The sequence below is a fragment of the Pinus tabuliformis genome, chromosome 3_2 (assembly GCF_031772625.1).
Source record: "Pinus tabuliformis cultivar Carrire ecotype Pingquan chromosome 3_2, CPIR1, whole genome shotgun sequence".
Lineage (NCBI taxonomy): Eukaryota > Viridiplantae > Streptophyta > Pinopsida > Pinales > Pinaceae > Pinus > Pinus tabuliformis.
This window is the reverse complement of record NC_142302.1, coordinates 360356111-360428199: the sequence shown is the minus strand read 5'-3', so window position 1 is coordinate 360428199 and position 72089 is coordinate 360356111.

Below are 72089 nucleotides of genomic sequence, written 5' to 3'. Positions count from 1 at the left end.
CCTGCGATATACCTCATCTGCTTCAGTGTACTTTGCAAAAGTGGGATTTACTGTAAAAATGTGTTTCAATTCATGTTCAGTATAGATTGGATTGTTGACAGCCTCCAACATTGCTTTTCCTATTATGATGCCTTTGATATTAGAGAGATTGATAACATCCTTTTATATGTCTTTTAGCCTCTTGACATAATCTTCTCTAGTCATGAGTTTGTCATTAATGACAAACAGAGAAGGAGACCCTTTTGCATTAAAGGCTCAATTCTGTTAAAAAATCTGTTTACTGTCAGCTCCAAATTCTGACATTTCTCCTCAAGCTGTACAGTTAAATTATTTTTGGTTAATACCTTTTTCAACTATAGCATGGTCTCTATCCTATCTTCTACTCCCAGCTCTTCAAGCTCATACCTGTTCTTTGAATTCAGAAATTTGATGATTCTGTTAGCTATTGCTGGCATGTCTCCCAGCTTTATGTGAGTAGTTGAAATAGCCTCCTTAGCTTTTTCAACTGGCTCTTTCAGTTCAAATATAATTTTAATTTTGGGCCAGATATCATTCATGCCATTGATGATATTGTTTTAGATAATTTCCTTCACTCTTCCTAGAGTGTTGCCAATGGATGATTCCTTTTAAGATTTCTGCATTTTTTCGATTAATGTTCGTGACCTCTGCATTTCTACTGAATGTGCACTTTCAACTCTTTTAATTTTGTCCTGTAGAACATTGAATTGAGTTTCCAGTCTCTTGGTTTCCTCTGTTTGAAGATTCCTGCTCTCCATAGATCTGGTTAGTTGTTCTGCACTGCTTCTTGTCCCTATAGTAGTAGTTGTTGGAGAAGCTATAGGAATAGCTGTAAAAAGAAGAGCCTCCATAGTGGTGGTGGCCAATTGTGCTACATTTTCCTTCTCTTGTACCATATTCTCCATCTCTGTTTCCATTTGTCTTATTTGGAGTGACTACTCCATAATCAATTTCATCATTTCTGCCTTTTGACTCTTTATTTCCTCTATTTGTTTGGTCAAGGGATCATGTGTGGCAAGCATTTTGAGTTGTTTCTTCAAGGCTGATATATCCATCTCCTTCATAATAATTTCTTCTATTGCTTTCACATTTGATGGGTCATATCCAATTTTCACCACTAAGTCTTCCAAGGACTTAATCCTATTATCTTTTGATTGGGATGAAATATTTTCCATCTTCAGCTGAGATTGAGCATTTGATAAAGCCACTTGAATTTTAAACAAACTCATGGAGGTACTTGATAGAGTGTATAAGATAATCTCACCTGTTTCCTTATGCATTTCTAGCTGATCAATAGGATGAGAATTTCTGGCATCAAACTCAAAAGAAGTTTTTTTATAATTAGCCGGAGTTTTAGGCTCTGTTGTTTGTGCTTCAAGGAATGCCATGAGAAATTTTCCTTTCTTTGAATCGAAAGATGATAGAAGCCTGCCTTAGGAAGTAGAACTTTGCTTCCAAAATTGAGCATAAGTACTATTTTTCAACATTTCATTTTTGATCTTTATCTCTCTGAAAGTATAAAAAATGGTCTCCTCCCTTACTCCTGTTGCATTTGTAGATGTGGAAACTTGGAGAATTTGTTTCTTTTCTGAGATTGGAGTGGTGGGGAAAGATTGAATTCTTGCCGAAGATGAATCAGGAACATCAATAATATTAATAACTATTTTCTGTGGTGATTCCTTGCTTATGTTTATGTCCATGCGTATCCTAGCCCTTTTCCTAAATTTCAGTTTGAACCCTTTGATAGAAGTATTAGTCCCTCATGACTGATCTTCTCTTGGTCTTTTCCCAATTTTTTCTTTTTCTTGTCCCTTGCCCTTGTTTGGTCTATCCTCTATACTTTTCCTTTCTTGCTATCTAGGAGTCTGTGCACTTGAGGAAGAAAGTGTTTGCTCCTTAGCCTCTTGCAAGGTTTGAGGCATCCACTCTATCTGGTTCATGAATTTTTCTATTTCAGGCCAGTGAATGTGGATATAAGGTGTTGATTTGTTTTCCACCCTTTTCTTGGAGATGATGCCCCATGGGTCATAGGACCATGTGAATCTATGAGTGAACTTCATTTCTTTCAATTTCTTGTTAGCCTCCCCACCTGCTGCCCTGTTGTTGCAAGTAAAGGGGCCAATCTGGGATTTGATCCTAAATTGAGACTTCTTTTTTGCTGCTACAAAATGTACTTCATCTGCGTGTATCATTTTCCTGATATACTATAATGCAAATATCCTCATGGTGAGGAACTTTGGTAGCTTGTAAGGGTCCAATTCACATCCATATACCCTTAATTCTATGTAGTTTTGGTACAAGTACCAATCTCCTATTCTTGCTTGGTCTGTCAGTTGCATAATCCTTTTGATTTCTTCACTGATTCTGGGTTCTGTTGTACCATTGAGGAGGCTCATAGCTAGATGGACAAACATCTATATGAATGTTTTTTACGTGACATCCCTTTGATCTTTCATCACCAAGGTTGTCCAGAAGATGACAGATTGAGGTTCACCTTCTTCATTTAGCTTGCTCATTACAAACTAAAATCTGCCTTCTTGAAAATAAACAAAAATGTACACTAATACTGAAGAATACTGAAACACTTCCTCTGTGGTGAAATTTATGAATTTCTCATGGATGGAATCTTCTAGGAACTGAATGAAATTAAATAAGACAAAGGGATTTGCATCAGATGACAATATGGACAGGAAACCTATTATGGCCTCATCAAGCCACTAATATGAATAATATCCCAACATATATGAAAGTACAGTGATTATATGCCTGGTTCTATCAAGGAAAACAGAGGAGGAATATGGAGGATTTTTTCTAGGCAGTGGGGTTTGTTTAGTCATAAAGGTTTCTAGGGTTTTAGATCTTTTGGAAAAGTCTAGTCTCTGGTACATTTCACTGAGGATTTCATTGGAAAAAGGAGTGGTTCCTTCAATGATAGGAGCTTGCATCATTTTCATTATTGATTTAGCATCCATGGTGAACAATATTTCTCCTTCAGGGTCTATGAATGCTCTTTGTTGTGGGCTATAGTAGGACTGACATTTTCTGATTAATTCTTGGCAGCTATGGGTTTTTGGAAAAATGTAGAAAGGAAAATTTGTATCCTAGAGTCCTATATCATCCATTTCATCAACGAATTTATCCTCCCACCAATAGTAGATGTCAAAGAGATCAAATTCAGATATTGTCTCATGTATCTTGAAATCTCTGTCTACAAGTGGAATATGGTCCAAGTCCACTGGTGGGTGCACCATTGGATTGAACAGATCCTGTTCCTTCTTCTTTGGTGGCATGGCTATCTTCTACAAATTTAAAACTTGGATTGTCTTTGGATTTGTAGGTGAACTGCAATTTAGAAAAGGGATGAGAAGAAGAGGGAACTTAGAGAGGGAAAATAGAAAGGGAATGAATAAAAAACGAGATTCAAGAAGGGGAATGTTGGCTAAATGTAGACCAGTGCAGATTTCTGCAACTGTGTTAATATTTCACTATTGTAGCCGCTTCTCTGTGTATGCCTGAGCAAACCTTCACTTTCACATGTAAGTAAATAGGACACATAAAAATTCGGTAAATGAGTGAGAGGTAATGCATTTGTAATTTTCAGAATGTTCTCGTTGCAGTGGCATGGATTGGCGTGGATCCATTGGCTAATGGTTCAGTGAATTGAATGTTCAATGGTATAGCATGGGAATGGAGGTAATAGGTGGCTGGGATAGAGTGGCATCATGGAGTGGTGGAATTGGTGAACAATCCCAATGGAGGGGTGGTTTGTTTGAAGGCGTAAATTGCTTTTCGGAGGGCCTATGGAGTGGTAAGTGGGATCAACGAGGGGGGGTGTGAAACTACGAGGGAGTGACATGTAAGTGGAATGAAACCACTGATTTCGGACCCCACCCTAGTATTAACGTTCGGAGGGTGGGGGGGGTAGAAACTCATATGGGCCACTGGATCAATCATCGGGTACGGGAATTTGACGGAAGGTGCGGGGTGGGTACTTGTTGATGTGATGGGCACGTGGGTGGTGGGATTGCAAATGAAATGGGGGGTGGAGTATACCATATAGAATAAAGTTAGGAGTATGGTATAGGACCCCTATCTCCCTTTTTTTTCCATATTAGGAAAAACACATGAAACATGTAATAAAACATTAAAATAAATTTTCATGTCCTTTTCCCTTTATAATTCTTTCAATCTACCTACCCTTTTGTTTCTAATCTAACATTTTTTCCATTTTTGTAAGGTTCATTTGGACTTGCAGACCCCTTTTTACTTTCTCTTTTATTTTTTATTTTTCTAACCTACTCTATCACTTATTTCTCCTATTGGTGCAGATTAAATAGTTGAACCAATTTCATTTCTACCTAGCTATTGATTTGCCAAGATTAAACTGTTAGGCAAATCTTTATTTTCTACCCTATCAACAGAAATTCAAATTTGTTCAATCATGCTTAGAATGTATGAATTGAACAATATTTGGGGTTTTCTTTTCTTTTCATTTTTGTTTTGTTTTGTTCTTTTCCTCTCTTTTTTTAATACCCTCTTTTATTTTCTTTTTCTTGGAAATCAATTGAATATTGAGATCTATGAACAATATCAAATCTTCAAAATGTGAGATACTCAATCACCTTGAGATCCTATAAATTAGAGGACCCTAACAGTGGCTCCATCTGGGGATGGCACTTCTTAGGGTAAAGTGTCAAGAACATTAGATTAGTAGCCTTGAGCTCTCAATATCTGAATTGTCTTCAATATGATTTTTTTTGTAGTAATTTTATCAAAATAAGGCTTCAACCTTTGTCAAATGAGTCATCCAATCAAAAACATAAAATATTGTGGTATTTACAATGGAATGAGGGAAATCTCTGTGCTTATGAGAAGTAATACTTCAACGTCCTGCCATTGACAGGACCTCCTGGTAGCTCTGTTCCATCCAACTCTTTAAGAAAAAATGCATTATTTCCTTTGAAAGTAGAAACAATGTATGGACCTTTCCAAAGATTTTCAAATTTACCATGCTTCCCTTTATCTTCTCTTCTTGAGTCCCATTTCAACACTTTGTCTCCCAGGCTGAAATCATCAACTTTGGTTCTTTTTTCAAAAAATTTCTTTATGTTTTCCTGGAAAACCCGAGTTCTATTGTATACCTTTTCTTTGGGCTGCTGCAACTAAATTTTCTGATTTATCCTTCTTTGTATATCATTTGGTTCAGTTTGTATCTCTTAAAGAATCTTCATGACTGGCACTCCCATGGAAGAAGGGAAAATCACATCCATTCCATAAACCAGTTGATACGGGGACATGCCAATTGATTTCTTTGTAGTCAATCTGTCAGCCCATAATGTGTTGATTAGTTTGTTGTGCCATGACTTCTTATTGTCCTCCAATATATTCTTAATGATGTTTACCAAGATTTTGTTTGACGATTTATCCAATCCATTACCTTGATGGTAATAAGCAGTTGAATGACCCAAAGAGATATGGTACTTGTGACAAAAATCCACCATCTTTTCTTATTTGAAAGTTGCAGCATTGTCAGTGATAAGTTTCCTAGGACAACCAAATCTGGAAAGGATATTGGTTTCAAGGAATTTTATAATGACAGAATCAGTAGCAGCTCTGGAAGGGATGGCTTCTATCCATTTGGTGAAGTAGTCTGTGGCAGTCAGGATCCATTTGTGTTGGGCAGAGGATGGAGGATGAATTTCACCAATGAAATCCAATCCCCACTGTTGGAAAGGACTTTCAATAGATATGGGTTTCAGGGGCAAGGGTAATAATTTTCTCTTCCCTTCAAATATTTTGCATTTATGGCAAACAATTACCATCTTATGGATGTATGGGAAGAGTGTAGGCCAATAGAAACCATATCTAAGGATTTTATTAGTAGTTGTTTTCCGATAACGATGGCCTCCACAGTCACCTTCATGGAATTCCTGCATAGCTATGTCAACATCATCTTTTAACAAACATTTGAGTAATATGTTAGGTCCCTATACTACTAGTGTAATGCCTTATTGTTATTAGTACAACCCCATTATTATATTGTTGTTCCCATGTAGTCCCCATCTTGTTATTATTGTGCCCCATAGAAGCCCACTATTGTTATTGTTGTGTCCTTACATTATTATTGTTATGTCAGCTGTGATTATATTATGACCCATTAGACTCCTATATATAGAAAGGAGGCCTTGTCATTTGTATCATCCAAGAATTGTTCATTTTTGTAATGTAAAGGAGGTTTCCCCCTTAAATAAGCTGATTTTGAAGGCGTTTATTTATCTTTTCTTCTATTTTGTGAGATTGTTTCATAACTTTTGGTATCAGAGCTTTGGATTATAGGGTTTCGCTGCTATGAAGTTTCAGAAGCTAAAAGAAGAACCCATTCGAGCTGAAATCGGCCTGAACCTTGGGTCCACATTTCATAGCTTGTCTCACTATATTTTCAGAGATATGATATGAGGAAGTTAGGGTTTTTCAAGCTCCAAAATTCCATCTCGGATAGGTCATCGTGGAATTTTAGCTATACTTGTTTTTATACAACATTTAAGACTATGAAATTAAAAACAATTTGAGCCAAAAATTGGGTGAATCTCGGGCCCGAATTTCAGATCTTGTTTCGTTATATTTTTGGAGATATAGTCCAAGACATTTAGAGTTTCTGCAAGCTCCTGAATTACATCCCAAACAAGAGACCTTGGGAAAATTGTCATAACTTTCTCTCTAAGTATCAGATTGAAATTTCGTAAGAATTTATAAAAAGAGGATGGCCTAGAGTTTTTTGTATATCAGTTTCAAGTCTGAAGGTCGAAACAGTGACACGTGGCACTTCGTACAATTTCGCTCTACTGAAACAGTATATAATCAACCAATCTTGGGAGATTGGGCATAACTCTTCCTTCGAGAATCCAATCTTGATCAGACTTGCGGGGTTAGAAAAACAACTCAGAGGGCTACCGCAAGATCTAAAATTACAGAGATACAACATATTCAAGATCGAGCTCCTAAAATCAAGAAAAGGTGATATGAGGAATTTTGATGGCAAGGATCCGGTAAATTGGATACTATAGATGGAACAATATTTTGATCTACATGAGGTGCAACTATTACAAATGGTACATATTGCATCTTTATATTTAGAACCAAATCAATTTTTATGGTATAAAGGGTTTTGTTCTCATAAACCACTTGTCACGTGGTCAATTTTTATGTAGGAAATGATAACACATTATGAGGATACAAAGAGCAACACCTTCTTTAGCCAATTGATAAATCTCAAACAAAAGGGTTCAATGGCAGAGCACATTGAGAACTTCCCAAAGTTGAATATAATGGTAAATGATATTCCAAAGAAGCAAAATATTGATGTCTTCATAGGGAATTTAAAGGATAACATTCAACATGAGGTTCGTCTTTGGGAACCTGATTCATTGAAGAAGGCATTCAGGCTAGAAATCAAAATTGAATGCAAAATTATGGAAACAAGAAATCCTACCACTCACATTTACAAATATGGAAGTGTTGTTTCTCCTAGACTTCCACAACCTACGAGGTTGACACCACAACAATTGGAAGAAAAAGAATAAAATGCGCTTTGTTACAATGGTGATAGAAATACACTAAAGGTCATAAGTGCGTTGAGAAGAAATTATTTTACATTGATTGTGAAGAGGAGGAAGAAAAGGATGAAGAAATTTCAAAAGAAGAGGATATACACTAGGAACCAACCCTAGAGAAAGAAGAAATGAACCTAACCATATCTTGTACTACATTGGCAGGAATTACCACTCCTCAAACTCTCAAGATAGAAGGACATATCAAGAGGAAGAAGTTTCAAACATGGAAGTATCAGGAAGAAAAGGATCAAGAAATGCCAAAAGGAAAGGATACTCACCAAGAACCAACCCCAGAGAAAGAAGAAATGAATCTGACCATGTCTTGTAATGCATTGGCAGGAATTACCACTCCTCAAACTCTTAAGATAGAAGGAAATATCAAGAAGAAAAAGGTTCAAGCAGTGAAAGATCACATCGAGCATCAACAATAAGTTCTCCAACTTTTAAAGGATCACGTCACTTTGGTGCAGAATCGAATGAAACAATAAGCAGATCAATATCATAGTGAAATAAGTTTTGATGTAGGTGACTGGGTATTTCTCCGACTACAACCATACAAACAAATGTCCCTTAAGCAAGCTAAGAAGGATAACAAATTATCACCAAAGTATTATGGTCCATACAAGGTGTTGCAAATGATTGGTAGTATGGCATACAAATTGGAGCTTCCCGCATCTTCTTGAGTGCCCCCAGTTTTCCATGTTTCATGCTTAAATAAGTTTATAAGTGACAATATCCCAGTTCAAACAATATTGTTGGAACCTAACGAGGAAGGAAAAATCATATTGGAACCTGAAGCAGTCACGTGAATAACAACCTGGAAGCTAAGAAATCAATCAATTTCAGAGTATCTCATGAAGTGGAAGAACTTACCCGCTGAAGATTCCACATGGGAGGATGAAAATTTTATACAGAAGCATCCAGAACTACTCAAGCGTTGAGGACAACACTTTTTGAAGGAGAGGGGAATGTTAGGTCACTATACTACTAGTGTAACCCCTTATTGTTATTAGTACAACACCCTTATTACATTATTGTGCCCATGTAGTCCACATGTTGTTATTATTGTGCCCCATAGAATCCCACTATTGTTATTGTTGTGTCCTTACATTATTATTGTTATGTCGGATCTGATTATATTATGACCCCTTAGACTCCTATATATAGAAAGGAGGTCTTGTCATTTGTATCATCCAAGAATTGTTCATTTGTGTAATGTAAAGGAGGTTGCCCCCTTAAAGAGGCTAATTTTGAAGGCGTTTATCTATCTTTTCTTCTATTTTGTGAGCTCGTTTCATAACATAATATACCTCCAGCATCTTTCCAATATAATGTATTTTCAATAATGAAAAACTTGTCTGCTTTTAATTTTATAAATCTAGCCTTTGTTTTGGATAATCCAAGAGGATAATTCATATTGAATAGAACATACAAAAGGTATGCATACTGGGGGGAATTTAAGAATGCTTCATCTGTTGGTGGAGTCACCAGCTCTTCTTGATCATCCAAGGCAAATACCATGTTCATAACTAGTGCATTAAAATTTGATTCGGCCATCAATTTGGCTAATCCCTGTCCTTTGATCAACTTGGTGGGTTTGATTTCTATATCATATTCCAGAATAACAGGTATCCATTTGCCTCTCTTTCCATGAGGTCCATTTTTTGTTATAATATCTTTGACAACCACATTAGGCACATAAGCAATGATATGAGAATGTAATTAAAATATAAACCCTGGAATATTTTATTGCTTTAACCAGAGTGAATGCCTGTTTTTCCATGATATTGTATTTTAAAGAAGCATCTCTCAAAGCTTTGCTAAATAATGCTATTTGTTGTTCATATCCTTCTCTATTTTTCTATAATAGTACAACTACAATAGTATGTTCAGATGCAAAAGAAAAGATAATAAAATATTTGGTGAAGTCTGGGCTGATTAAAACTGGAGCTTTTGTTAATGCATGTTTGACCAGATCAAAAGATTGTTTAGCTTCGACATTCCATTTAATTTATGTATCTTTCTTGAGCATGTTTGTTATATTTCTAAGCAGTTCAACAATATTTGGTATGAATCTTCTCAAAAAATTATTTTTTCCAATAAAAGATTGAAGCTCCTTTTTGTTTCTTGGATGACTGATTTTAAGGATACCTTCAATCCTACTGGGGTCAATTCTGATTCCATCTTTGGAAATTATATGGCCTAGAAGTTTTCCTTCTTCAAGCCCAAACAATGTTTTCTTGGGATTCAGTGAGATACCAATTTTTATACATTTTTCAAGTACTCTCCTTAAATGTGCTAGATGTTCTTCATCAGTCTTTGAGAAAACCGTGATGTCACCAAGATAAATTACAATAAAATGTCCAATTTCATCTGCCAAAGAAATGTCCATTGCTCTTTGGAAATTAGCCCCAAAATTCATTGATCCAAAGGGAATTTTCACATACATGAAAGTTCTCCAAGGAGTAGTGAAAGTTGTTTTATCTTGATAATCGGGAAATACTAAAACTTGATTATACCCTGAGAAAACATCTAACAAGGAGATCCTACTAGAACCTACTACTCTTTGTGACATGTGATCCATTTTTGGTAAGGGGTAGTTTTCCTTAAGGGAAACCTTGTTTAGATTTCTGAAGTCAATGCACAATCTTATTTCACTAGTCTTCTTTCTTGTAGGCACAATATTGGATACGCATCTAGAATACCTGATTGGGACTATGATTTTAGCCTCATACATTTTCTTGATTTCCTTTTCAACCAAGGGCATTAGGATAGGATTTATCCTACTCAAATTCTGTTTAAATGGTTTCTGGTCTTCCTTGATTGGAATTTTGTGCTGTATAATGCTAGTATCATAAGCTTTCAAATTCTCATAGCTCCAAGCAAATACATCTATGAACTCTTTAAACAAAGCTATATACCTTCGCTTTTCCATGATAAGCAGTGATTTTGACAGTTTTATGATTTTGCGATTTTGTTCACAGCCTATGTTATATTCTTCAATGTTTGTTCTTGTTGGTTCCATTTTTGGCTTTTTGGAAACGTCATTAAAGTCAAATAGTTCTTCTAAAGGGGCAATCCCTCTGGGAAAAATGTTATCGTTGAGTTGAAGTACTTTGAATTCCTCTTTTTCTCGGTCTTTATGTATTTCAATTTCATGTACAGTTTCATTTGCTGAAATATCTACATTAGAAACAACAAGTTTCTCTACACTAATATGTACATCAATTTGACTATCTAGCCCATCGTCCAAATCTATGTTGTTATTCTCAAATTCATCTTTTGATTGTAAAAAACTCTCAATTTGTTTATCACTTCCAAAAACTTGCCAGTATCTCATGTTATCAGGTATTGTGGGATGATGTTTCACCTCAATTATGTGTTGTTTGTTTGGGTGAGGTAATTTGCAGGTACTGGCTGAGAAAGCTAAACCATTTTCCAGTACATTTTGGATCCTTGGGATGACAGCAAGGTCATACTCTTCAAATGTTTTTAGGAAATTAGTCACATCATTTATGTACTCTCTCAATCTAGGATGCTTTGCAGAATATTGTCTTTAAATTTGTTTTATGATCAATTCAGAATCTCCCTGGACTGAAATTATTCTAGCACCTAATTTTTTAAGCAATTTCAAGACTAATAGTAATGCCTCATATTCTTCTATATTGTTTGTACACAGAAAATTCAATTTATAAGAATGACCTTCACCCTAATTAGTCTTTGAATTTTACAGCCAGACTCCTGCCCCAGAACCTGTTCTACAACACGAACCATCGAAATTCATATTCCAAATAGGCTTAGTTTCAGGGTTCTGTTGCACAATTGGTATTTGTGGGTTATGCTTTTCATTAAAATCAATTTCTGCATGAGTGACCGGTGTATCTATATTCCCACCATTATACAGAATGAAGGAATCAAGATCAGTATGGAAAGAATAGAGGGGATAGTTGACTGGCTTTTCTTAGCTACTCACCATATATTTCATTAAGGTTACTCTATACAGTCTCCTTGGTTGGCCAGATATTGGTATTGTGGCATATGTCATATCCATTTGAAGTGTTCCTTGTAACTTAGTCGCCCATGAACATGACAATAGCATGCCTTCTACCGCTATGTCCATGACTAAACTTTTTGGTGGTATCTAGGCTAATGTGACATAGAGGTCCTTGATAAGACCTAGACACCTAACCTTGCTAGAGTCAAATGAGTACAAATATTTGTATGGTCTAGTGATTTCAAGTCCAAGTTTTTCCATAACTGTCTTTGGCATAAGATTAAGAGATGCACCTAAATCCAACATGGCATTATGAATAATTTTGTCATGAATATTAAGGATGACATATTATGGACGAACCCCTCCTTCCTGAGGCTTACCATCAACTTATGGTCCAAATAGCAAGTTAGGCTGATCATCATTCAAGTTTACAATATTGGTGATTTCTCCTATGTTGATTACTTTTAGGAATTGAGACCTATACACATTTTTTTTATCAATTCAATGAGAGGAATAGAAATTTTGAGTTTAGCAAGTTCATTCTCAATACTGAATGGTGTTTGAATTTTAAGCATATTTGAGAAATCAGCTCTTTCAGCCACTGCTTTGGTTACTGGTTCAGTTTGTTGACTTGTACTAGGGATATCAGTTTAGACAGTTTTAGTGGAAACATCAATTGTTTTCTTGGTAACATTATCTGTGTTCTTCTTTTTTGAAATGTTTATATTTTTCTTAGAGATTTCAGCTGTTTTCTTGAGATCGAGCTCAACAGTGTTCTTGGTAGGGTTATCATAATTCTTTTTGTTTGAGTTATCACTATTTTTCTTAATTCTAATATTATATTGTCTATGGAATTCTAATATGGCATTCTCAAATCCATGTTTATAGTCATCAGATTCTTCAGATTCCAGCTTTGTTTGAGCTAACAAGAAAAATTCTTGTTCCTCTTGTGTGAGAAAAACATAACTATCTTCATTTGTCCCCATTAAATGAAATTGATTTTACTCAACTTGTTCAATGACACCTACACCTTCATCAGCATAATTTTCTTGAAATGGGGGTCTAATTTTTTGATTTGGGCCTCTTTGTTCTCTTTGTCTTTTTTGTGGAGTGCTTTTCCTGGGATTTGGATTTCGGTTCTAGGGAACAGGTGGTTTTCCCTAGGAACACTTCTCTCATTCAAACTTATTCTCTCCATCATTCTTTCCATGTTCCTTACTAAGGACTAAATCTTAGCATCTGCTGCAGATGTTGAAGCTTCTTCTCTTATTATCACCCTTCTTTTAGTTTTCATCCTAGCTCTTTTTGCTTGTAAATTTGCTTCTACACTCATGACATCTCTTTGCATCGCTTCTAATGTTGGGGAATTCCTTTCTCTAAGCTGGTAGGACATATCTATATCAAAGCCATATGGGAATTTTATCAAGGCTAAATCCTGTGGTGGTTTAAGATTTATAGGAATTGCATTATAGGTATTGTTGAATCTAGCACAATAGTCCTGAACACTTTCACCTACTTCCCTCTTAATATTTTCATATTCTGATAAAATCTACAGAGGGTTATTTTTGACTTCCCATCTATTAAGAAAGGTTTGATGGAATGCAGGGAGATCATTTATACTATTTGCAGGCAAAGATTTAAACCATTTCCAAACTTCTCCTCCTAAACTTTGAGAAAATATTTTGAGCTTAACACTTTCTTCATCTACCTCTTGTAGGTCAAAACAATCATTCATTTTATCCACATGTTGTTGGGTTGTTAAAGGACCAGTCCCATCAAATAGTGTGATTTTGGACTGATAGTCTTGTGGCATATTGGCCAATGGTGCTGGCAACACCAAGGGAGCATACCTGGCTGCCATGATTGGTGGTGGTGGAGGACTACTTGAAGGAAGCTGAACAATAGATGAGGTTGGATTAGCACTAGGTGGAAATGATAGTAAAGGAATTTGAGTAACCTTATGTGGAAGGATAAAAGAAGGGGTGGGAATTATGGAGGCAGTAGGACTTGGTGACTGAATATGTGTATATTGAGATGTGATGGAAGAAGTTTTTATGTTTAAGGCAGTTAATTCTACTGAGTGTTGAAGGTAAGCATCATCAATTTCTGAGGTGAGATCTGTTACTAAATCTTGAAGAGTATAAAAATGTTGTAAGAGCTGAAGATCTGATTCAGTTTGTGAAGAAAGTTCTCTCACTGGGATTTTTGGTAAAACTAAGAGATCAAAGATAATATGATCTTTCCAATTCTTTGATTTAGTCCTGAATAAGCCTTGTTCAAAGTGTAAATCAAACTCGATAACTTGAAAGGTAACAAAGTTTTCAGGGAGTGATTTGGCCATGTGAAGGAATCTGTTGCTTGTATCACTCTCAGTTCTAGGAGTTTTTCTTAGGATATTTTATGGATTGTCCACTATGGTAGGAGGATTTGGATCTGGGTGGGATCTAGTAGATATTCTTTTGGGAGTCAGTGTTCATATTTAAAACACATAAAAATTGAATCTATACAGGAGTGGAAAAGAAAACAATCTTAGGAATGATCTTATCATATAAAGCTTTTGACTGGGTACTCTAAATTCAAATTCAAAGGTCCCCAGTATGGTTGCCACTATTTTATCGCTCTATGATTTTTAATATTGGCAAGAAAAAGGATGATAAAGGACACATCAAACCACTATGGAGTCTAGGATCTAGCCATCCTAAACTCAGAGAGGACTTTCTTTGTATATTTGATATTTTAATTTTTCTTTTTATTATTTTAATATTTTACGCTAGTTATATAGATAAAAGAGTGATTAATTGATTGATTGGTTGGTTGGGGTAGATCTTGTTTAAAACTTTTCCATTGGGTTATGGAGTCAACAACTGGATTGTAGCATCAAATTTTTCAGAGCATTCACAAGGCTAGCTAACTATCTCTACTGGAATCTTTAAAGCACAATAAGGAATGAAATGACATAATGGTGAAATTAGTAGTGGTTAAAAATAAATAAGTATTTTTTAACCAGACTTTAGAGGAAAACATGTACATGGTAAACACATACAGAAATAAGGTGCTCTAACAGCATATATTACTCTAAACTTTCTAGTTTACCACAAGAATTGAATGATGCAGACTGTAGAAAACAACAAAACATTTAACACAGAAATAAAAACATCACCAGATAAAAATAACTCAAGTGTCTTGCAAACGGTCTTTATTATCAACGCTCCAGGTCCAAACTTACAGTGCTCCAAAAGAAAAAGTCTTTTAATTGCTAAGGTCCAACCCCTAATACTCTCAATGCATGAAGTATGTAACTAAAATCTACAACGACTGTCATATACACTTGGAAATTTGTTATTAATTACAACAAAACTAAAATTTGACTAATATAACCACGAAGTGGCCACGATGAGATAACTTGGACATCTGGACCCTTTTTTTCTGAATGCCCTTTCTGGGTAATTAATTCTACTATAGTGGCTGATTTGGCTTCTCTTTAATATGGTGTGTTGGCTTTGTTGACTCGGCTAGGTGTTGACTCAGCTCTGCACTGTTCCTTCAATCCTTCTTGTCTTGTTCCTCTTGGTAGTCACATAAGTCACTCCATTCATCATCATCTGGGATTTTAACCTTGATCAACCTACGGTATACCTCATCTTCTTCAGTGTACTTTGCAAAAGTGGGCTTTACTGTAAAACCATGCTTCAATTCACGTACAATATATATTGGATTGCTAATAGCCTCCAACATTTCTTTTCTTGTTCTGCTGCCTCTGATATTAGAGTGATTGACAACATCCTTTGCTATGTCTTTTAGCCTCTTGACATAATATTCTCTAGTCATGAGTTTGTCATTAATGACATATAGAGAAGGGAGACCCTTTTGTGTTAAAGGCTCAATTCTGTTAAAAAAAATTGTTTACCGTCAAATCCAAATTCTGACATTTCTCCTCAAGCTCTACAATCAAGTTCTTTTTAGTTAATACCTTTTTCACCTGTAGGATGGTCTCTGTCCTGTTTTCTACTCCCAGCTCTTCAATCTCATACCTGTTCTTTGAATTCATAAAATTGATGATTCTATTGGCTGTTGTTGGCATGTCTCCCAGTTCTAGGTTAGTAGTTGAAATAGCCTGCTTAGCTTTTTCAATTATATCTTTTTGTTGAAATATAATTTGAATGCTGGGCTAGATTTCATTCATGCCATTGATGGTATTGTTCTAGGTAATTTCCTTCACTCTTCCTAGAGTGTTGCCAATGGACGATTCTTTTCATATTTCTGCATTTTTTTTTATTAATGTTCAGGATCTCTGCATTTCTACTGAATGTGCACTTTCAACTCTTTTAATATGGTCCCGTCGAACATTGGCTTTAGTTTCCAATCTCTTGATTTTCTCTGTTTGAAGATTCATTCTCTCCATAGATCTAGTTAGTTGTTTTGCACTGCTTCTTGTCCCTATAGTAGTAGTTGCCGGAGTAGCTGTAGGAATAGTTGTAAAAGGAAGAGCCTCCATAGTGGTGGTGGCCAATTGTGCTTCTTTTTCCTTCTCTTGTACCATCTTCTCCAGCTCTATTTCCATTTTTCTTATTTGGAATGATTGCTCCATAATCAATTTCATCATTTCTGCCTTTTGACTCTCTCTTTCCTCTATTTCTTTGGTCAACGGATCATGTGTGGCAGGCATTTGAGCTGTTTCTTCAAGGTTGCTATATCCATCTCCTTCTTCTTAATAATTTCTTCTGCTGCTTTCACATCTGATGGATCATATCCAATTTTCACCACTAAGTTTTCCAAGGACTTAATCCTATTATCTTTTGATTGGGATGAAATCTTTTCCATCTTCAGCTGAGATTGAGCATTTGATAAATCCACCTTCATTTTAAACAAACTCATGGAGGTATTTTCTATAGTGGAGGAGATCATCTCACCTATTTGCTTATGCATTTCTAGCTGATCAATAGGATGAACATTTTTGGCATCAAACGCAAAAGAATTCTATCTATAATCAGCTGGAGTTTTAGGCTCTGCTGTTTGTGCCTTAAGGAATTCCATATGCATTTTTCTTTTCTATGAATTGAAAGCTGATAGAAGCCTGCCTTGGGAAGTAGAACTTTGCTTCCAAAACTAAGCATAAGTACGCTTTTTCAACATTTCATTTCTGATCTTTATCTCTCTAAAAGTATCAAAAATGGTCTCCTCCCTTTCTCCTGTTACATTTGCAGATGTGGAAACTTGGAGAATTTGTTGCTTTTTGAGATTGGAGTGGTAGGGAAAGATTGACTTCCTGCCAGAGAATCAGGAACATCAATGAGATTAATAAATCTTTTCTATGGTGATTCCTAGCCCATGTCAATGTCCATGCGTATCCTAGCCCTTTTCCTAAATTTCAGTTTGAACTCTTTCATAGTGTATCAGTCCCTAGTGACTGATCTTCTCTTAGTCTTTTCCCAGTTATTTCCTTTTCCTGTCCCATGACCTTGTTTGGTCTATCTGCCATACTTTTCCTTTCTTACTATCTAGGAGTCTATCCACTTGAAGAAGAAAGTGTTTGCTCGTCAGCCTCTTGCAAGGTTTCAGGCATCCACTCTATATGGTTCATGGATTTTTCTATTTTAGGCCTGTGAATGTGGATATAAGGTGTTGATTTGTTTTCCACCCTTTTCTTGGAGATGATGCCCCATGGGCCATAGGACCATGTGAAGCTGTGAGTGAACTTTGTTTCTTTCAATTTCTTGTCAGCCTCCCCACCTGCTGCCCTGCTGTTAAAAATAATGTGGCCAATTGGGATTTGATCCTAAATTGAGACTTCTTTTTTGCTGCTACACAATGTACTTCATCTGCATGGATCATCTCCCTAATATACTCTAATGCAAACATCCTCATGGTGAGGAACTTTGGCAGCTTGTAAGGGGCCAATTCACATCCATATACCCTAAATTGTGTGTAGTTTTGATACAAGTACCAATCTCCTATTCTTCCTTGGTCTATCAGCTGCATAATCCTTTTGATTTCTTCACCAATTCTGGGTTCTGATGTACCAGTTAGGAGGCTCATATCTGGATAAAAAAACATCTCTATGAATGTTTTGTATGTGACGTCACTTTGATCTTTCATCACTAAGGTTATCCAGAAGATGACAGATTGAGGTTCACCTTCTTCATTTAGCTTGTTCATTACAAACTGAAATCTGTCTTCCTGAAAATAAACAAACATGTACACTAATACTGAATAATACTAAAAAAATTCCTCTATGGTGTAATTTATGAATGTCTAATGGATGGCATCTGTGAGGAACTGACTGAAATTAGATAATATAGAGGGCTTTGCATTAGATGAAAATATGGATAGGGAACCTATTATGGCCTCATGAAGCCACTGATTTGAATAATAGCCTAGTAGATATGAAATTACAGTGACTATATGCCTGGTTCTATTAGGGAAAGCATAAGAGGAATATGGAGGATTTTGGCTAGGTAGTGGGGTGTGTTCAATCATAAAGAGTTTTAGGGTTTTAGCTCTTTTGGCAAAGTCTAGTCTCTGGTACATTTCACTGAGGATTTCATGGGAAAAAGGAGTGGTTCCTTCAATGATAGGAGCTTTCATCATCTGCATTATTGATTTAGAATCAATGGTGAACACTATTTCTCTTGCATTGGCCATGATTGTTCTTTGCTATGGGCTATTGCAGGACTGGCATTTTCTAATTAATTTTGGGCAACTATGGGTTTTGGGAAAAATGTAGAAAGGAAAATTTGCATCCCAGAGTCCTATATCATCCATTCCATCAACGAATTTATCCTCCCACCAACAATAGATGTCTAAGAGGTCAAATTTGGATATTGTCTCATGTATCTTGAAATCTCTGTCTGCACGTGGAATATGGTCCAAGCACACTGGTGGGTGCACCATTGGATTGAACAACTCCTGTCTCTTCTTCTTTGGTGGCATGGTTATCTTCTGCAAATTTTAAACCTCGACTATCTTTGGATTTGTAGGTGAACTGCAATTTAGAAAAGGTATGAGAAGAAGAGGGAACTCAGAGAGGGAAAACAAAAATGGAATGAATAGAAAATGATATTCAAGAAGGGGAATGTTGGCTAAATGTAGATCAGTGCAACTTTCTGCAGCTGTGTTAATATTTCATTGTGGTAGTTGCTTCTATGTGTATGCCTGAGCAAACCTTCACTTTCACTTGTAAGTAAATAGGACACATCAAAATTCGGTAAATGAGTGAGGGGTAATGCATTTGAAAATTTTGGAAAGTTCCCGTTGCAGTGGCATGGATTGGCATAGATCCATTGGCTAACGGTTAAGTGAATTGAATGTTCAATGGTATAGCACGGGAATGGAGGTGATAGGTGGACGGGGCAGAATGGCATCACAGAGTGGCGGGATTGGTGAATGGTCACAACCAAGGTGTGGTTTGTTTGAAGGCATAAACCTCTTTTCAGAGGGCCTGTGGAGTGGTAAGTGGGATCTGTTAGGGGGGGTGCGAAACTATGATGGAGTGACACGTAAGTGGAACAAAACCACTGATTTTGGATGGCCCCCTGGTATTAACGTTCGGAGGGTTAGGGGGGTTGGAAACTCATATGGGCCACTGGATCTATCATTGGGTATGGGGATTTGACAGAAGGTGCGGGGTGGGTACTTGTTGATGTGACGGGCACATGGGTGGTGGGATTGCAAATGAAATTGGGGGCAACGTATACCATAAAGAATAAAGTTAGGAGTATGGTATAGGACCCCTATCTCCTTTTTTTCCATATTAGAAAAAACACATGAAATATGTAATAAAACATTAAAATAATTTTTCATGTCCTTTTCCCTTTATAATTATTTCAATCTACCTACCCTTTTGTTTCTAATCTAACATTTTTTCCTTTTTGCAGCGTGCATTTGGACTTGCAAACCCATTTTCACTTTCTCTTTTTTTTTGTTTTCTAACCTACTCTATCACTTATTTCTCCTATTGGTCCAGATTAAACATTTGAACCAATTTCATTTCTACCTAGCTACTAATTTGCCAAGCTTAAACTGTTTGGCAGATCTTTATTTTCTACCTTATCAACAAAAATTCAAATTTGTTCAATCATGCTTAGACTGTATGAATTGAACAATATTTGGGGTTTTCTTTTCTTTTCATTTTTTTCTTTTGTTCTTTTCCTCTCTTTTTTTAATACCCTCTTCTTTTTTTTGGAAATCAATTGAATATTGAGATCTATGAACAATATGAAATCCTCAAAATCTGATATACTCAATCACCTTGAGATCCTATAAATTATAGGACCCTAACACCTGGGATGTGTGCATGTTTGACACATGATTTTCAAAATGGGTATGCACAGGAACTGTATAATATTGTAATAGTAGGAATAATACTAGGTAGTTGGACACCTTAAAAAGGCTTCAAATATAAGTGTTCATAATGAAAAAAAAGTAATGCAACATCTAGCCACACTAGTAAGGTAAAGGAAAGGAACGGGTAAAATTTCCTTTCAACTGAAATTGATATCCATTGTTTCAAATTAATGAACGCCTTGTAGGGATTCCTAGGAAAGGGCATGGTTAGGGAATGAAGCCTTTGCTATGAAATATTACACTAATAAATGCTAAAATACTCATGAACTTAGAGATATACATTTCTCATTTCAGACTCATTGGTCTATTGCAATAAATGTTTAATTTAATTAGGAAATGCTTGGAATAGATGTGATATCTATGCACAATACAATTAAAATGTCATTTCAATTTATTTGAATTTAGTTGGATTGATAGAATTGTTACAAGTCTAATAATTCTAATGTCACTTCAAGCTATTATGAACTTCTTTTGCAACAAAAATATTGTACATATAAGCACCGACAAGTGTTGGCTAATTAAAATATCATATTGTAGGTAGAGCGTGGAATGAGGTGGGATATAAAGGCCACCATGATAGGTTAACAAAACTTACAAAGGAGCCCAACAACATGACCAAAACATGTTCTCAAGTCTATGAGATTAGGCTTCTAAATGACGCAAAGCTAGGAAATTTAAATTTCTAATTTGAAAATTTTGAGTATATCTCATGTAAAAATAAATGATGTAACATTGGTGAAATGATGGAGCTGGGAGATGAGGAAGAAAACTTCCATGAGGGAATTTTGACATGTGGCGCTTTTTTTATCTCATCGGAGAAAGTCATAACTAGTACCTTAAACATATGACTCCATCAGTAGTACAATAGAGCATGCTAGATGAGCACTTGGCCATGAGTGTAACACCTCCTCCCACATTTTCCCACTTTTACAAGATCTCTAGGGTAAACATGAGTCGAGTCTCACTATGATATGACCCAACCTCCTAGTTTCAGTTATGGAAGTGGGGCCTACAAATTCAAACACACATTGAAATCCCTTAGAGACTACATACCACTCAGGAGCCTGACAACCACCCCAAGTGTTCAATCCCTGAGATGGAACTCATTTTATCTATCCTAACTCCACAACTACACCCATAAAATAGAATTGATGTGGTTGGGAGGCTATAACCACACCCATAAGCCTGTCTCGATGTAGTTATGACCCAAAATTCCCAGTTTTGTGCATGAAGTGGTGAGATCTATGCCACTTTTTCAGGCTAGCATCCAGACCACTACCTAGTGTTAGTGCCTAAATCTACCTCAGGCTGAGAAAGGTAGGATCTAGGAACAACATCAAACCACGCTTAACCTGGTAGCTAGCCCTACCAGGTCGGGAGAGGGTTCTCTCTGGGTCAGTCTCAGCAAAATATGATCACTAAAGGCTTGAGATGACTGATATAACTACTGATCTTAGGCTAGGTATGTGTGCAAAAGAGTTTGATTGAATAAAATGATGTTTTTGTTGGTTCTAATGAAAAGGCAGATTTTGGGTGCAGGGAATGAGGCTCAGTCTTGCAGAGATCTCAGTGGGGCAAGGTACGCAACTGATTTTGGCACTTCAAATTGAATGAGGTAGAGGGATTAGATAGGTGAGGAGTTGAAGAGGGCAAGAGAAGCCATGGATCCTCTCCAAACAGCTGAAAACATCAAGAAACTAAAGAAAACCTTAAGTAGGGCACTGCAATTTTAATGGATTCTACTTTCACTCTTGTTTGATTTAGTTAGGAAGAAACAAGATAGATAATGTCATACATAACACATAAGTAAATTCACAATTACAAAGAAAATCACTGTACCAAAAGAAAATGCCACAGGGATCCCAAAGAGTGTTGCAAACCCTGGTCTCAATTCCTTAGCCAAAATGCTGATATGAGTGTACAATGAAGCTCCTTGCTTTCTCAAGAGTCCAACCTTCTCCCAAAATCCAACCCCTACACTATGAAATTCATAAAATATACATTTTCTCATCCTTGTACTAAGGGATTGAGCTCAACCATTTTCTTCAAAATAGAATCAGTTACATTAAACTTGGGACGAACTTCTGAAAATAGGTGTGGTAGATGAACTCGTATCTCCTAAACCATAGTGCCTGTTACAAAACTGAAAGATATTTTTGTATATAAGGTCATTCTAGAGAAAAACCGCTCTCAAATTTGGGAAATTCATTTCCAGTTGCTCGCAATCTGTTTCACAAAATCATATCTAAAACAGAAAATCATTAAAAATTTAAATCTGTGAAAATGAGCTGTAACGATCTAGTCACATATCCCAATTCGTGACACCTGTGAATAAAATGAAAGAGGTTTTTATTATATGGCTCATGTTTAACAAAAATATCCTTGGGTTTTTCAAAATTACTTTCCATCTGTTGGAAAATGGCCCTGCACTAAAATGACTAAAACAGTAAAAAATATGATTTTTTTTTTTTTTTTTTTTTTTTTTAATGTAAGCTTCAAATATCACTGTATATCTCCCACATAGTAGCACCTGTGCACAAACTGAAGGAGGTTTTCATTATTTGGTATGTGATGAAAAAAACCTCTTTCACTTTTTAAAAATTCCTTACCATTATATTAGATATCATTTTTGGGATTCAATTGCATTAAGTAAGTCATTCAAACGTATGACCATTTCCATGAGAGGTAGTCGTAACTGACTAATTTCTCATGATTTTTGAATAGTTCACTTAGCACTCATTGCATCGGGTGATGCTCACAGGGGTGAAGAAGTGGGATTGAAACTAGTGAAATGTGGAGAACGAATCACATAGCATCAATCATCACTTCCGGGGCTTGCACCCGGTAACCAGGACTTCCTAGGAGGTCACCCATCCCAGAACTCCTCTGGCTCAAGCGCGCTTAACTGTGGAGTTTTTCCCCACAATCAAGCCCACTTAGCTTGCTACCCCATTTGCAAAACCTTAGCAAGTATTGTGCCTCATGAACCATTCAAGTAGAGATCCCTTGACTCTTTTTGAATTTTAAGTATGGGGGATTACACAGTGCATTATATTAGATATCATTTTTGGGATTCAATTGCGTTAAGTAAGTCATTCAAACGTATGACCATTTCCATGAGAGGTAGTCGTAACTGACTAATTTCTCATGATTTTTGAATAGTTCACTTAGCACTCATTGCATCGGGTGATGCTCACAGGGGTGAAGAAGTGGGATTGAAACTAGTGAAATGTGGAGAACGAATCACATAGCATCAATCATCACTTCCGGGGCTTGCACCCGGTAACCAGGACTTCCCAGGAGGTCACCCATCCCAGAACTCCTCTGGCTCAAGCGCGCTTAACTGTGGAGTTTTTCCCCACAATCAAGCCCACTTAGCTTGCTACCCCATTTGCAAAACCTTAGCAAGTATTGTGCCTCATGAACCATTCAAGTAGAGATCCCTTGACTCTTTTTGAATTTTAAGTATGGGGGATTACACAGTGCATTATATTAGATATCATTTTTGGGATTCAATTGCGTTAAGTAAGTCATTCAAACGTATGACCATTTCCATGAGAGGTAGTCGTAACTGACTAATTTCTCATGATTTTTGAATAGTTCACTTAGCACTCATTGCATCGGGTGATGCTCACAGGGGTGAAGAAGTGGGATTGAAACTAGTGAAATGTGGAGAACGAATCACATAGCATCAATCATCACTTCCGGGGCTTGCACCCGGTAACCAGGACTTCCCAGGAGGTCACCCATCCCAGAACTCCTCTGGCTCAAGCGCGCTTAACTGTGGAGTTTTTCCTTACCATTATTTCAGAAACTGATTTTGTACTAAACTTATCATTGTGTGCAACAACTGACCTCAAAACATGCATAACCAAGAATCACTCATTCATTTTGATCATATCTTCTAATCTGGGAGCCGGTTACGGGAGTGTGATATACCGTTGAAAATATTTTTCCAAGCTTCTTCTGATGGACACACTTGTGACATGTTTTGTACTGAACATCATGTGCAAAACATCTAACAAAACTAGACATAGTAAGAGCTCATGTTGATCCCTCATGATAGGCTGTGAAGACTGGAACTAACATCGGCTCCATTGGGGATGGCAGCTCCTTGGAGGTGTCAAGAACACCGTAGGCCAAGTGCCTCATCCATTAGGCATGAATGGTCAAACAACTGCAAACCCAAAACAACTCACACCAATCCAAAAACATATACATACTGCAACCTGTACATAAACAAATACCGAAAACTGAAATGTTGCCTTTGGCAGCTTATTTATGTATAAAGCTAACCCACTTTGTTGCAAAAATTATAGATCAAGTAATGTTGTAATTCCATATCAACCAATCAAGTAACTGTGACAAGGATGTTTCTTGAAAGTGCTTCAACCAGGACACAGATGTAAATGCTGACAGCCATACATGCACATAATGAGTCTAGTTATGTAAAAGACAATCTGACTTATCATTCAAACTGAAAAAATACTCCATATATGCGACAATAGGATCAAAGAAACCAGACTCTGTTTGCTGCCCTAAATCCTCAACACAGACCACCAACTGCAAACTGTCAATGCAAACATCCACGGGCAGCTCTATTGTTTCTTGTTTTGACGGAAGGAGAGTTTCCAAGAACTTTTTGGGATCTCAGAATTCATATGATTGGATCTGATCATTTAAATACTGAATATCCTTCTCAAATTTTTCAACAACTAACTCAAAGAAACCAGTTTTAGCTTTAAGAGGAAACTTTGGAGATCTCAAACATTGAAGCACGGCAATGAAAATTACTTCATCAATTTCAATATCCACTAACTGATCTCTAACTTCTTTTAAAGCTTCACAAAACACAAGGTTTGCCACACACCCTACCATTTTATTTTAGTGCATGAACGGATCAGTGAGCGCTGGAATCTCTGGATTGAGTTGGAGTCACCAAGTGAATGTTTTAGCCTTCATATGTGTCTGACTGTTGTCCACCATCAAAATTCAAATCTAACTTGATATATGTATTTTGGAAATTTGCAAGTCAGATGTTCAGTTCATAAGACTAGACCAGAGATTTACTGAAGCAGCTTTTATCTACTTTCGCTAATGCAAAGCAAGAGCGTTTCGAAGGCTACCTGGCTAACTTTAGGCTCCATCTGTAGTCTATAACATGAAGAACACTAAAAAACAAATAAAATTTTCTTCCCCAGTATGGTTGCCACTATGTGAGTGCCTAAATCTACCTCAGGCTGAGAAAGGTAGAATCTAGGAACAACATCAAACCACGCTTAACCTGGTAGCTAGCCCTACCAGGTTGGGAGAGGGTTCTCTCCAGGTCAGTCTCAGCAAAATATGATCACTAAAGGCTTGAGATGACTGATATAACTACTGATTTTAGGCTAGGTATGTGTGCAAAAGAGTTTGATTGAATAAAATGATGTTTTTGTTGGTTCTAATGAAAAGGCAGATTTTGGGTGCAGGGAATGAGGCTCAGTCTTGCAGAGATCTCAATGGGGCAAGCTACGCAACTAATTTTGGCACTTCAAATCAAATGAGGTGGAGGGATTAGACAGGTGAGGAGTTGAAGAGGGAAAGAGAAGCCATGGATCCTCTCCAAACAGCTGAAAACATCAAGAAACTAAAGCAAACCTCAAGTAGAGCACTGCAATTTCAATGGATTCTACTTTCACTCTTGTTTGATTTAGTTAGGAAGAAAAAAGATAGATAATGTCATACATAACACATAAGTAAATTCACAATTACAAAGAAAAGCACTGTACCAAAACAAAATGCCACAGGGATCCCAAAGAGTGTTGCAAACCCTGGTCTCAATTCCTTAGCCAAAATGCTGATATGAGTGTACAATGAAGCTCCTTGCTTTCTCAAGAGTCCAACCTTCTGCCAAAATCCAACCCCTACACTATGAAATTCATAAAATATATACATTTTCTCATCCTTGTAGTAAGGGATTGAGCTCAACCATTTTCTTCAAAATAGAATCAGTTACATTAAACTTGGGCCGAATTTCTAAAAATATGTGTCGAAGATGAACTCGTATCTCCTAAACCATAGTACTTGTTACAGAACGGAAAGAGTTTTTTGTAGATAAGGTTATTTTGGAGAAAAATCTCTCTAAAATTTTGGAAATTCATTTCCAGTTGCTCGCAATCTATTCCACAAAATCATATTTAAAACAGAAAATCATTAAAAATTTAAATCTATGAAAATGAGCTGTAAAGATCTAGTCACATATCCCAATTTGTGACACTTGTGAATAAAATGAAAGAGATTTTTGTTATATGGCTCGTGGTTAATATAAATCTCCTTGGGTTTTGCAAAATTACTTTCCATCTATTGGAAAATGGCCCCGTACTAAAATGACTAAAACAGTAAAAAATATGAAAAATTTGCTTTGTTTTAATGTAAGCTCCAAATATCACTATATATCTCCCACATAGTAGCACCTGTGCATAAACTGAAGGAGGTTTTTGTTATTTTGTACGTGATGAACAAAAACCTCTTTCAATTTTTAAAAATTCCTTACCATTATTTCAGAAACTGATTTTGTACTAAACTTATAATTGTGTGCAGCAACTAACCTCAAAACATGCATAACCAAGAATCACTCATTCATTTTAACTATATCTTCTAATCCGGGAGCTGGTTATGGGAGTGTGATATACCGTTGGAAAGATTTTTCCGAGCTTTTTTCGTCGGACACACTTGTGACATGTTTTGTGCTGATCATCATGTGCAAAACATCTAACAAAACCATACATAGTAAGAGCTCATGTTGATCCCTGGTGACAGGCTGCGAACACTGGAGCTAACACCCAGAAATGTCTATGACATTCCAAAAAAATAACTAAGATGAAAAGAGTTCCAACCTTTCAAAACTTGAGCAAGATATTGACCTATACATGCCTAATACATGATAGACGTTTAATAAAACATTTGATAAACATAGAAACTTTAGGTCATGAATGCATATCTGATCATAAACTTCTAAACTCCATTTTAGAAGCACCAAGAAGATCCTATGCCCTCTCAAGCTAGCTAAAATAACACTTTTTAGCCCATGCATTCATCAATAATTCATCGATAGTAAGAGAACATCATTTAACCAAACATATAACCAACATATAGCCATAATAGAATCCATGAAAATCACCCACAAAATCAAAACAATGATCAATATAAGTGCTCATAGATCACAATAGGAATATCTCATATTAACATAAGAAAATGCCAACCAAGTCAGGGATTTCCAAATACCACCCGACGATATATTGGGCTAAACTAAATCTATCTTTCATCTAATCACCTTGTGCCATATTTCAAGCATGAATGTGAGATAATATGGGTTAAACCAAAATAAAAACTAAAAGGGGTTCTATATGCCAAACCAACTCAACCCTCAACCACATTGATTTCCCCTAATCGGTCCAAAAATCACTAACACCAAACTAGATTGGTATTTCCCTAAGTTTTCTAGTGCTCTAGGGATTCCATCTCCACCCACAGCATTCAGGGACCCAAGTTGTTACAGGGCTCCAAAAAACTACATCTCAATCTATAACCTCTAGGGACCCAAGCTGTTCTATGGCTCCTGATATCCTATCCTGAACCACAACCATATGGAACCTGAGAACCAATCATAAATTCCAAATGGGGATACCACTACATCATTGTTGTCTAAAAAATAGCAAGGCAAGGCTAAAACCACTATCAATCCAGACAAATCTCCATACCACTGGCAACACATAACTAAGAAACCACATGCATATACCATGCATCCAAAAACATGCAAGGAAATCACACATGAAATATGTTACCTACAAAGTATCCCTATTGTAGCTATTAATCGAACCTTCTCTTCCGTTGCCCACCAATTCCTTACTTGTCCTTTACTTGCTTTCTCTAAATCCAATTGAATGCTAGAGTCCTCCAAGGATCCTTTGAGTGTACAAGACTGTATGAGAGAATGAACAAGAGATCAACTCAAAACTTTTAAAAGTTATCAATTGATTCTCTTATGTCTTTTTATCATTGAGGTCTCTGTTTTCTTTATTTTCCTTCAATTTTCGTCTAATTTCCATTGCATGCAAATTTATGTCTCTTCACCTTCATTTTCTCCTATTTTCCTTTATTTTCATAATTAAATGTCATTTATTACCTCTTTTGCTTTGAAAATTCCTTTGCCAATTTCCATAGTGATCATTAACCACAAGTGGTGCCCACTATAATGTTTTTCCACAATTCAACTTGGACTACGTTTCCCATGACCTTGGTCTTATTTATTTACATGGAAAATCAACTAGGGGCTATTACAAACCCTCCCCTTCGAGGGAACACTGATCCGAACTTAAACATGAATGAAACATTGATCCAAACTTAAAAATGAATGCAAGAAATTATAGATATAATCATAAATACAAAGATGCAACAGAAAAACACTTCATTTAATTAATGGAAAAATATTGAACTATGCCTACCAATAGAATGGAAATAAGATAGCTCGGGTGATGACAAATTATCTTTGATAAGAGATGTCGTGGCTACATGGCTCAAAAATGTGTTACAATGAGGCTAAAGGGCCTATTTATTATTGAGAAATATGAGAAAACCCTAAACAACCAAAACCCTAACCCCAAGAGATGTAACGACAAGCATTTGTGGGCCCCGTTGGGGTTAGCCAAGCAACTAACTTCTTGGGATCATAAATTGCTCATATTATCTCCATTTGGCGTGTATGATACCAAGTTGTTGGAAAGGTCTCTCATATTCCTTTAGGTTTTGCCACACGCCCATAGAGGACATAAAAAAAACATCGTTTAGGGGGTCAAAATTGCTCGGGAAGTTCAAGACTCGAAAAACTACTAAAAATAGTAAATGCTGAAAGAAACAAGGAAACATATGAAACTAACTGGTGGGGTCTAGGTGGAATAAGCTTGTTGCCACCAATATCCATCTTGATCATTCCTTCCCCCTTAGGAAGAAATTTTCCCCATTGCAAGTAGAGCCTCCATGAGGTGAGGAAATTTCTGTGTAACCTAATCCCGTGTGAACCACTTGCCCTGGTGAAGGAGTTGGCCTGCTTTCACAACTCGATATATATGTATCCTCTGTTGGTGAGGGGTATTGATTTGTGTGTCCATAATTTGATTAGTGGTGGCTTGTTCCATGTAGTCCGGGTTGAGCTATGTTGGTGTGAGTTGTTCTGCAATGTCGGATGTGTCCAACAATGGTGGAAAATATAGCCTAAGGTGGTGTAGATTGAACACTAGGTGCACACCAAGGGATGGTGGTTTGTTGAGCTCAAAGGAAATGTCACTGATAGCCTTGGTGATGGTGTATGGCCCATATTAGAGTGGGTGAAGCTTGTGGTGGGGTCCAATAAGGTGCTCCTTCTCCAAATGTAGCCAAACTTTGTCGCCCACCTAGAACTTGTATGACACTCGATGTTGATCATGGCACTACTTGTACTTAGCATTGGATCTATCCAATATATCATGTACCTACTGGGAGATGTGTTGAATGCGATCAATGAAGTTGTTAGCCCTTTTGGCTTCAGACTGGATGTGAGTTGAATCTTCCTGGGTCGTTGCAAATGGTATGGCCACATCAATGAGACATAATGGTTGAAATCCCGACCATACCTGAAAGGGGATGTAGCATGTTGAGTTGTGGAGAGATCTCTTGTATCTGGGTTGGACATAGGAGAGACGTTCATCTCATGCGAATAGATGCTTCAAGTTGTACATGCATTGAATGTGTACGATAATCCTAATGAAAACCTTTGTTTGGCCATCAATTTGGTGATGGAAATCCATGGACTTAGTAAGTTTTGTATCTAGCATCGACCAGAGGCTTGACCAAAATGCACTCAGGAATCTGCTATCCTGATTTGAGACAATTGACTGTGGGATCCCAAAGTGGACCCACTCTCACTAAAAGAATAGCTTAGAAGTGGCCTCTACTATGATACTCTTCTTGCAGGCTGCCATGATGGCCATCTTAGAGAATCTATCGATGACTATGAAAACACAATCGTTGTTGTGCTTAGTAGAAGGAAGGCCCAACATGTAGTCCATGGAGATAGATTACCAAGGCTGACTAGGAGTAGGTAGAGGAGTATAGAGGCCTTGCTTCTTGATGGTTGGTTTGGCAATGGATCAGGCGATGTAGGATCTAATGTACTTCCCAACATCGTGATGAAGTTTTGGTCAATAAAAGTACTTATGCAATACTGCCACTGTTTTCTTTACACCGAAATGTCCAGCGACTCGATTTTTGTGTGCCTCCAAAACAATCAAGGCACGCTTACTTGAAGGAACCCAAATGTGTCCTAGGTGGCATAACAATGCATCTTGAAGTTGAGAATTGGGAACTTGCTTGTAAAGATGTGGCCACCTAGATGTCTCGTGCCCATGGGAGTCGAGCACAGTGATCAATGCCATGACCGGTGGCTGGCTGGGATAATCAACGACATTATTGGTGTTGTCTTTCTTATACTTAATGTTCAAATGGAATTGTTGCAGGTAAGTGGACCATTTCTGATGGCGATCATTCTGCAACTTCCCTTGTGTCTGTATGAACTGCAGGGGTTGGTGGTCTGTGTGGATGACTGTTTTCTTCCCTAGAATGTAATACTTCCATTGACGACAATCCTACACAATGGAATACATTTATTTTCTATATGTGGGATACTTTCGGATTGTGTCTCAAAGTGTCTCACTATGGTAAGCCACTGGTTTCCCATTATGAGTAAGAACCACATGAATAACATAGCCGGAGGTGTGTGTTTCAATCTTGAATGGTTGTTGCAGGTCTGGTAATGTGAGCACTAGTACAGAACAGAGGCAATGCTTCAACTCAGAAAATTCCTACTATCGGGTTTCAGACCAAAAAAAAATTGTTTTCGCTCCGCCCTTGGTGACTTGACTTAAAGGCCAAGTGATATGAGAGAACCCCAACATGAACCTGTGGTAGAAATTGGCAAGACCCAAAAAGCTGCGGAGCTCTGTTAGAGTGGTTGGGGTTGGCCAATCCCAAATGACTTCTATCTTGGATGGGTCCATATGTACACCCTGCTCATCAATGATGTATCCCAGATATTGAACCTAGGTAAGGCCAAAAGTGCATTTGTCCAATTTAGCACACAACTTGTGTTTTCGCATGGTTTGAAGAACATTTCGAATATGGTGGAGGTGCTCTTCCCAACTCTAGCTGAAGATCAAGATGTCATCTAAATAGACCACCACGAATGCATTGGTAAAGGGTTGGAAGATGTCATCCATCAGTCTTAGGAAGGTTGTAGGGGCATTTGTCAACCCGAATGGCATGACCAGCCTTTTCAAAAGGCCCTCGTTGGATTTGAAGGCAGTATTCCACACATTAGTGGGTTCGATAGGCACCTGATGATAGCCTGACTTCAAGTCAATCTTGCTGAAATATTTCCCCTTTTGAGCTATTTTAGAAGGTCATCAATCCATGTTATTCGATACCTATTCTAGATAGTAATCTTGTTCAATTCCCGATAGTCAATATAGAGTCTCCAAGTCCCATCGTTCTTCTATACCAATACAATCGGGATTCCATAGGGTGATGAGCTTGGCCTAATGTGCCCTTTTTGCAATAGTTCCTGAATCTTCCCCTTGATCTCATCATTCTTCGGAACAAAGCATTGATCGATTGGTTTATTGGATAGTGGTGCCCCCAGGGCTAGATCGATGGAGTGCTTAACCTGACAGTGCAAAGGGACCCATGTAGGTGAGGTGAAAATATCCTTGTACTCCTCCATGACCTTGTCCATCTGCTGCTGCTGTGTAGAGGAGCCCTGCCTGGAATTCATGGCCACAACCTTCTTCTTTTCCTGAGGGCAAATAATAAGGAAAAAAAATTCTTGGTCTGGGAAATGATCTTATTGCATTACTTTACACTGATCAGAGAAATGGCGGTAGGCGGGCTACCTCCGATATCTTGTACAATTTATTGAAAAAAGTAATAATCACAGAGTGAGGTATAGACTCATATAAAACATGTTACTTCCACAAGTATCATTTTCCTAACAATACTTCACAAAATTCAATGGGAGCAACATCACACAGTACCTCATCCGTGAAGGGCTTGATGTTGTAAGGAAGGTGGCACTATTGGCTAATTCAAAGATCTCATCGTTGGTGAAGGTGCCCATTTGTATATGGTTGTGGATGTGCTATAGTCTATAGGCCCAGCTTCTTTAGAACCTATGCTAAAATGAGGTTCTTTTGTTTCCCACTGTTGATAATGAATTGTAGTGGAGAAACATTCACCCACATCTATGAGTGGAAGAGGCATTCCCCCTCCTCTGGATCTTCACGCTCAATCTTCTAGATCTTGGTGGTGGCCACCGTGGCACTAGGCTCTGCATCAATGATCTGCTTCCCTTTGTCATTCCCTTTATCAGGTTCTGATTCATAGTAGAAACAGGGGTTTGATTCAGAGGCCTTCAACTCGACCACCATTGAATGCTTGGATTGACACTCACTTGTGTTGTGAGTGGAGCTCTTATGGAACTCACACCATTTTCCCATGTCCTTATTTCTCTTTGTGGTGTTGTGCTTTTCTTGCGGCTTTAGTGGTGTTACACAGTAATTTGTCACTGTCTCCCTGTTAGTCTTCCTACTGTGTCATGAGTCCAAGTTAATCATGCTCATGCTCTCTAATGTTGCCAAATGACCCACTTTGCCAAAGTTTTTGCTATCAGCGCGACTGTTGTCAAGATAAATGCGCTGATGAGTGCTTCATAACAGACGGAATGCGCTTCCAACGCGGAAGCACACGGGTTTCCCGCGCTGGTCGAATTTCATGTGACAGTGCGTCTGCTATTCGTATATGATTGCGCTGACATGACCTTCTTTGTTATTTAGCTGCGATGTCAGCGCTCCAGTGCAGTTATGGACCCGCGCCGATCCAGTTTGGGCGAGTTTGTTCTAACAGCCGGCCTTCCAGATGACTCCAGACTGGGTTGTTGGCCTTGTAAATGTCGCCCTCCTTTCTCTGGCATGTCTGTTTTGTCATTTGAGCCACCTTCCTTGGAGATAAGCTCATCCTCCCACCATTCATGGACACTCCTTCTCCTATTTAAGCCTCTACCATTGCCATGAGCAGCTAGTTTTTGGATAGTTTGGAATTGATAGTGCTTAGAGTGTTGCTGCTAGTGTGTAAACTTGATAGGTAGTTGGTGTGACAAGTGTGCGATTGCTAGAGAGCTTAAGGAAGGTTGTGAAGTGTTTCTTTCTTGTGTAAAACTTGTGTGAGAGAGAGTTTTTGTCTTGGGAGATCTACCTCCAAGGGTGAATGCTTGAGAGACTTGCTGGCTGGACCCTCTTGAGAAGGATTCGACGTCAGAACTTTGGTTGTACTCTTCTCTGTTATTTATTAATAATAGATGACTATTATTATGGTTCCACTCTCATTGTTTCATGTTTGATGTTGAGTTATATCTTTTCTGACTGATATATAATTGCATCTACTATATTTTATGCTTGTTTTCGTGTTGTTCTTTCCATGTGCAGGTATCTAATCATGGAGATCATGTGGATCATGACCCGCCAAAGCAAAGGAACGAAGGCGACATCTCTTCGACGAACACTAGCATTGGAATCCAAGTAGGTTCTCACCATCTACTTTTTATTTGCAATTAGGAACTTGCGTGATAGCATTGTGTGATTGTTGCTAGACCCGGTCTGGGCTAGTAGGGATCGTCTCTGTCCGCAGAGAGGATTTACCTCCACAACAAGTGGGTTGTCCTAGGTAGCCCCGCCTTGGCTTTGTCCCTTTCTCTGTGGTTTGGGGGTGCCTTTTCCTTTCTTTGGATTTGTAGATACAAAGTATTGCTTCTTCTATTTAAATTTATGCTCAATATTGACAACATATTGGTATGTCTTACCGAGAGAGGAAATGTCCAGGAACTCATTCTCATCATGGATTTTCTTATGTAGACAACCGTAGTACTTGAGTACCAAATGCCGCTCAATATTCTTGATACCCAACTTTGCGTGAAGGGTATGGAAAATATTTGTGAACTCTGGCACATCTTGGTCTCTTCCATGCCGTAGCATGGTCCACTTTATGTATTTATCTTCATAGCTCCCGACAAGGTAATATTGTATCTTGATAGCATCTCAGAAATAATCCCAAGGGGGTGCAACTGAAAACAACAAAGGTTCACTCTCGTCCCTTTTTTCACGGCAGGTTTCCCACCAGTCCTTGGTGTGTGGGACGACTTTGAGAAGTGAAAAAGTAATATTTTCCCAATTGGAAAAGTCATGAACTAAAAAATATCCTTCCATTAGATTTAACCATTTATCTACGCATTTCCATCTATCAGGCCTATGAATATGGGAATATTGAAGTTAAAGGAGCAATGCCTCCAGAGTGGCTGCTGGATGAAGATGCATCGCCTGTGGGTAGCCATCGAAGGATCCGGGCAAAGCTATCCATCATTGTGTTCCTCTGTCGCTCAAGGGCTTACTTGAACAACATTTTGAAAGGATTGTTGGGTTGTGTTATATTCTTTCCACGAATAGCCCACGTAGTTAACCAGGGGGTTAGAGGGGGGTGGAGCCCCCCCTTTGTTGCGTTGATTGCGTAGCAGGGGGGTCACAGGGGGTTTGAGGGGTGCAGGTAACCCCACTCTATGGGGTCTAGGGCAGCGCCCCAGAAAATTTTGGTTTTGGACCCTATGTTAAGTTGGGTGGACCCAGCTATGGTTTTGCGCATGATTTTCGCACATGGTTTTGGACGCGATGGTTTTTGGTCCATGGTTTTGGACGCGATGGTTTTCGGTCCATGGTATTGGATGCTTCGACATGTATAAATATGTATTGTAACATTGAAAGGAACATAATGAAAAATCAAGTTGGTAGTCATGGTTTTGGGATCTAGGGGAACATCCCTGTGTATATGTGTTATGCTCTCGCATTGTTTATTTTCTGTGTTTTAGAATTCGTATGCAGGTAATTTATGTACGGGGTTAAAACCTACATTTGGTATCAGAGTTGTTTTGGCTTCAAGGGGATGCATTTGTTATTGAGGGGTTTCCCTCGGGCCTGTGGTAGACCCTGTTCAGTGGGAGATTTGCGAGATCGATTTTGTTGGTGAAAGAAGATGGCGAACAGTGGAAAGATAGAGATCGCGAAATTTAATGGTCATAGTTTTGAGTTGTGGAAACTCAAGATGGAGGATCTATTGGTGGATAAAGATTAGTTGATCGCGGTAGATCTTGGTACTAAACCAACGGGAGTGTCCGATGAAGAATGGAAGAAGTTGGATCGAAAGGCAAAGAACAAAATACAATTATGTGTCTTAGATTCAATATTGTTGAATGTATCAGGGGAAGCTACGGCGAAGGCTTTGTGGGACAAGTTAGGGACTTTGTACCAATCTAAGTCTCTCGTGAATAAACTATTCCTATGAAAAAGGCTATATAACTTGAGGATGAAAGATGGAGACTCGGTGAAAGAGCATCTAAATGCATTTAATACTGTGGTAAGTCAGTTAGCATCTGTTGATATTAAAATTTTAGATGAAGATAAGTGCATCAATTTGTTATGTTCTCTACCAGATTCGTGGGATAGTCTGGTTATTATAATAGGTAGCAATGCAACTGCCTTGCAGTTTGATGAAATAGTCTCATCCTTGTTGATGGAGGAGATGAGATGGAAAAATATGGAGAGCCAGAATGGTGATGCCTTGTCTGTACTAGGACGGTCCCAGAACAGAAACAAAAATAAGTAATCGAGTGGGAGATCTAAATCTAGAGGGAGATCTAAATCTCCAGGAGAACCTGTAAAGGTGGTGTGTTGGAAATGTGGAAAGGAATTTCACTAGAAAAGTGACTGTAAATCTAAAGCTCTTGATAAAGGAAAGGGATCTGATGATGCTCCTTCTGCAGAGGTGAAAACCACCTCAGATGAAGGTGGGGATGTGTACTTGGCTTCTTCAAGTACACATGTGGATCATGAGGCATGGTTGATTGACTTAGTTGCATCCTTTCACTTCACTCCCCACAGAGAGTGGTTATACGAGTATGAGAAATACGATGGTGGTGATGTCTTCTTAGGGGATGATAGGAAGGCTAGAATCGTTGGTCGTGGAAAATTAAAGTTGAAGTTGCAAGGTGGAAGGGTTAGCACACTTCCAGGTGTCCTGAATATTCCTGCATTGGCCAGAAATCTGATTTCTGTAAGCAAGTTGGATGATGTAGGTGTAAAAACATTGTTCGAGAAGGATACTTGCAAGATGGTTCGGGGAACACTGGTATTGATGCGGGGAGTTCGGATTAGAACTCTGCACAAGCTACAAGGTAGCATGATTGTTGATGGGTGAAACAGTTCTATGGTTCCTGAAAGTGGAGTAGAAAATCCAGTGGTCTTTGGAGAGAAGACCATGTTGTGGCATCAAAGGCTTGGACATATTAGAGATAAGGGGCTTCGAATACTTCATGGTAAGGGTATGGTAGAAGGTATGAGTAATAGCTCTCTGGATTTTGATTTCTATGAAAATTGTGTATATGGGAAGCAGAATCGGGTGAGTTTCCCCTCTGGTGGTAAGAGGGCGAAACAGATATTAGAGCTTGTGCACAGTGATGTGTTTGGACCTGTGAAGGTTCCATCATTGGGTAAGTTTGTGTACTATGTATCATTTATAGATGACTTTTAAAGGAATACATGGATATATTTCCTTAAAAAGAAATCTGAAGTCTTTGACAGGTTTAAGGAATTTAAGGCTCTGGTGGAAAACTAGATAGAGAAGAAGATAAAGGTGTCGAGGACAGATAACTGTGTAGAGTTTTGCAGTAAGGAATTTGAAGAATTTTGTAAGAAGTGTGGTATATCACGATAGAATACTACTCCATATACACCTCAACAAAATGGAGTTGTAGAAAGAATGTACAAGATGTTGATGGAAAGGGCAAGAAGCATGCTCAGTGGTGCCAGGTTAGGACAGGAATTCTGGGCAGAGGTGGTGGAGACTGCATGTTACTTGGTCAACAGGTCACCTTCATTAGCATTGGAGGATAAGACTCCACAAGAGGTATGGACTGGTAAGAAACCCTCTCTTTCACATCTGAGGGTATTTGGATGTGATGCATATGTACATGTTCCAAAGGAGAAAAGAAAAAAGTTGGATAGTAAATCTGAAAAGTGCATCTTTATTGGGTATAAGGATGGTTTAAAGGGTTATAAGCTTTGGAACCAAGTAACAAGGAAGGTTGTGTACAGCCGAGATGTGGTGTTGAGAGAGGTGAAAGATGTTATTAAACATGAAATCCAATCAAAGGAACCTGAGAAGATAGAGTTTGAGCTAAAGAAGGAAGAATCAGAATCTACATCAAAGGAGGAATTAGAAGATGAAGAGCCACAAACTCCGGGTGTGAGAAGATCAGTTCAAGAAAGAAGGCAGCCAGAAAGGTATTGTCCATATGCTTTTTGTTCAAATTTTTCTTTATCTATTATTGATGATGATCCCATAACTGTGAAGGAAGCAATAGATTCAGAGGATGCAAAACTCTGGAAAGAAGCCATTGTTGATGAAATGGAATCTTTTCACAAAAATGAGGCTTGGGATCTGGTGGAGTTGCTCGCTGGAAGGTAACCCATTGGTAGCAAATGGGTGTTCAAGAAGAAGACAAATGCAGAAGGAAAGGTGGAGAAATACAAAGCTCGATTGGTAGAAAAAGGTTATTCCCAGGTGTTGGGAATTGATTTTGGTGATATTTTTTCTCCTTTTGCCAAGGTAACTTCTATTAGATTACTATTATCTGTTGCTGCTACTTTTGATTTTGAGGTAGAACCGATGGATGTGAAGACAACATTTCATCACGGGGATCTGGAAGAGAAGATCTACATGAAGCAACCTGAAGGTTTTATGTTGAAGGGTAAGAAAGAACTGGTGTGCAAGTTAAAGAAGTCTCTGTATGGGTTAAAACAGTCACCAAGGATGTGGTATCAGAAATTTGATACATTTATACGGGGACTTGGCTTCACCAGAAGCAAAGCAAATCACTGTGTGTAGTTTAAATTAATTGGTGACTGTGTTATTTATCTGGTCTTGTATGTGGATGATATGTTGCTGGCTGGAAATGACAAAGAAATTATCCAGAATTTGAAGATCCAATTGTCCTCCAAATTTGACATGAAAGATCTTGGTGCTGCAAACTATATTTTGGGCATAGAAATTAAAAGATATCGGGAAAAGAGGAAGCTCTGGTTAAACTAAAGGAAGTATGTTGAGACAATACTGCAGAGGTTTATTATGTTGGATAGTAAACCGGTGAAGGTTCTTATTCCTGTAGGTGTAAAGTTATCTGCTGAACAGTTTCCCAAGACACAAGAAGAGGAAGAGGACATCTCTTGTGTTCCATATGCAAGTGCAGTTGGTAGACTGATGTATGCAATGGTCTGTACTAGACCAGACATTGCACATGTAGTGGGAGTATTGAGTAGGTTTATGTCAAAACCAGGAAAGGAGCATTGGACAACAGTGAAGTGGGTTTTTAGGTATTTGCGTGGCACTAGTGATTATGGTTTGTGCTACCAAGGAAGACCACGATTAGATAGAGTGTTGGATATTCATGGCTTTGTTGATGCAGACTGGGCTGGAGATCTGGATCAGAGAAGATCTACAAGTGGGTATGTGTTTAACTTATTTGGAGGTGCAGTTAGTTGGATGAGTAAGGAAAAATCTGTAGTGGCACTATCAACTACAGAGGCAAAATACATGGCAGCCACTCATGCAAGCAAGGAAGTAGTTTGGTTGCAGAGATTGTGTTCAAGTATGGGGTTAGTACAGGGAGCTATAAGGATAGACTGTGACAGCCAAAGTGAAATTTTCTTGGCAAAGAAACCTACATATCGTTCAAAGACAAAGCACATTGATGTTCAGTATCACTTTGTGAGGGATATGATGGAAGACAAAAAGGTGTTGCTGGTAAAGGTGGACACTTTGAAGAATACTGTAGATGCATTGACAAAATCTGTGAGCTTTGAGAAGTTCTCTTGGTGTAGAGAAACAATGGGCGTTGCAGGGCTGGATAAATGACTAAGCTCTCTTGTGGCCCCTTATGGAAAGAAAACAACAAGTGGGAGAATGTTGGGTTGTGTTATATTCCTTCCATGACTAGCCCACATAGTTAACCAGGGGGTTAGAGGGGGGGCAGAGCCCCCCCTTCATTGCGCCAATTGCGTAGCAGGGGGGTCACTGGGGGTTTGAGGGGTGCAGGTAACCCCACTCTATGGGGTCTGGGGCAGCGCCCCATAAAATTTTGGTTTTGGACCCTATGTTAGGTTGGGTGGACCCACCTATGGTTTTGTGCATGATTTTCGAACAAGGTTTTGGACACGATGGTTTTTGGTCCATGGTTTTGGACATGATGGTTTTCGGTCCATGGTATTGGATGCTTCGACATGTATAAATATGTATTGTAACATTGAAAGGAACATAATGAAAAATCAAGCTGGTAGTCCCGGTTTTGGGATCCATGGGAAAATCACTGTGTATATGTGTTCTATGTGTTATGCTCTTGCATTTTTTATTTTTTGTGTTTTAGAATTCGTATGCAGGTAATTTCTGTATGGGGTTAAAACCTACAAGGATCTCACACCCCCTCGTCTTTCTTTTCTTCTTCCATTGGAGGTTGTCAGGGTTTACGAGGTTGATCTTGCAACGGTTCAACTAGATCGAGCCCTAAATCCTTATACCCTGACCTCGTTCAGGAGATGCAAAGAAAAATAGAGAAAGAGAATACCTCTTTGATACCATTTATTCGAACTTAAACAGGAATGCAAAAATTAAAAATATAATCATAAATACAAAGATGCAACAGAAAAACACTTCATTTCATTAATAGAAAAATATTGAACTATTCTTACAAAAATAATGGAAAGAAGATAAGTCAAGTGATGATAGCTTACCTATGAGAAGATATGTGGCAACTATATACCTATATCTCTTCCGCTGCCCACCAATTCCTTGTCCTTTACTTGCTTTCTCCAAATCCAAGTGAATACTAGAGTCCTCCAAGAATCCTGTAAGTGTGCAAGACTGTATGGGAGAATGAACAAGAGCTCAACTCAAAACTTTTAAAAGTTATCAATTGATTCTCTTATGTGTTTTTATCATTGGGGTCTCCATTTTCTTTATTTTCCTTCAATTTTCCTCTAATTTCCATTGCATGCATATTTGTGTCTCTTCACCTTCCTTTTCTCCTATTTTCCTTTATTTTCATAATTAAATGTCATTTATTACCTCTTTGCCTTTGAAAATGCCTTTGCCAATTTCCATAATGAAAATTAAATCATAAGTGATGCCCACTATAATTTTTTCCCACAATTAAACTTGGAATATGTATCCCATGACCTTGGTCTTATTTATTTACATGGAAAATCAACTAGGCGCTATTACAAACCCCTCCCCTTTGGAGGAACACTGATTTGAACTTAAACAGGAATGAAACATTGATTCAAACTTAAACAGGAATGCAAAAAATTATAGATATAATCATAAATACAAATATACAAAAGAAAAACACTTCATTTCATTAATAGAAAAATATTGAACTATGCTTACCAAAAAAATGGAAATAAGATAGCTCGGGTGATGGTAACTTATACTTGATAAGAGATGTGGTGGATACATGGCTCTGAACTATGTTTTTTTTTTCTAAGTAAAGCTAAACTATTATATTACAGCAAGAGCAAAGTTACATTATCAAAATTACAACGGGGCCGCGGCCCTGTAAGATTTGTCCGAGGACAGACAGTAGACACCTGAGTATTCATGCCAGTATTACATAGGACACATGGACAAAGACTTAGAGCCACACTCATGTAGCTGACACATGGACAAAAACACTTGAAGAACATCGACACAGAACAGAGATAACATAAAACCGACACAATTACATAGAGACAGAGTGACAGACTCATATATAACCGCATAGGGAGCTGACAGAGAAAAATTCTTGCTGTAGAACCTGGAGCGCGAGCTGGGCATGTTAATCTTCATCAGTAGTCTGTGGTTCATCTTCCGCCTTGCAGCAGGGAGGCTGGAGGATGGCTTTACCAGAGTTGCGCGTTCCACGGTCACTTGGGCCAGCGCCATAGTCACAAACAGGTTCTCTCAGGCTTGCTCCCGGGTCATGTATGGGCCGCATCATCTCAACAGCAGGGAATTCCATTTCCACCGTAGGAACAATCCCAGGAACACGCGGAGGGTTGGCCCGGGGATTACCATCCTCATCTTCCCAGGGATTGCTGCAATGCTCCACAGAGACAGTCACGAAGAAAGTAGAATTGGCTAAGGTGCAGGGGATGCGGTATCTCACCATTGGGTGTTCCGTATGCCCACAGTCCATGCGCGCTGGAGGTTCCCCCATTCTACCTCTGCCCGGGGGCCTTCCCCTCGGCCTTCTGCACTCAGAGGTTTCCTCAATTGAGGAAGAAGTCGAGGGGGCTCTACCACTGTGACCTCCCCTACCACTGTTGCCCCTTCCACGATTGCGCTGCATTCTGGTCCTCTGAACAGAGCGCTCAATTCCGCAACGCAACACCACTGTTGGCACAGGTTTATTGCCAGACCGGATCCTTGCCTCCCAATTGCCCAAAGCTGTGGCCGCAGAGCCTTGACCCTCGCTCTCAAAGCTTGAATGAGAGCCGAGACTCTGAACCTCCACAACTTCTATCGAAACCAGAACAAGAGCCAACGAGAGACGCGGGTAAGTAAGCACTGCCAAATTCTCAGAGTCGCAACTGGCTTGCTTGTGAGCCTGCCAATTGCCCCACTCTGCAGCAGCTAAACACTCACAATCACATTCAGGGCCAGACTGAGAGTCGAAGGGCTGAACCTCCGTCACCTCCGTCAAGATCAGAACAGTTGCAGATAGGAATTGCGGGAGAATGTCCGAGAGAATGCGGTTATGAAGCGCCATGTTACGCTTCTCAAGACTCGCCATGAATGTCGACAGGACGCCTCTGTCAACTCCCTTAACTCCCTTCCTTAAATGCAGTGGGTTGATGAATTTATGGTGTGTCCTCCTGTCATGCGTGGCTCGTCCGGGCGGACACCTGCCCTTTGGACGAGCCTTATGCGCCATGTGTCTAGCGACCACCCGCATCCGGGGGGCTCTGAACTATGTTACAATGAGGCTCAAGGGACTATTTATTATTGAAAAACATGAGAAAACCCTAAACAACCAAAACCCTAACCACAAGAGATGTAACAACAAGAGTTTGTGGGCCCCATTGGGGTTAGTTGGGCAGCCAACTTCCTGGGGTTGTAACTTGGTCATATTATCTCCATTTGGCATGTATGATACCAAGTTGTTGGAAAGGTCTCTTAGAGTACTATTGGTTTCACCGCACCCCGATAGAAGACATAAAAAACGTCATTGAGGGTGTCAAAACTACTCTGGAAGTTCAAGACTCAAAAAACTGCTAAAAATAGAATGATGAAAGAAACAAGGAAATAGATGAAACTAACTCTAGGGTCTAGGTGGAATAACCGGGTCACCACCAATATCCACCTAGATCATTCCTTGCCCCTTAGGAAGCAATTGTCCCCATTGCATGTAGAACCTCCACGAGGTGAGGAAATTTCTGTTGAACCTGATCCTGCGTGAACCACTTGCCTTGGTGAAGGGGTTGGCCTACTTTCACAACTTGATATACATGTATCCTCTATCGGTGAGTGTTCTTGATTTGTGTGTCCATAATCTGATCAGTGGTAGGTTGTTCCATGTAGTCTGGGTTGAGCTCTATTGGTGTGAGTTGGTATGCAATGTCAGATGTGTCTAACAATGGTGGAAATTATGGCCTAAGGTGGTCTACATTGAACACTAGGTGCAGACCAAGGAATGGTGAGATGTTTAGCTCGAAGTCATCGTCCCTAATAGCCTTAGTGATGGTATATGGCCCATATCGGAGTAGGCAAAGCTTGTGGTGGGGTCCAGTGAGGCGCTCCTTCTCCAAATGTAGCCAAACTTTGTCGTCCACCTGGAACTTGTGCGACACTCGATGTTGATCATAGCACTGCTTATACTTAGGATTGGCTCTATCCAATATATCATGGACCTACCGGTGGATGTGTTGAATGTGCTCAATGAAGTCGTTAGCCCTTTTGGCTTCGGACTAGATGTGAGCCAAATCATCCTGAGTGGATGTAAATGGTATGTCCACATCCATGAGACATAATGGCTGAAATCCCAAACGTACTTGAAAGGGGTTGTGTCCTGTTGAGCTATGGAGAGTTCTCTTGTAGTTGTGTTGGACATATGGGAGAATTTCATCTCACGTGCGTGGATGATTCGAGATGTACATGCGCAGAATTTGTACGATCATCCTATTCACAACCTTTGTTTCACCATCAGTTTGGTGATGGAAAGTTGTGGACTTAGTAAGTTTTGTATCTAGCATCGACCAAGAGCTTGACCAAAATTCACTTAGGAATATTCTATCCCGATCTGAGACAATGCAATGTGGGATCCCAAAGTGTACCCACACTCACTCAAAGAAGAGCTTACTAGTGGCCTCTTCTGTGATACTCTTCTTGCAAGCCGACATGATGGCCATCTTAGAGAATCCGTCGATGACTATGAAAAAAAAATCATTGTTGTGCTTAGTAGAAGGAAGGCCTGACATATAGTCCATGGAGATAGATTCCTAAGGCCGACTAGGGGTAGGTAGAGGAGTGTACAAGCCTTGCTTCTTGATGGTTGGTTTGGAAATGGCGTAGGTGGTGTAGGATCTAATGTAATTCCTTATATCATGATGAAGTTTCGGATAATAAAAGTACTTTTGCAATACCACAACTGTTTTCTTTACTGTAAAATGTCTAGTGACTCGACTATAGTGCACCTCCCAAATCATCTTGGCACACTCGCTTGAAGGAACACATATGTGTCCCAGGTGGCATAATAGTGCATCCTGAAGGTGAGAATTGGGAACTTGCTTGTAAAGATGCGGCCACACCGATGACTCGTGCCCACAAGAGTTGAGCACAGTGATCAGCGCCATGACCGGTGACCGGCTGAGGCAATCGACGACATTAATTGTGCTACCTTTCTTACACTTAATATTCAAATGGACTTGTTAGAGGTAAGTGGACCATTTCTGATGGCGATCATTATGCAAATTCCCTTGTGTCTGTATGACCTGTAGGAGTTAGTGGTATGTGTGGATGATTGTTGGCTTCCCCATAATGTAATTCTTCCATTGACGACATGCCTGCACAATGGAATATATTTCTTTGTCATATATGGGATACTTTCGTATTTTTTATGAAAGTGTCTCACTGTGGTAAGCCACTGGATGCCCATGCTTAGTAAGAATCTCACAAATAACATAGTCGGAGGCGTGTTTTTCAATCTCGAATGGTTGTTGTAGGTCTGGTAATGTGAGGACTGGTACAAAACAGAGGCAATGCTTCAACTCAGAAAATTCCTGCTGTTGGGTTTCAGACAGAAAGAAATTTTCTTTCGCTCTGCCCTTGGTGACTTGACTTAAAGGCCAAGCGATATGACATAACCCCAACATGAACCTGTGGTAGAAATTGGTAAGACCCAAAATGTTGCGGAGATCTATTAGAGTGGTTGGGTCTGGCTAATCCCAAATGACTTGTATCTTGGATGGGTCCACATGTACACCCTACTCATCAATGATGTATCACATATATTGAACATGGATCAGACCAACAGTGCATTTGTCCAAGTTAGCACACAACTTGTGTTGTTGGAGGGTTTGAAGGACCTTTTGAATATGGTGGAGGTGCTCTTCCCAACTCTGGTTGAAGATCAAGATGTCATCTAAATACACCACCACGAATGCATTGGTAAAGTGTTGCAAGATGTCATCCATTAGTCTCATGAAGGTTGTAGGGGCATTTATCAATCTGAACGGCATGAACAACCTTTCAAAAAGGCCATCCTTGGATTTGAAGGTGTTAGTGCCTAGATTTACCTCAGGCTAAAAAGGTAGGATCCAGGTCCAACATCAAACCACGCTAAGCCTGGTATCTAGCGCTACCAGGTCAGGAGGGGGCTCTCTCCGGGTCAATCTCAGTAAATAATGATCTATGGGGCTTGAGATGTGTTATCACTGAAAAGATTTCAAAGGAAAAGGGTAAGGTAAGGAAGAATTGGTATTGGTCATTCTCATGCTCCTTTTATGCATAAGAAGCACTTGGCAAACTCAGGGTCGGCATACATCAAAGTTCTTTGAAGGCTCAAGCAAGGCAAGTAAGGTAATCCTAAATTTTGATATAGACTACCTTTTGAAGTTTACCTTGAAGAATGGTGTCAAGTTATTTAGTTTTGAACAACCTCATGTCATATGGAAGAGTCATTTCAAAGAAAAAGAAAGACTCAAGAAAGTTAAAGTTTTGTCTTAAACTGTGTTTTTGTAATTACACAGCAGTTTCGTAGCGCGCTACGAAACTGCTGTAGGTGATGCCTAATGCACCTAATGCACAGCAGTTTCGTAGCGTGCTACGAAACTGCTATAGCTACATATTATCATTTAGTGGACCAATTTTGAGAGACAAAGGGGAATATTTTTGAAGATTGGCAGCTGAAGGGGATTACTTAAAAGGTATAAACATCAAGGAAGGGAAAAACAAGTAAAGAAGGACATTTATGAACTCCAAAATTTTATGTTATGAAAACAAAGTCAACTTCCAAGGCGATTACCAAGCAATGGAAAAATCATCTCTGAAAAGTGAAAGAGGTTTTCATTCCTAATATACTGACATACAAAAACCTCTTCCACTTTCTTCAAATCCATTATGATCTAGGAAAAAGGAATGAGAAAACTTGCGCTACGAAATTGTTGTAGGTGCAATTTTTCACAAGCATATTTCTCATGTTTTACACCTATTTTTCAAAGACACATTCTGGGCGGTAGGAAATGTGTTTCAAAAAACCAAGAGAGGTTTTTATTCAACACGGATTGGTTCACAAAAGCCTCCTTTAGTTTTTCCAAATACATTTTTTATGAGAAGATATGAGCTCTGTCCCAAGACCTATTTTTTAGCGAGAGCAGAGCAAGGAACAATCTCCTAGTTTCTAGGAACAGTAAAAGGATGAGTCATCAAGGGCCAGCTGGAGGGTTATGAGCACCATCAAATTCGAATTCATGGAGTTATAGGTGTCAAAAGGAGTGTTTAATTCCTAGATAAGGTTTTTTTAATCATAATGAGGAGTTACACTCCTAATTGTTTTAGGTCTCTAGGACTGTTAGTTAGCTGTCATTTTCATTTAATAGTTAGTTTTAAGTGTCAATAGGTGTCAGGTCAGGTAGAATTCGAATTTTCCTCATCCTAGAGGAGGAATCTAAGTCATGTAAAGAGCTCTATATATAGGAGAAGATCTAATGTACAAAGGGTTGGAAATTTTCAGAGAAAGACTCATATTGTGCCATTGTAGAAGATTATGTTTTTATGAATGCAGACTTTGGCTTTACTTCTCAAGATTCAGAAGGAGTTCAATGGTGGATTTTTTATGTTTGTCCTTATTTCCTTATGTTTAGTAGTATGAATGTATGATACTTATAATTCATTGACATGCTCTAACTTCCTTCATACATTTATGTACTGTGTTTTCCTACATGTCTCTATGTGTTAACTTATATATTGAACTGTTGATGCCCTGACTTCCATGTTTAGCTGATACTGTTATCATACTAAGCTTTTCTGACTCCATAATCCCAATGGATGTTTATTGATTATGTTACAAACACTTACACTTATTCATTTGTTTAATAGAGTTAGCCATCTAATCCATTATCAATATCATTAATCCTTTGAGAGAGTCCTCTAAGGTTGAGGAGGCTATGCCTCAGCCAAAAGTAGGTTTGAAAGAGTTGCACAAGGCCTTCCTAATCAACAGTCTATCAAACCAAGGTTTTGTGATAACAATATGACTGAAATATCTTCTGATCTTAGGCTATGTATGAGTGCAAAAGGATTTGATTTGATAAAATAGTGTTTTGTTGGCTCAGAGGGAAAGGCACATTTTGGGGTTGCGGGGATTGAGGCTCAGTTCTACAGAGATCTCAATGGGGCAAGGTAGGCAATCCTTTTGGCACTTAATTTGAGTGAGATGGAAGAAGTAGATAGGTGAGGTGTTGAAGAGGGAAAGAGCAATCATAGATCCTCCCCAAATAGCTGAAAACATCAAATAACTAAAGAAAACTTCAAGTAGAGCATTGCACTTTCAATGAATTCTACATACACTCTTGTTTGTTTAGTTTAGAAGAAATAAGATAGATAATGCAATCACATAAAAAAATTCACAATCACAAAGAGAAGCACTGTAACAAGACAAATTTCCACATGAATCCCAAAGAGTGCTGCGAATCCTGGTCTCAATTCCTTAGCCAAAATACTAAAAATGAATGTACAATGAAGCTCAAGGCTTTCTCAAGAGTCCAACCATGCTAATGACTGAAAATAACATAATATAGACAAAAATAGCTCATCCTTGCCTCTAGGGGTCGAGCTCACATGTTTAGGAGCTGATTCAATTGGTTTTAAACTGAGAACTAGAAACTAGGCAACATAACAGCATGCCTCTAAAAACAAGGGAACTGATTCATTCAGTTTCAAATAACCTTTAAACAGATGAATCTACCTGTACAAGTGAAAATCTAACATATTTACATCATGATCCATCAATTTTCATCAAATTAAATCATAAATTTTCCATTAGGAAAGTGAAAAAGTCAAACTAGGTGAAGCCGAGCGAAAAACAAAGCAAAACTTGGTCAAACTGGCAATTTTTCCTCTATGTGCCGCGCCTGATTCTCTATGGATAACACCTTTTTGGACCCACTTTTGGAGGCCTTCCTGATGTCAAATGAGCTCCAGGTGTGCTTGCTGGAAAGGTATGCCTGTCTACTTTCCAACCCAAGTGGAATTTTTCAATTTGGCCTCTATTTGCTCCCCCAAAAGTCCATTCTCCCAACACTGCTTCCTGTGTGTCAAAATAGGGGCAGTGAGGTCATTTTTTGAGTGTTTTTGACCTTTTTGAGGGCTCAAAACCTGCCCAAATTTCTTGGCCATAGGTAGGAAAGTGTAATTTTGCATGAAAAATCCAAAAATGTTTAGTTTTTGTGATTTGGAGGCCTCTATTTCAAAATCGAGTGCGACGTGGCGCAGCGCAAAGGGTAGAAAAACCTGTTTTTGTGCCAAAAATTTGCAAAAATGAAAAAATTGCTCCAAATTTCTTGAAATTTGGGCTGAGTCTTCTCTATCAAGTGTTGTGATGGGCCAAGGAAGCCTCAACCAAGATCTGAAGTCCTTCATCCTCTTTTTTCCTCCTTGATGCTCTCTTCAACTTTGCTTTCAAATTCCTGATTCTCGCTTGGCACACTAAGTTCCAGGACAAGTAATGATATGAAAAGTTTCTAAGCATATTCTTCTCATTTATTACCTTCTCCGGCTTCCTCTCCAAGTGGATATTGACTCTTTCGAGCCATGACTCCCTATCGGCATTTATCTCTTGCTCCAATGAAGTGAACTCCACCCTCCTCCTTCGAGCAGCTTGGCGGTTTTACCGAATGTTTTGCAACTCCATAACCACCTGCTGATCCTCAAGCTGCTTATTCCTCTGCTCCAAATACTGTATAGTCCATTGGGCTCTATCCAAGTTGGTAGACAAGGCATTAATGTTCGCCAATTGCTCCTTAATGATCTCTATAAGATTTGCGCTTTGCGGGCCCATATCGGTATCATCACCCTCAATGAGGATGAAATCAGTCTCTCGCTCACCTGATGGTCCTTCCTCATGTAGTGGTCTCTTGCCTTGGTCCTGAACCTACTGTGCTGATGATGGAAGTGAGGTCCCTTCCACCGGGGGTGGAGATAACACTCGCTTTGCTGCTACAAACAATAGTCTAGTGCCCCTCTGATAGGAGATGAACACCGGCATACTAGCGGTCTCATTGCCCTCGTGCTGATAAGAAGGTCCAACTATCTCATGCCCAACCTCTGAAGGTCCCTGTGAAGCTCTGAAAAACTCATGAGAGATGAAGTCATCCCAAGCGATTCCCTGTAAACCAAGCTGATAAACGACCACAATTTTGATGAGAGCAAAATGATAAATACTGTTGAACTGCTGCTGAGGGGTCTTGTGCTGCACAAGAGTGGCCATCTTCTCTATGTTTCGGCATATGAAATAAGGAATGTTCATCATGCATACCCAAATAAAATGCATCAACAGCCTGATGTGATAAGCATACAAGCGAGAGAACCGGCCCTCATAGGTGAAATACTTCACGATGAGTTTCATTAAAGGAGCATATTCATCCTTGAGGTATCGAAAAGGAAACACTCTCTTGAGCTGTCTCAAAAAACCGGGTTTGATGTATAGTTCATAGTGCTGCCAGTCAATTTTCTGCCTCTTGTTCCTTGGTTCTCCAATGTTTGGTATGCCGGTTGCTAATGAAATGGTTTTTGGTGTTAATGTGAAAGTGACACCAGCAAGAGTAGCTTGATCACCATGTAAATGCAACACAAATAAGCGGGCCAACTCATGATGAAACTGAATATTAGCCACCTTCTCGCAAAATTCATAACATGACTGATGCTGGAAACAATACAGGATCAAACAAAGAGAGCAACCAGCCCAAGATCAAGCAGCGCAGCAGCAAGTGCAGACACCTCTACAACAGAATTTTGTACTTGGTCCAGAATCAAAATAGGAGGAGAATGTGATTGGAGAAGAAAACCATTTCTTTATGCCCGATGACATGACAATTTACATCATTGAAGATGAGGAGTACTCCGAGAATCCAGCTGAACGAGGGGATGAGAATTTTATTTTGGCAAATGAGACAGTTCTTGAGGAAGAGTTTGATGATTACCAAAGAGGATAATGGCAAGAGGGTAGGCCTGTAATTCAGTAAGAGTGGTTGGTTCCTCTCTGATATGTCTTCCACCTCTATGAGGCCTCCTGGGTGCATGTCCCTCCATGGGTGAGTCACTTTGGGTATCCTCTTCATAATCATATGAAGGATCAAATGCCATAGCTACTGGTAGACAAATTTCCTTGGAGAAATAGGTGCTGATGTGTCAAACTGTGTTGGAGTGATTTTTGGTGATGTGCTTGACCTCTACCACCAAGGGAAAACAATGAAGTGAGGGAGTATAAGGGGAGGGAAAAATAGTGGGAATTTTGGGACTGTTGGGATAGATTTAGTTAGGGAAACATGGGATGTTATGGGAGTTTTTGTATAGGATTAGGGTTTGGGGTTTTACTTTTGGAAATTTGGGAAAGGGAACTTGGGATAGGGGATTAATGAACTTAGGGTGTCAGGGAACTTAGGGGAATAATGAAATAAAGGGGCAAATGGGATAAGGGAGTGATGGAGGGATGATAGACTTGGTAGCAAAATAGTTAATCAAACCCTAGGCAGCAAGTTTCTTGGAATTTCAAATGGTAGGGTTTGATGTTTTTTTTTTTAAACCATTACCATTCATCAACCACCATGATATAAGCACAAACTTGGATAAAAAACAATGATGGAGGCTCTACCTACTTGTCACAAGGAAAATCCGTGCGATTTTTGGCGATTTGGAGCAAATGCTAGCAGTTTCGGGCTCTCTGGTTGTGTGCACTGCGCATCCAACCCAATGTGTCGTGCCCTCCATATGCGCCACACCCGTGTTGTTTTACACTGCAAAATGAGGCCCAATGCACTGCGCCCGGTGAGTGCGCCGCGCCTCCTGCCCAGTGCGCCGCGCCGGTCGATTTTCACCCAAACTCACCCAAACTTGTCACTCACTCACCAAAATTGTTTTTTCTTGCTTCTCTTTGCTCTTGGAGTACAAATGAACTTCAAACACTTGGAGGAATGATTTATACATGGATCTTTTAAATTTATTTTGCCAAAACCCACTTTCATAATGTTTTGCAAATGACTTTGTCTTCAAACTCTATTTTTTGCACTTTTTTCACTTCATTTGAGTTTTGTAATGAACTAAATGACCTGAGCTTTGCTTGTCTTACAGGTGTTGAAGCTTTTGGGGCTAAGGAAAGAAACCAGGGTGTAGATGAAGGAATTTGCAATATGGAAAACAAAATTTTCATGATTTTTATACAATAAAAGCTAAATACTCTATTTTTTCCATTTTTTCCTCAAAACAGAGTTTTGAGGAAAAACACATTTTCGAACACTTGGTGATGAAATTTATTGATTTTGAAACCTCCTCATGGCTTGTTGGTGATTATTGGACATTTTGACACATTTTTTGATGAAACCCTAATGAAACCCTAGACCTAATTTACCATGAAACCCTAAAGACAACCTTTGCAATTTTCAAGATAAAAAGAAGACTGTATATGCTTTTTTTTAATGAGCAACATGAGCCAGCAGGTAGATAACATGAGGGAAACTATAGGAATGCCACTACCATCAGATGATCTATGCGCCTAATGGAATGCAAATGACTGTGCGGGACACCTAATATGAAATGCAACAAGAGGATTTGATCTCTGACGGAGGGATGAAAATACCAACTCTAACAGAAGGCACTATTCCACACATCGGAGGGTTCGATAGACACCTGGTGATAACCTAACTTCAAGTCAATCTTGCTGAAATATTTGGACCCTTTGATCTATTCCATAAGGTCATCAATCCATGGAATTGGGTGACTATTCTATATAGTAATATTGTTCAACGCCCGATAGTAAATACAGAGCCTCTAGGTCCCATCCTTCTTTTGTACCAATACAATTGGGATTCCACAGGGTGATGAGATTGGATTGATGTGCCCTTTCCACAACAGTTCCTGAATCTTCCTCTTGATCTCATCGTTCTGTAGAATAGAGCATTGATAGATTGGTCCATTGGGTAGTGGCGGGCTCGGGGTCAGATCGATGGAGTGCTTGACCTCACAGTGCAGAGGTACCCATGTAGGTGAGGCGAAAATATCCTTGTAATCCTCCATGACCTTGTCCATTTGTTGTTGCTTTGCAGAGGAGCCTTGCCTAGAAGTCATGGCCACAACCTTCTTCTTTCCCTGAGGGCGAATCATAAGGAAAACAAATTTCCCGGTATGGGAAATGATATTATTGCATTTCTTTATAGTGATAAAAAAATGGTAGTAGGCGGGGCTACCTCCGATATACTATACAATTGATTGGCCAAAGTAATAATCACAGAGCGAGGTATAGACTCATATAAAAAATGTTGCTTCCACAAGTATCATTGTCCTAACAATACATCACAAACTTCAAGAGGAGCGAAATCATAGAGTACCTCATCCGTGAAGGGATTGATGTTGTAGGGAAGGTGATACTGCTGGCTAACGCGAAGATCTCGTCCTTGGTGAAGCCACCTGTAGGTATACGTATGTGGATGTGCTATAGTCTATAGGCCCAACTTCTTTAGAACATATGCTAAAATGACGTTCTTTTGGTTCCCACTGTCGACAATGAATTGTCGTGGAGAACCCTTCACCCACATCTATGAGTGGAAGAGGGGTTCCCCCTCCTCTGGATCTTCACGTTCAATCTTCTATATCTTGGTGGTGGCCACAGTGGAACTGGGCTCCGCATCAATGATCTGAATCCCTTTGTCATTCCCCTTATCGGGCTCTGCTTCATAGTCAAAACATGGGTCTAATTCGGAGGCCTTCAGCTTGGCCACGAGTGATTGCTTGGCCCAACACTCACTTGTGTTGTGAGTGGAGCTCTTATGGAACTCACACCATTTTTCCATGTCCTTATTTCTCTTTGTGGTGTTCTTATTTGCTTACGGCTTCAACGAGTTGTCATGGGTAGCAATGCCTTGGATGTTTCCCTTGCTCTGTGGTTTGGGCCACCTTTTCCTTACTTTGGATTTGCAGATCCAAAGTCTCGCTTCTTTTGTTTAAACTTCTGCTCAATCTTGATAGCATATTGGTATGTTGTACTAAGTGAGGAAATGTCCAGGAACTCCATCTCATCCTGGATGTAATTGTGTAGACATCTGTGGTACTTGAGTACCAAATTCTGCTCAATATTCTTGATACCCAGCTTTGTGCGAAGGGTATGGAAAATATTTGTGAACTCTGGCACATCTTGGTCTCTTCCCTATCGTAGCATGGTCCACTTTATATATTTATCTTCATAGCTACCGAAAAGGTAATATTGTACCTTGATAGCGTCTCAGAAAGAATCCCAAGGGGGTGCCACTGAAAACGACAAAGGTTCACTCTCGTCCTTTTTCTCACAGTAGGTTTCCCACCTGTCCTTGACATGTGGGACGACTTTGAGAATTGAAAAAGTAACCTTTTCCCGATTGGAAAAGTCATGAACTGAAAAATATCCTTCCAACATATTTAACCATTTATATATGACGTGTTCATCAATCTGGCCTAAAAATATGGGAATATAAAAGTTAATCTATACCTTAAATGGAGTGGCACCTCTAGAGTGGTTGTTGGATGAAGATGCATCGCCTGTGGGTAGCCATCGAAGGATTCATGAAAATTTATCCATCATCGCATTCCTTTGTTGCACAAGGACTTACTCGAGCAACATTTTGAAAGGATCTCCTACCCCCTCATATTTCATTTCTTCTTCCATTGGAGTTCGTCGGGGTTTGCGAGGTTGATCTTGCAATGGTTCAACCAGATCGAGCCCTAACTCCTTATACCCTGACCTCGTTGGGGACATGCAAAGAAAAACAGAGAAAGAGCATACCTCTTTGATAGCATTTATCTGAAATTAAACAAGAATGCAAAAAATTACAAATATAATCATAAATACAAAGATGCAGCAGAAAAACACTTCATTTCATTAATAGAAAAATATTGAGCTATGCTTACGAACATAATGGAAATAAGATAGCTCAGGCGATGATAACTTATCTATGAGAAGAGATGTGGCAGTTATATGCCTATGAACTGTGTCACAATGAGACTCAAGGGCCTATTTATTGTCAGAAAACATGAGAAAACTATAAAAAACCAAAACCCTAACCCCAGGTGATGTAACGTGAAGAGTTGGTGCACCCCGTTGGAGTTAGTTGGGCAACCAAATTCCCAGGGTCGTGACTTGGTCATATTATCTCTGTTTGGCACGTAGGATACCTTGTTAGAAGGGTCTCTTCGACTACTATAGGTTTCATCGAAGGAATGCCTTTGGCTATCGGCATGTAGTGGACCTCAAAAAATTCCATTTAGGGGGTCAAAACTGCTCCAAAAGTTCAGTACCAAAAAAACTGCTAAAAATAGTAAATGTTGAAATAAACAAGGAAACAGATGAAATTGACTAGGGGGGGTCTAGGTGGAATAGGTTGGTTGCCACTAATATCCACCTAGATCATTCCTTTCCCCTTATAAAGTAATGGTCCCTATTGTGTGTAGAGCCTCCATGAGATGATGAAATTTCTATTGAACCTAATCCCTGGTGAACCACTTTCCCTGATGAAGGAGTTTGTCTACTTTGACAACTCGATATGCTTGTGTCCTATGATGGTGAGTGTTATTGATCTGTGTGTCCATGATCTGATCAATGGTGGCATGTTCCATGCAGCTCGGGTTGACCTCTGTTGGTGTGAGTTGGTATGCAATGTCGGATGTGTCCAACAATGGTGGAAAGTATGGATGAAGGTGGTCTACATTGAACGCTGGGTGCAGACCAAGGAACCGTGGGATGCTGATATCAAAGGAATTGTCACCGACAGCCTTGGCGATGGTGTATGGCCCATATCAGAGTGGGTGAAGCTTGTGGTAAGGTCCAGCAAGGTGCTCGTTCTGCAAATGTAGCCAAACTTTGTCACCCCATTGGAACTTGTGCGACACTCGATGTTGATCATGGCGCTGCTTGTACTTAGCATTGGTTCTGTCCAATATATCATGGACCTACTAGCAGATGTGTTGAATTCTCTCAATGAAGTTGTTAGCCCTTTTAGCTTCAGACTGGATGTGCGTTGAATCTATATGAGTGGCTGCAAATGGTGTGGCCACATTAACGGGACATAATGGTTGAAATCCAAACCCTACCTAAAAGTGGCTATGGCATGTTTAGCTGTGGAGAGCTCTATTGTAGATCTGTTGGAAATAGGGGAGACTTTCATCCCATGATCATGGATTCTTTGAGTTGTACATGTGCATAATGAGTACGATCCTCCTGTTGACAAGCTCTGTTTGACCATTAGTTTGGGGATGGAAAGTTGTGGACTTAGTAAGTTTTACATCCAACATTGACCAAAGACTTGACCAAAATTCACTAAGTAATATTCTGTCCCGATTTGAGACAATGGACTGTGGGATCCCAAAGTGTACCCACACTCGCTCAAAGAAGAGCTTAGTAGTGGCCTCTGATGTGATACTCTTCTTGCAGGCCACCATGATGGCCATCTTAGAAAATATGTCAAAGACTATGAAAACACAATCATTCTCGTGCTTAGTAGGAGGAAGGCTTGCCATGTAATCCAGGGAGACAGATTCCTAAGGCCGACTAGTAGTAGATAGAGGAGTCTACAAGCCTTTCTTCCTGATGGATGGTTAGGCAATGTCATAGGAAGTGTAGGATCTAATGTACTTCCCTACATCGTGATGAAGTTTCGACCAATAAAAGTACTTTTGCAGTACCGCCACTATTCTCTCTACTCGAAAATGTCTAGCGACCTGACTGTAGTGTGCCTCCCAAATCATCTTGGCACACTCGCTTGAAGGAACACATATTTGTCCCACGTGGCATAACAATGCATCTTGAAGATGAAATTTGGGAAATTGCTTCCCTTCCAGGAGTGTCTGGTATGTGCTGCCAAATTCTAGATCGCTCTTGTAAATATGTGGTCACCTGGATGTCTCATTCCCATAGGAGTCGAGCACAGTGTACAACGCCATGACCGGTGGTTGGCTATGTCAATCAATGATATTATTGGTGTTTCGCTTATTATACTTAATGTCCAAATGGAACTGTTACAGGTTAGTGGACCATTTCTAATGGCGATCATTCTGCAACTTCCCTTGTGCTTGTATGAACTAAAGGGGTTGGTGGTCTTTGTGGATAACCATTTCCTTCCCCAGAATGTAATGCTTCCATTGATGGAAAACTTGCACAATGGAATACATTTATTTTTCGTAAGTGGGATACTTTCATACTGTGTTTGAAAGTGTCTCACTGTGGTAAGCCACTTGATGCCCATTGTGAGTAAGAACCACACCAATAGGATAGTTAGAGGCATGTGTTTCAATCTCAAATGGTTGTTGCAGGTCTGGAAATGTGAGCACTGGTGCATAGAAGAGGTGATGCTTCAACTCGAAAAATGCCTAATGTTGGGTTTCAGAGAAAAAAAAAATTGTTCGCTCCGCCCTTGGTGACTTGACTTAAAGGCCAAGTGATATGAGAGAATCCTAACACGAACCTGTGGTAGAAATTGGCAAGATCCAAAAAGCTATGGAGCTCTGTTAGAGTGGTTGGGGTTGGCCAATCTTGAATGACTTGTATCTTGGCTAGGTCCACATGCACACCCTTATCATGAAAGATGTACCCTAGATATTGAACCTGGGTCTGGCCAAAATTTTATTTGTCCAAGTTAGAACACAATTTGTGATGTCACAGGGTTTGAAGGATGTTTTGAATATGGTGGAGGCTCTCTTCCTAACTCTGGCAAAAGATCAAAATGTCATCTAATTACACCACCACGAATGCATTGGTGAAGGGTCGCAAGATATCATTCATTAGTCTCATGAAGGTTTCAAGGACATTCATCCATCCGAATGGCATGACCAATAATTTGAAAAGGCCCTCGTTAGGTTTGAAGGCAGTCTTCCACACATCGGATGGTTCGATAGGCACTTACTGATAGCCTAAATTCAAGTCAATCTTACTGAAATATTTGGCCCCTTTGAGCTAGTCCAGAAGGTTATCAATTAGTGGAATTGGGTACCTATTCCGAACAGTGATCTTGTTCAGTGCCTGATAGTCAATGCAGAGTCTCCAGGTCACATCCTTCTTCTGTACCAATACAATCGAGCGTCCACAAGGTGATAAGCTAGGTGTGATTTGCGCTTTTTGGAATAGTTCTTGAATCTCCCTCTTCACCTCTTTTTTCTCCAAAACAGAGGATCGATAGATTGGTCCATTGGGTAGCAGCACGCCCGAGGTGAGAACAATGGATTGCTTGACCTGACAGTGTAGAGGTACCCCTGTAGGTGAGGAAAAAATATACCTGTACTCATCCACGACCTTGTCCATATGCTATTGTTGTGCATAGGAGCCCTTCCTAGAAGCCATGGCCACAACCTTCTTCTTGCCTCGAGGGTGAATCACAAGGAGAAAAAATTTCCTAGTCTGGGAAATGATCTTACTGCATTGCTTTGCAGTGATCAAATAAATGGTGGTAGGCAGGGCTACCTCTGGTATCCTATACAATTTATTGGCCAAAGTAATAATCACAGAGCAAGGTATAGACTCATATATAGCATGTTTCTTCCAAAAGTATGGTTGTCCTAATAATACATCACAAAATTCAAGAGGAGCAACATCATACAGTACCTCATCTGTGAAGGGTTTGATTCTGTAGGGAAGGCGACACTACTGGATGACGCGTAGATATCATCCTTGGTGATGCCACTTGACGGTATATGATGGTTGAGGTTCTTTTGTCTCCCACTGTCGACAATCAACTGTAGCGGAGAACCCATCACCCACATATATGAGTGGAAGAGGTGTTCACCCTCCTTTGGATATTCAAGCTTAATCTTGTAGAGCTTGGTAGTGGCCATGGTGGCACTGGGCTCCGCATCAATGATCTACTTCCATTTTTCATTCCCCTTATTGGGTTTTGATTCAAATTCAGAACATGCATCTCATTCAGAGGCCTTCAGCTCGTCCACCAGTGACTGTTTGGTTCGAGACTCACTTGCGTTGTGAGTGGAGCTCTTATGGAACTCACACCATTTTACCATGTCCTTGTTTGTCTTTGTGGTGTTTTTATTTTCTTGCGAATTTGGTGGGTTGTCTTAGGTATCCACGCCTTGGCTTTGTCCTTTGCTTTGTGTTTTGGGGGGACCTTTTCCTTGCTTTGGATTCGCAGATCCAAAATCTCCCTTCTTCTGTTTAAACTTTTGCTCAATCTTGATAGCGTATCGGTACACTGTGCCGAGTGAGGAAATGTCCAAGAAATCCATCTCACCCTAGATGTACTTGTGTAGATAACTGTGGTAATTGAGTAACAAATTTCAATCATTATCCTTGATAACCAGCTTCATGCGAAGGGTATGGAAAATATTTGTGAACTATGGCACATCTTGGTCCCTTCCTAATCGTAGCGTGGTCCAATTTATGTATTTATCTTCATAGCTCCTGATAGTGTAATATTGTCCCATGATGGCGTCTTGAAAATAATCCCAAGTGGGTGCAGTTGAAAACTTTGAAGGTTCACTCTCATCCTTTTGTTCATAGTAGGTCTCTCACCAGTCCTTGACGTTTGGGTCAGCTTTGAGAAGTGAAACAGTAATATTTTTGTAATTGGAAAATTCATGAATTGAAAAATATCCTTCCAACATATTTAAACATTTATCTATGGCGTCTGCATCTATCATCCCTTCGAATATGGGAATATCGAAGTTAACTTGTACCTTAAAAGGAGTGGCGCCTCCAGAGTGGTTGTTGGATGAAGATGTGTCGCATGTGGGTAGCCATCGAAGGATCTGGGAAAAGTAATCCATCATCGAGTTCCTTTGTCACTTAAGGGCTTCCTTGAGCAACATTTTGGAAGGATCTACTGGCCCCTCATTTTTCTTTTCTTCCGCCATGGAACGTCGTTGGGGTTTGCGAGGTTGATCTTGCAACGGTTCAACCAGATCAAGCCCTAACACCTTATACCCTGACCTCATTGGGGACATGCAAATAAAAATAGAGAAAGAGAAGATCAATTTAATACCACTCATACAAACTTAAACATGAATGCAAAAAATTACAGATATAATCATAAATATAAATATGCAGCAGAAAAACACTTCATTTCATTAATAGAAAATTACTGAACTATTCTTACAAACAGAATGGAAATAAGATAGCTGGGCAATGATAGCTTATCTCTAAGAAGATATGTGGCACCTACATTCCTCTGAACTGTGTTACAATGAGGGTGAAGTCTCTATTTATTATTGAAAAACATGAGAAAACCCTAAAAAACCATAACCATAACCCCAAGAGATGTAAGGCTAAGAGTTTGTGGGCCTCGTTGGGGTTAGTTGGGCAGCCAACCTTCCGAGCTCGTAAATTGGTCATATTATCTCAGTTTGGCGCGTACGATACCTTGTTGGAAAGGTATCTACATGTATTATAGGTTTCACCACAGGTGCCTCCAATGGCTATGGGCCTGCAATGAAGCTCAAAAAAATTCCGTTTAGGGGGTAAAAACTACTCCAAAAGTTCAGGACCCGAAAAACTACTAAAATTAGTAAATGCTGAAATAACCAAGGAAACATATGAAACTGACTGGGGGTCTAGGTGGAATAGGTGGGTAGCCACCAATATCCACCTGGATCATTCCTTCCCCCTTAGGAAGCAATGGTCCCCATTGTGTGCAGATCCTCCATGAGGTGAGGAAATTTCTATTGAACCTGATCCCTCGTGAACCACTTTCCCTCATGAAGGAGTTGACCTGCTTTGACAACTCAATATAGTTGTATCATATATGATGACACGTGTTCTTGATCTGTGTGTCCATGATCTGATTAGTGGTGGCATGTTCCATGTAGTCCGTGTTGACCTCTGTTGGTGTGAGTTGGTCTGCAATGTTAGATGTGTCCAACAATGGTGGAAAGTATGGCTGAAGGCAGGATACATTAAACACTAGGTGCAGACAAAGGATCAGTGGGATGCTGAGTTCAAAGGCATTGTCACCGACAGCCTTGGTGATGGTGTATGGCCCATATTGGAGTAGGAAAATCTTGCGGTGGGGTTCGGTGAGGCGCTCTTTCTGCAAATGTAGCCAAATTTTGTCTCCCACCTGGAACTTGTGCGACACTCGATGTTGATCATGGCATTGCTTATAGTTAACAATGGCTTTGTCCAATGTATCATGGACCTGTTGGTAGTTGTGTTGAATGCACTCAATGAAGTTTTTGGCCCTTTCGGCTTCAAACTAGATGTGGGAAGAATATCAAAAGCTTATTTTCTTACAACAAGCTCTACTACATAGGAACCTATAGGGTCTACAAAAAGTGCTACAGGAAAGTCATAGGTTGCTATAGGAAGCTTGGTAGTGGAAAAGATTGCCCTCAAAACCTATGGAGGTGGAAAGAACCATGAGGAAAAGTGGGTAGTTACATCCACATCAGTATGGGATATCTTGAAAGCCATCTGAGGCATAAGAAAAGAACAACTAGGCATGAAGATGGATATGTTTCTCAGAGGATGAGAATGAGTTTCAACAGGGGGTATGATGGGCCTCTAAATTAGACACAAATTAAGGCCCATCTAACCTTTATTAGGCACAAAAATGCTATATTAAACCTCTCCTTCTACACTTAATAATATTTTTTTAGCTTTAATATGTTCATTAGGAAAGTTTAAAGATAATTGCATATTTGTGCCTAATATTATTTATTTTTGAAGAATATTGTGAGGATATTGGGCAAATTATGAATATTTCGAGGAGGAGATAATCTAGGCACTTTCTCCTTACTACAAGAGGATAAATATTGGATAGTAAATCAATAGGATATTATGAAATTATTACACAAATTTTGGAGCTCCAATGATTGAGAAAATCTAGGAATGTGTTCCCTATCATTAATGCAGATTCCTAATGTTGGGAGCGAGATCCACTATTTGAGGGATTTTGGAGGGGAAAGATTCCTCCTTTCAAGGAGAATTTTTCCTCATCATTTTTTATAATTACCAATTTGAATTTTCCTCTATGGGATGTATTTCTTAGTCTTGTTGTGGAGAAAACTTGTATTTTTGCAGCTCCACTTTCATTTCTAGCAAAGATGTACTTGGATTGATTCAAATAATGGTTTTGTGCCATTTTTAGCTTCCAAATATTGGTGTCCTTCATAGGAATCTAATTATCCTTGGGCTTGGCCATCCCAGGAGCATCAGAGCCCTTTTGTATAATTTTATTCTCTTCTTTTTACTTCTTATTTACATGCATCTCTTATTTTTGTTTTTCCTATTTCTCCACTTAGTATTGATGCTTATTTTGTTGTAGGATTGGTTTAAATGATTGAAGTGATATTTTTTGAAGGTTACTCACAGAGACAAAAACATGATTCATCCTTATAATAGCTTTGAAAATTCATCTTCATGATTGAGCTACCTGGATTGGGTTACTAGTTCATGAATCTAGAATTTTTGGAAGTCCTCCTAGCAAAATAGTAGTAATTTTTTTATATTTTCTAGAACATGTTAATGAGCTTAGTTTGAGTTTATTATACTTTAATTATATCATAAAAACATTCAAGTTAATAAAAAAATTTACCCCATTGGATTTTCACTTGATTAGGTTAGGCATTTGACAGGTTAACTAGCTCACTAGTTCTCGAATTTCCAGATTTTGGACTAGTAATTTTCTGCTATTGTTTAGCACGTGTGAACACAGGTATTTTGGAGTGATTCCACTTGGAATGGAGACTTGCGACATCATACTCAATAAAATAATTTTCCGATCCCATTTCATTTGATTTACTTGGTCATTCGGTGAGTTATCCCCTCAGTAGAAATTTTGGTTTCTCTTGTAGCAAATCTTCTTGTAGCAAACCTATAACACCACTTTCCTTCATTAGTTTGATCCCCACTATAACTATGAATTAGTCTAGATGAATAATGACTGCTAAATATGATTTTATGATTAGGGGAATCTCCTAAGCCACTCCAACCCTTCCTTTTATTCACTGCAAAAACAAGGTAGACTTAGTTTGTTTATCACAAGTATGATGTAAGTAGGTTACTAATTTACAAGAAAGTGTGAACTAGGTAGATGTTATATGAAATTATGATTGGTAGTTTGATCAATTATGCAAGATAAAATAGATTTATTTTTGCAAGTAGATTAGCCTTTGTCTTTTCATGAATTGGTTAGTTAACATTTACAAGTTGAGCAAGTAGCATTTCCATTTCTTGCAAATAGAGTAACAATTTTATTTTTGCAGTTAGTTTAGGCTTTCATCTCATGAAATTCACTCCATTACATCAGATTAGCAAAAGAAGGACACATTGTATGCTGCACATATAGTACCGATACCTCTTAATTTTGTATGAACTTCGGGTTGATAATTAAAGTTGGTAGCCTTGGGATTCGCAACATCCTTGTTGCAATATTGAGGCTGATCAATTACGCTGAGGGAATGCAAACTTATTTCAAGCATAATTCTCCATGTTTCAAGATTTCGTAAAAATGAAACCAATTTCAAGCATAGTTTCCCGTGTTTCAATCTTGCATAAAAATGAAACCATTCCCATTTTATCCCTTGTGATTGACATTTTAATCAGCCTGTTTAGCCATATGAGCCTTGGTTTTCTCATTCCATTGTCACCATTTTCTTGGCCGATCATACACTTTCACTTGCTTGTTTACCCTTTCTTGAGGAACTACTACGATGAGTGGTCTTACTAGCCTGCCTCTTTACCTTTGCATGTTTTTAGCAGTTCCATCATGATTGAAATGAGTTGCTACCCTTTATACCACTTGTTCCTCTAGGAGGAGTTTTCTTTTAGCTCATTTTAGACTCCTAAAATATGAAAATATTGTTGAGTACTTGTCTTTTCGAACTTGTAAAAGTAAATGAAAAGATGTCTACTCAGTATAAGTTTAACCCTTTTCCAAACTGAGATAGACTAGCTACGGAAAAAGAATACCTTAGTCGAACATAGTTAAGAGGTTCTCTTGGGTATTGTTTTCTACCTTTTCGGACCTAAGCAGCTACCTACGAAAAGGGACATTTGGATTTTTCTTTTTCACCTCTTTTTCAAACTCTTTAAACATGAACAATATGTTGAGTTTTACCCTCATTGGTACCTTGGTGTTTTCATACATTAATGACAAGTTTCCCTGCTCTCAGCAACAAGTTTCTTTGGCCTTCCATTGAAAGGTTTTGTGTGGTGTTCGACATAAACTCATTTGCTCACACCATACAGATTGTACTATAGTACCTTGAGAGCCATTAACATCATTGGTGGTTTCTCTTGCATCTGTTAACGACTTACATCATTGGCCAGTAATCAGATTGTGTATACCATGTTGGACTCCAGCTCATTGATTCACATGGTTAGACTCGTACATTGGTTGGCCGTGTGAATGAGATAAAACACCCCGGATCTAGCTTCATCCATCCGGGCTACGATTTCAGGAGTTGTACAAAGATCACAATGTATGATGGCCATAATCATATAGACAATAATCTAGTCATGGGTCCACTAGTTGCATATGTGGATGCATCATTTGATCATTTTAAATGTTATGTTAGCTTATGACTTGATTATGGGTTGGCCTCCCTCAGAAAACAAAGATTTCATGTTGTAAATGTATTGTAACAGATGAAGCTCGCAAATTGTCCTTGATCTTGACTTGTCACAAGGTAAATCACTTCAGTCATCAGTGATCATATCTGACTTTGCACTTTAAGGGGCATTCAATTATAGGCCATTTTGTCACATCTGATTAGTGAGCCTCCTAATGGGATTAATAAAAATCCTATTCCCCCTTGTCACCATCTCGCATAAAGCCCTAAGCATGCAACTTTCATTCCCTAGAGTTTCTTCATGAAACTACATCATCTGAGCTAGTTTTAGGACCAACGCACTCTACATAACTGAGAAAATGTTTTGCAGCGAAGTCTCTCCTTCTCTCAGGGTGCTATGCAGTGCACACTACATAACTCTGGGGGTGCATTGATTCTAGAAACTCAGGAAAAAATAAAAAGAATCTGAAGCTTCCTCTTCTATAAGTTTCCAGAGGTTGTTTCAACCATTTACCTTGGATAAACATTCGAATCCTATATGATTCCACCTTGGAGAAATCACCATCTTATCGCTTGAGCTCATACTCCCATCACTTTTGGATCTCAAGCCTATATTGGTAAATGGATAAGAATTCATGAACTACCTCTCATTCCTATATATTTACCTCATTCCACAAGCACCAAGTTAGTTTTGGGTTGGTTTTTGGAGAGTGATTATGCCCTTATCTTGTTGTAGTGAGTGGTTATTATCTCATTCATTTAGGGTGATTGGAGGTACATACTATGACCAGGAAAGGACAAGTCAACAACTTGGAGGAGCTCTTCTACAATATCAACCGCTACTTATGGTTGTAATCTCCTTCCATTTATATTAATCCAAATAATTCATTGTTTTCCTATATGTGATGTTGTTATTTAATGTATTTCAATACCATGTTGATATATTGAATGAAGTATTTAGATGATACTGCATAGATATCATAGTTTCTTGGCTTGTGTTATCTTATTATGTAGGTTCTAATTTTGGCATTCAGTGCTGGAATTGGAGCTTCCAAGCTAAAGGAGCGAAGTTTGTGAAGGATTCTACATGTCCCCACGATGGGAAATAATTGTGCAGGGTGAGATTTTGTATAAGATATCTGAGGTTAAAATCTTGGTGAAGAATTTGTGGAATACTAGATGTGGGCCAGGGGCCACATTACCTCGTGAATGGAATAGGTATCTAGAGGTCCAATTTTCTAGGAGGTTTGCCAAATTCTAATTCCACCCATGCTCTAATTTCCCCTAGGACTGGATATAGAGGAAAATGCTACTTTGGATGAAGGGTTCAGGCCTAGTGGGAGGCACAACCCAAGCTGAGATGGAAAAGGCCATGAGGGCTTGGCAAGGTTACATGTATACTCTGTGGAAGTGAAACATGGTAGCTGGAATAGATATTTTAGGATGCTAATTCAATTGAATCTGCATGAGATGTGGCAATTATTTCTGTGGTGTCACATGGATTGGGAGTGCCACATGCTACTAGCATGGAGTCTACGTGTCAAGGTGATAAGACACCGTAAGGCTTAGATCCCTAGAGGATTTTTGCAACGTGTATTTTATAATGTGGGGATGGTATACATATGGCATGTGACTTAAATATACCCATTACCTAATGTAAAATTTTCCATTGTGTTGTAGAGGATAGAAAATGGAGTTCCATGCAAGCATAAGCACAATGGAGCAGTTGACAAAGGGTGTACAATTGAGACTTCTCCATTACTTGACAAGACAATTCACATCAGGCTGTGCCAATTCCAGTGTATAGCCTCATTCTGTTGGGGTGTGGTGGGCCTGAGATGATGTTGTAGTGCCTCATGTTTTGTATATGTTAGATACATGTCATAGCAATTTATAATGTGGAATCTTTGGTTGCATGAAGAATTGGACTTCGTGGGTCTAAAAATTGAAATAATGTGGCAAGTCCATGGATGCTTGATTGTGCCATGTGAATGTCAAGTTGGCATTGTGGGTGATATGGCAGAGCCATGTGGGTTACTCATGGGTTCCATGAGGTAGAATCCTATTGATGTGGCAGTAGTCAATTGGTTAAATTTAGAAGGGCATAACTTCCAATCCAGGAGTCATAGTGAGATGAAATGTATATCAATAGAAAGCTCTTGACGAGCTGAACACAATGGTGGATATTTTTTAAAGTTTTGATGAGGCTGGAAAAAGAGGATTTTTGTGACCCCATCTTCACAATATACTTTTAAGTTAATTTTGATATAACACCTTCCATAGCCCAAGAAATACCCAAGAGGGTGGGAGGGTGTGTTACATGGGGTTAGTGGGTATAATGAAATTTAAATCAGTTGATCATACTAGGATAAGACCACCTTCACTTGACCCAACGTACATTTTCTTATAAACTTATTCCCTTTTGCTTATGAAATTCCCAATAGACATTCCAAAGGGTAGTACTTAGTATATTTTTTTATCTTGTTCATGATACAGTAGAGATATACATGGATGAATTCACACCTTATGGAAAAAAATTCCAAGAAGCTCTCACCAATATTACTAGATTAATTTTGAGCTGTGAAGAAATAAATCTCTCACCGAGTCATGAAAAAGTCCACTTCTTAATGAGTGAGGGGGATTTCTTTGGACATTGAACCTCGTATTAGAGCATGTTTCAATAGTGAACCTAGATGGGCTCGACTATATGAAATAATTTAATTTTTAAAGCTAATATATATGCATGCATGTGTATTTGTGTGAAATTATTTTGTTGTATATACGAATACACTGATGTTATTTAAAGATTGATTTGATTTCCATGCAAAAATATAATAATGCAGGATGCTGGCTAAATTTCCTAGAGTATCCCAACAAAATTGCAAAATTTTATCCCTGAGTGATGCATCCATAACTATGGGGGGGAATATATTAACTTAACTCTTTCTAGTTTAATATTTTTGTTTAACGTTTTGAGACTTTTCCATAAGATTATGAATAATAGCATAAGCATATAAGAGATGAAATAGATCAAAGATACATTTCCAATGAATGAATACTAGATAATGATATGCTAGATGCATGAAGGTATGCTAGGTGCATAAAATAATGATAAGTAAATAAAAGTTGTACATGCTATATTTTTACGAACACAATGAAGTTAGTTAACAGATTCCATGTCACATGGAGGACCTATTGGGAAAGTGTGCAAGAATGATATTTTTACAGTAAATTTCCATTATTAATGTGATTATGCTTCTAACCTTTGTTGTGTGCATGAATGAGAACAATAAAGGATGGAAATCGACAACATATACATAGCCTAGGACTTGTGCATGTTTGACACATGATTTTCAAAATGGATATGCATAGGAACTGTATAATATTCTAATAGTAGGAATAATACCAGGTAGTTGGATCCCTTAAAAAGGCTTCAACTATAAGTGTTCATAATGACATAAAAGTAAGTAACGCAACATCTAGCCATGCTACAAGTAAAAGTTCCTTCCAACTAAAATTGATATCCGTTGTTTCAAATTAATCAATGTCTTGTAGGGATTCCTACGAAAGGGCATGGTTAAGGAATGAAGCCTTTGGTATGAAAGATTCCACTAATGAATGCTAAAATACTCATGAACTTAGATATATACATTTCTCATTTCAGACTCATTGGTCTTTTGCAATAAATGTTTAATTTCATTAGGAAATTCTTGGAATAGATGTGATGCATATGCACAATACAATTAAAATTCCATTTCAATTTATTTGAATTTAGTTGGATTGATAGAATTTTTACAAGTACAATAATTCTAACGTCACTTCATGCTATTATGAACTTCTTTTGCAATGAAAATATTGTACATATAAGCACTGACAAGTGTTGGCTAATTGAAAGATCGTATTGTAGGCAGAGTGTGGAACGAGGTGGGATATCAAGGCCACCATAATAGGTTGATGCAACTTACAAAGGAGCCCAAAAAGATGCCCAAAACAAGTTCTCAAGTCTATGGGATCAGGTTTCGAAATGACGCAAAGCTAGGAAATTTAAATTTCTAATTTGAAAATGTTGAGTGTATCTCATGTAAAAATAAATGATGTAACATAGGTGAAATGATGGAGCTGGGAGATGAGGAAGAATAATTCCATGAGGTAATTTCGAGATGTGGCACTTTTTTATCTGATCGGAGCAAGTCATAAATGGTACCTTAACCATAAGACTCCATGAGTAGTACAATGGAGCATGCTAGATTAGCACTTGGACATGAGTGTAACACCTCCTCCCACATTTTCCTACTTTTACAAGATCTCTAGGGTAAACATGAGTTAAGTATCACTATGATATGACCCAACATCCAATTTTTAGTTATGGAAGTGGGGCCTACAAATTCAAACACACACTGAAATCACTTAGAGACTACATACCACTCAGGAGTCTAACAACCACCCCAAGTGTTCAATCCTTGAGCTGGAACTCATTTTTTCTATCCTAACTCCACAACCACACCCATAAAATAGCATCCATATGGTTGGGAGGCTATAACCACACCAATAAGCCTATCTCCATGTAGTTATGACCCAAAATTCCTAGTTTTTTGCATGAAGTGGTGAGATCTATGCCACTTTTTCAGGCTAGCATCTAGACCACTGCCCATAATTGTCTATGACTTTCCAAAAAAATAAATAAGATATAAAAAATTCCAAACATTCAAAAGTTGAGCAAGATCTTTACCTATACATGCCTAATACATGATAGACATTTAATGAAACATATGATAAACATATAAACTTCAGGTCATGAATGCATATCTGATCATAAACTTCTAAACTTCATTTGAGAATCACCAAGAAGATCCTATGCCCTATCAAGCTAGTTAAAACAACAATTTTAAGCCCACACATTCATCAATAATTCATCCATAATAAGAGCACATTATTTAACCAATCATATAACCAACATATAGCCATAATAGAATCCATGAAAGTCACCCACAAAATCAAAACAATGATCAATATAAGTGCTCATAGATCACAATAGGAATATCTCATATTAACAAAGAAAATGCCATCCAAGTCAGGGATTTCCAAATACCACCCAATAATAGATTGGGCCAAACCACCTCAACCCTCAACCACATTGATTTCACCTAATCGGTCCAAAAATCATTAACACTAAACTAGATTGGTCTCTACCCAAGCTATCTAGTGCTCCAGGGATTCCATCTCAACCCACAACGTCTAGGGACCCAAGTTGTTACAGAGCTCGAAGAAAATACATCTCAATCTATAGCCTCTAGGGACCCGTGTTGTTCTATGGCTCTAGAAATCCTATCCTGACCCACAGCCATATGAACCTGAGAACCAATCATAAAATTCAAATGGGGATCCCACTACATCATTGTTGTCTAGAAAATAGCAAGGCAAGGTTGAAACCACTGTCAATCTAGACAAATATCTATACCAATGGAAACACATAACTAAGAAACCACATGCATATACCATGAATCCAAAAACCTGAAAGGAAATCACACATGCAATCTATTACCTGCAAAGTATCCATGCTTTAGCTATTAATCGAACCTTCTTTTCTATTGCCCACCAATTCCTCGCTTGTCCTTTACTTCCTTTCTCCAAATCCAAGTGAATGCTAGAGTCCTCCAAGAATCTTGTAAGTGTGCAAGACTGTATGAGAGAATGAACAAGATCTCAACTCATAACTTTTAAAAGTTATCAATTGATTCTCTTACGTCTTTTTATCATTGAGGTCTCTGTTTTCTTTATTTTCCTTCAATTTTCCTCTAATTTCCATTGCATGCAAATTTGTGTCCCTTCACCTTCCTTTTCTCCTAGTTTCCTTTACTTTCATAAATAAATGATATATTACCTATTTTCCTTTGAAAATGCCTTTGCCAATTTCCATAGTGATCATTAGACCACAAGTGATGCCCAATATAATGGTTTCCCACAATTAAACTTGGAATACGTGTCCCATGACTTTGGTCTTATTTATTTACATGGAAAATCAACTAGGCGCTATTACAAACCCCTCCCCTTTGGGGGAATGCTAATATGAACTTAAAAAGGAATGCAACATTGATCTGAACTTAAACACAAATGCAACAAATTATAGATATAATCATATATACAAAGATTCAGTAGAAAAACACTTCATTTCATTAATAGAAAAATATTGAACTATCCTTACCAACAGAATGGAAATAAGATAGCTCGGGCGATGGTAACTTATCTTTGATAAGAGATGTGGTGGCTACATGGCTCTCAGTTATGTTACAATAAGGCTCAAGGGCCTATTTATTATTGAAAAACATGAGAAAACCATAAACAACCAAAACCCTAACCCCAAGAAATGTAACGACAAGAGTTTGTGGGCCCCATTGGGGTTAGTTGGGAAGCTAACTTCCCGAGGTCTTAACTTGATCATATTATCTCCATTTGGCATATATGATACCAAGTTTTTGGAAATATCTCTCAGAGTACTATAGGTTTCTCCACACGCCGATAACAGACACAAAAAAACATTGTTTAGGGGGTCAAAACTGCTCCAGAAGTTCAAGGCTCGAAAAAATGCTAAAAATAGTAAATGCTGAAAGAAACAAGGAAACATATGAAACTGACTAGGGGGTCTAGGTGGAATACGAGGGTCGCCACCAATATCCACTTGGACCATTCCTCTCCCCTTAGGAAGCAATTGTCCCCATTGCATGTAGAGCCTCCACGAGGTGAGGAAATTTCTGTTGAACTTGATCTCGTGTGAACCACTTGCCTTGGTGAAGGAGTTGACCTACTTTCACAACTTGATATATATGTATCCTTTGTTGGTGAGTGTTCTTGATTTGTGTGTCCATAATATGATCAGTGGTGGCTTTTTCCATGTAGTCCGGGTTGATCTCTATTGGTGTGAGTTGTTCTGCAATGTCGGACATGTCCAAAAATAGTGGAAAGAATGGAATAAGGTGGTCTACATTGAACACTAGATGCATACCAAGGAATGGTGGGATGTTGAGCTTGAAGGCATTGTCATTGATGGCCTTGGTGATGGTGTACGTCCCATATCAGAGTGGGCGAAGCTTGTGGTGGGGTTTAGCGAGGTGGTCCTTCTCCAAATGTAGCCAAACTTTGTCACCCACTTGGAACTTGTGCGAAATTCGATGCTAATCATGGTGATTCTTGTACTTAGCATTGGCTCTGTCCAATATATCATGGACCTACTGGCCGATGTGTTGAACACACTCAATGAAGTTGTTAGCCCATTTGGCTTCAGACTGTACGTGAGCCAAATCTCCCTGAGTGTCCGTAAATGGTATTGCCACATCAATGAGACATAATGGCTAAAATCCCAGCCCTAGCTGAAAGGGGATGTGTCCTGTTGAGCTGTGGAGAGTTCTCTTGTAGCTGTGTTGGACATAGGGGAGACTTTCATCTCATGTGCGTGGATGATTCGAGTTGTACATGCGCAGAATGTGTACGATCAGCCTATTCACAACCTATGTTTGGCCATTAGTTTGGTGATGGAAAGTCGTGGACTTAGTAAGTTTTGTATTTAGCATCGACCAGAGGCTTGACGAAAATGCACTTAGGAATCTTCTATCCTGATCTGAGACAATGGAACGTGGGATCCAAAAGTGTACCCACACTCACTGAAACAAGAGCTTACCAGTGGCCTCTACTGCAATACTATTCTTGCAAGCCGCCATGATAGCCATCTTTGAGAATCTGTCGACAACTATGAAAACACAATCATTGTTTTGCTTAGTAGAAGGAAGGCCCGACATGTAGTCCATGGATATAGATTCCCAGGGCCAACTAGGAGTAGGTAGAGGAGTATACAAGCCTTGCTTCTTGATGTTTGGTTTGGCAATGGCATAGGCGGTGCAGGATCTAATGTAATTCCCAACATCATGATGATGTTTCGGTTAATAAAAGTACTTATGCAATATCACCATTGTTTTCTTTACTCTGAAATGTCCAACGACTTGACTGTAGTGCACCTCCCAAATCATATTGGTATGCTCCCTTGAAGGAATGCATATGTGTCCCAACTAGCATAATAGTGCATCCTGAAGGTGATAATTGGTAACTTGCTTGTAAATATGCGGCTACCCTGGTGACTTGTGCCCAGAGGAGTTGAGCACAGTGATCAGCACCATGACTGGTGGCTAGCTGAGGCAATCAATGACATTATTGGTGCTACCTTTCTTACACTTAATGTTCAAATGGACCTGTTGCAGGTAAGTGAACAATTTCTGATGGTGAGCGTTCTGCAACTTCCCTTGTTTCTGTATGAACTACAGAGGTCGGTGGTCTGTGTGGATGATTGTTTCCTTCCCTAGAATGTAATTCTTCCATTGACAACAAGCCTGCATAATGGAATACATTTCTTTGTCATATGTGGGATACTTTTCATATTGTGTCTCAAAGTGTCTCATTGTGGTAAGCCACTAGATGCCCATGTTGAATAGGAACCACATGAATAACATAGTTAGAGGCATGTGCTTCAATCTCGAATGGTTGTTGGAGATCTGGTAATGTGAGCACTAGTATAGAATAGAGGCAATGCTTCAACTCAAAAAATTCTTGCTGTTGGGTTTTAGACCAAAAGAACTTTTCTTTTGCTCTACCCTTGGTGACTTGACTTAAAGGCCAAGTGATATGAGAGAATT